Below are 72,089 nucleotides of genomic sequence, written 5' to 3'. Positions count from 1 at the left end.
GGGGGGCACCCACCCACTGAGACGGTGGGGCTGATCTATTGGGAGATCACCAAGGCCAGCTGGATTGAGATAAAACCGGACTCTCTGAATATTGTGGACAATGAGGGCTGCTGAGAAGCCAAGGACAATGACACTGAGTTTTGACCCTACTGCATGTACTGGCTTTGTGGGAGCCCAGCCGGTTTGGATACTCACCTTCTTAGACCTGGATGGAGGGGGGAGGACCTTGGACTGGCCACAGGGCAGGGAACCCTGACTGCTCTTTTGGCTGGAGAGGAAGGGGGAGGGGAGTGGGACGAGGGGGAGGGAAAAGGGAGGCAGGGAGGAGGCAGAAATTTTTAATAAAAAAAAATGAATCTCTTTCACAGTTGACAACAGTTAACCACTTTAATAAACCACAGAAATTGTCCAAGAGGTCTTGTTTATCTTAATCTCCACAGAAAATGGACACATGTTTGAAGCAAATAGAATAAAGTATGGAATACAAGTAAAAAAAAAAAAAGAATAAACCCATAGGCTTACATACTTGAATGCTTAGTCACCAGGGGGTGGAACTCTTTGGAAGGATTAGAAGGATTAGGAAGTGTGGCCTTGTTGGAGGAAGAGTGTCACTGGGGGCAGTCTTTGAAGTTTCCAAAGTCCATGCCAAGTCCAGTATCTCTCTGCCTGTGCATCAAGATGCAGCTCTCAACTAATGTTCCTTTGCCATGAATTCTGCCATGCCCTTGCCATGATGATAATGGACTAACCTTTTGACACTTTAAACAAGCCCCCAATCACACTCTTTCCTTTCAAAGAGTTGCTGTGGCCATGATGTCTCCTCTGAGCAATAAACCAGTGACTAAGACAAAGTCAAACAATCTTGTAAAAGGACAAAATGCAAGAACTCATATTTTCCTTTTTGAAACCATCCCCAAACCATAGCATACCAAAAAAATGACACCAGCCTCAGATTGACAAAGTATTTAGTAGACCAGAATTGTCACTCCAGACACTACCACTAAACTGTATTGACTAAAGATTTTATATAAGGACATGAAGATAATTTGCTAATATTTACCTAAAATATGAATGAGACACATGGATATCCTCATGAAAAGGAATGTAATTGGCTTTTTGCTAAGTATTATAAGACCCAGGTTAACCTGTTAGCCCCAGTTGTTCAAACACCAGTTAATTTCCTGGAATGCAGAAAGTTGTAGTTTTGCAAAATATCAAAAAGTCACTTGGGAAAATACAGTGACTGTATTATTTTTCCTTAAAAGCCCCTCCAAAAGGTGTCTCAGGGCCACTCACTGGGAATGCCAGAGATTGATCCTGACCAAAGTTCATCTTGGTTAGGACCTTTAATTAAAGGTTGCTTCAAATTTGGTTCAAAATTGTGCAACTGGGTTTTCTCTTGTTGATCTCAGGATTAACATTTGGAGACTTTGTTGAGATAATAAAGACCATTCCACCCCACATTCTGGAGCTAGGCTCTTTATTCTGCCTCCAGGAAATACCCAACTCTTGAACAGTTATGCTGGAAAAAATTGATAACAAGGGTTTTTTTTTTTTTTTGTGGAAGAATCCTTTTTGGTACATATGGATGCCTTTTTAAGCTAGTTTCCTATCCCACTTTCCTGTGCCTGGTTTCTGTGTTCTGGTTATGGGTTACCATATCTGGGAACATGTAAGACCTGTTGAGGATATGCCCCACGACCCATTGGTAACTTCTGGTTAATTGAACATTCAGACAGAGCCACCAAGTTGTCTCTCCTGACCTTGGAGTCCTGAGGAACCCTTGGTAAGATTGTGGGCTAAACGTCTGGAACATAACAGAGAGGCCCAGCAAATGGGTGTTGGTCAGCAAGATTTCCCAACAGAGCTGAGAAATGAAAGGGGCATTCCAAGTCACTGTAGGCTAACCTGAAGAATTTGATATACCCAGCATGGATTTGGGAGTCAAGGAACTCAGAAGTTTCAATCTCTGATGGATTCCCAGCACATGGGTTGTATAAGAATACAAGGAGACTTTCTCTTGGTCAAATTGGTGGTTGTCTGAAGCAGAGGCCATCAATTGCTAAAAGTCATTGTCTCATGCTCTCTGTTGCCATTTGTCTCTATGTTTTCTGTTGTCACTCTGACTCTGTGTCTTGTCTTGTGGTGAACCTGTTGTTATGTATTCTGACTCAGAGAGATTGGATAGACAAATGACAGGACTGATATACTGTTCCAAAGGTCACTCCTAAAATGGCAGAGTTTGGGGGGCACGGAATTCAATGGCAGTGGTTCAGGTGCAGAATGCAATGTTTGGGGCTGGTGGGTAGCTTTGAAAAACCCAGGGTCTCTACAGGGAAGCCAGGGGCCAACTCTTCCTCAGTACCACTATGCCTATGGGAGTTGGATTCAGGGGAAGCTTCAAAGGCACCCTCACTCTGAAATTACAGCTTTGGAGGAGGTGAGGAAAGATTTGTCCATCTGTTTTGAGTGTATGAATTTGGCCACTTCAGGTTGGTTTCTAAATATTCTTGTTGAGTAAGCCCACTGTGCTGTTTCTTTGGCTGCTAATTGCTAGAACTTAGAAATTATCTCTGTGATTTCTGGCCATTGGGTCTCATGTAACAGAGACTCGAATGTCATCTTGCTAGATATAATTTTAATGTTGTATATGCCGTTCTACTTTATTGAAAGGCTGTCTATGGAAACTGGTTATGACTTAGCCTTTTTCAGACCCAGGCATGCTTTTAAAGCCTCTATTTTTAGGGTCAAAAAGTGTGACAGGAAAAAAAAAACTCAGAACATCTAAAGATATTATTGGCTTATACATTTATTGGATATGGTTAAAAATTAAAACTCTTAACACACAGGGTTGAGAGAAGCCTGTGTATAGTTAATCTTAAAGGAACCACATGGCATGATTATATCTGGGGATAGAGGCAACCTGCTACATGCTGCCTTAGGCAGCCATGTCAATGGCAGCCATCTTTGCTAGGTTTGCAGCAGAAGGATATCCTAAGGATTCTCTGCCATCTTGATTAAGGGCAACTATGTGGTATGGGCCTACCAAGGAGACAACAAGTCTCCAAAGATGCTTTTGAATTGGGATAGGATTGTTGTATGATAATTCCTCTCCTGTCTTAAAAACAAGGATATAAAAGATGGGATTTAAAAACAATGCTTATTTAATGAGGCATTAAAGCTGTGCCTTCTTCATGTGTTCATATACAAAATCATAACTTGCTGCCCCCCCCCCCAAATTTTGTAGCATAAGAGCCATCCGGATGTTAATGTTTGATTGGCATGGAATTGTCTACAGCTTGTTTTTGCCTTGTGCAGGTTATGGTTGTGCCCTATGTCTTTACTCTTGAAATTAAAAAAGTCTTTATTTTGAGAGATGTTAAACTTTTTTGAAAAGAAATTTTGGAGTTTTACAAAAAGTTTAAATTAAAAAAAAACTGGATGATTTTAAGGAACTACTTTTAATTTTAAGTTTATAAGGCTATGGGATATAAGTCTTTATGTGTAACATGAATGGCCAGGCCTGCTTGTACATGGAGGGGGCCTGCTTGTTGTTGGGGTTTTTGTCTCACCGAGTACCCCACAACTGTTTAGCCCCCCCAAAAAAATCACACAGAGATCTCCATAAATTATAAGCTTATTGGCCCATTAACTCTAGCCTCTTACTGGCTAACTCTCACATCTTGATTAACCCATTTTTCTGATCTATGTTAGCCATGTGGCTCAGTACCTTTTTTCAGTGGGGCAGATCACATCCTGCTGCTTCGGTGGTCAGGACAGGAGTGTGGGAGGAATCAACTCCCTCCTTCCCAGAATTCTACTGTTCTCATTACATCATTTGTACTTCCTGTCTGGTTTTCCCACCTATACTTCCTGCCTGGCCAATCGGCGTTTATTTAAAACATGATTGACAGAATATAGACAATTCTCCCACACCATTTATGTAAGTTTTTTTCTGAATTTGGTAACAAAGAAGACTGGAGAATTATAACTATCTAAAATTCTTCAGTCTCATCAGAGACCTGAGGACATATTACCTGAGTAAACAAGAAGTACAGAGCAAGCAACTGCCAAAACAATAAAAATGACTGAGAGAGAGAGAGCTGCTTGGACAGTCACCCATGGATCCTCTACAATGTTGGGACATCCCTCTTTGTCCTCTGAGCCTAGGATATCTTACAGACTTTTCTGTGAAGCAGGAACTTTGGAATATCTGCCCTACCTTGCCTTGGCAAAGTTCTTTAATGACTTACTAGTCCAATTGGTCAACATACAGTAAGCAGTCAGGGCAAGAAAAGATTCTTGCCCAAACAGTTAGCCTTGTTATATTGAAAATAATGGTATAAAAAAATAAAGTCTTAACAAGGCAATGGGTGGCACACACCTTTAATTCCAGCACTTGAGAGGGAGAAACAGGCTGATCTCTATGAGTTCAAAGCCAACCTGGTTTACAAGAGTTAACTCCAAAACAGGCTACAAAGCACCACAGAGAAACCCTGTCTCAAAAGACCAAAACAAACAAACAAACAGATATAATAATAAAGTCTTTAAAGAAAAGGTAAAATAGTGTAGAAAGAATAAGCCATGGAAGAATGGAAAATACACAGGACTTCTGGATCCTATATGATGTTACTTTGGATATTTTAGATGCCAATTAACAAAAAAACAACAACTTCTGAGAGACATTAGCTTATAGAAAAAACTGCTAACTTAAACCTCCTAAATATTTTAGGGTTGTCTTAACTTTATAATGGAAGTCATAGGGATTGACGCTCCAGGCACAAGCACTAAAATGTATTGATTGTCTATTTTAGGTTGGTATGTAAAGAATATTCAGTGGGGAAAGGATAGTATTTTCCAAAAATGTGGATGAGACAAATGGATATCCACATGAAAAAGAATTAATTGGGCTGTAATCGCATATCACACACAAAATTAATTCAGAGAAGATCAAAACCTAAAAGAAACTTTAAAAACAAATAACAGAAATAAATTTTCATGACATTGGATAAAGAAACAATTTCTTAGATCTTCTGCAAAATGACAAGAGATGAAAGCACTTGGCCAGGTGGAATGGAATATTCCTTTAATCCCAGCACTCCTAAAACAGAGGCTGGAGAATCTCTATCAGTTTAAAGCCAGCTAGATTATATAGTGGGTTTCTGAACAACAGGGATACATAGTGTGAATCTTTCTAAAATAAAAACAAAACCAATGTATTCATTGTGTTTTACTTAAGTAAAAACTTTTAAAATACAAAGCACATTATTAAAGAAACAAAAACTCCCAAAGTCAGAGAGGCCCAAATTACAGTCCCAGTACTGGGTAGGTAGAGGGAGGAAGATCAAAACTTTAAGGTTGTCTTCAGAAATGTGGAAGGTTTCAGGTTAGCCCAGGATGTGAGAATTCTCAAAAAAATATATATGTAAACAACTCTAGTAAGTATTAACTGCAAATAAAGCACAAACATCATTCAAAAATATGTGACCACAGAATAAAACTGGAGTCTGAAGCTTACTTATTGGAAGAATAGTTCAGACATTGAATCAGAGAGGAATCTGCTGATTGGTCAGGTAAGAGCTACTCTGAAGATGAGAGGCAATCCATACCACCACCATCCAAGGGTAGAAAGGGAGCCAGGAGTCAGCAGCCAACAGTGGGATGTGCCCTTGCCTGCTACCAGAAATTCAATCATATGTTGGAAGGTTCTAATGAGACCCCAGCTCCCTTCACTTCCAATATTGTATCTCTTGACAGAAGAGGTCATCATGATTCCCTATAGACTGCACTGAATTTATGTGTAAGGTTTGTTCTCTGAGTTATATTGGCTCTGTTCCACAAACTATCAGCTTACTTCTGCCCTGCAACAATGTTGTGTGCTACTTAGCATATATTGCCTCAGCTTCTGATGTGCAAGTCTCCTCTGTATGCTGTGATTACCGTTAATGAATAAAGAAACTGCTCTGGACCTATAGCAAGGCAGAACTTAGGTAGGCAGTGAAAGCTAGGCTGTGTGCTGGGAGAAAGAAGGGCAGAATCAGGGAGAAGCCATGAAGCCACAACCAGAGACAGATGTGCTGAAATTTTGTTGGTAAGCCACGACTTCATGGTTATGCACAGATGAATGGAGATGGGTTAAATTAATATGTAAGAGTTAGCCAATAAGAAACTAGAGCTAATGGGCCAAGCAGTGATTTAAATAATATAGTTTCTATAAGATTATTTCAGGTCTGGGCAGCAGGAACAAACAAGCAGCCTTCCTTCCAACAGCTTTCTGCTGTCTATGGTGTCATACTATCCACAGTTAGCATGATTTATGGTGGTTTATAGGTATGCCGTTGTTTTCTAGGAACTATACCAGGTTACATAATACACATTATTTGCTGCCTTTGAAGTAGAGGAACCAACATATCAGACCATACACAGAAACTATATTTCTCTCTAGACAAAACCTTTCCATCTCCTGTTTTCAAGCTAGACCATACCATATGAGGCTTTTCTTTTGGGCTAGTAACCAGCTCCTGCCAACCTTGCCTGCCAACTTGTCTATCCCTGTCCTGCCTGCCTTTCAACTTTCAACTGGCCATTCAACTTTTTATTAGACCAATCAGGTGCCTTAGGCAAGCAAGGTGAAACAAATGCACCACATCTTTACATAATTAAACAAATGCAGGACAAACAAGTGTAACACATCCTTATATCATTTAACAAATGCAGCATAAGCAAATGTAACACACCTTTACACAGGTAAAATAATATTCTACAGCATAAACAACTGTAATACATCTGTACCCTGTTAAAATAATACTTCACAACATTTTCTCCTTTTGTTAAAATAAAAAGAAAGGTTTTGACTTTAACATAGTAAGACTTATATAATATGAACAGTTGTCAAATAAGAATTACATAAAGTATCCAGTCCTTTTGTATTTGGGAAATTCAGAGAAAGTACTCCACTATTAATCCTATCTTGGTGAGTCAAAAGGTTTGTACCTAACTGACCTTCTGTCATAACTAAGGAAAGCTGCATCTCTAAATGTCTAGTCCTCAACTCCATCAATGGTCCTAGAATGATATAATATTACCTGAGGAAACAGGAAGTGCAGTGCAAAGCACTTCAAAAGTGACATCAATATCAGGCTGCTTGGATAGTCACTCCAGATTCCTCTGCAAAACTGGGACAACCATATTCAGCCCACAGGCTTAGAATATCTGACAGAATCTGCTATGAAGCAAGAATTTTGAAGGATTGTCCTACCTAGCATTAGCAAAGCTCAGCTGTCATTTTCCTATGTACTCTGCAGAGTGTCTGGCAGACTTTTATATAAAGCAGAAATTTTGAAGCATTGTTCCTCCCCTCCCTTGTTTTTGCAAAGTCTGACAGTCTTTTTCCCATGTATCCTGCTTATCCAGTTTATACAGCATACTGTCAGCAGTCAAGACAAGAACAAGTTTCTATGTCCAGTGGCTAATTTTGCCACAATGAAAGCAAACACCATATAGAGTTTCTTCAATGCCCATCTTCTTCTCTGTTATAAATTGGTATTACCAGGAGCAGATGCGTTTCACTTTGATGAAAAGTCCTTTGTTAACAAAACATTTTAAATGCCATATTTTCTAAGTCATTGAAGTGTTTGAAGACCATCCATCTATCTAAAACAAATCTCTGTATGATATTGAAAACAGACCTAATATAACTACACATGTGATTATTATAGATGACTAACTACTAACCTGCATTTCTTAGTTACATGTTACATATTTAAATGGGCTGCACAGTTACAATACCACAAAGAGGAGTAGAAACATACATAAAGTATGCATACAAAAATAACTTTAAATTGGTATCAATATGCTAAAATCCATACCAATGTAATATATTTTCAGTTAATAGTTGTCTTTTTATCCTATAATCTTATATACCCCTCTGAATGATGACAAACATCTGAAACTCATTAAATAACAAAAAAGACCCACCCCATCTCCTAGAAATGTGGGCGTTGTGTTCTTAGGACTGTTTTCTGTTGTTTTGCCTTGATGATTTTTACTTTTCTTTTCTTTTCCATATCTTAGTTTCACTGCCTCTCTCGTCCGTCAGATGCCTGTCTTCTGGCCCCTGGTATGTCCCTCTCTTTCTCTTTGTTCTCTTCTCTCATTCTTAGATTTCTCCTCTCACTAATCCTCTTGCCTGCCAGTCTTCCCTATCCCTCTCCTACTGAACTTTTGGCCATTCAGCTTTTTATTAGCTCAATCAGGAACCTTAGGCAGGCAAGAGGAAACAAATGCAATACATCTGTACATAATTAAATAAATGCAACACAAATAAGCACAAATCCTTACATCTTAAACAAATGTAGCATAAACAAATGTAACACATTTTTACCAAATTAAAATAATATTCCATAATACCGTGATAATGGCTTTGACCAAGAAATGTGTGTACAGAGAGGCAAGTCACTTTTGAGAAGTTGAGTCATTTTGAAACTGTTCACTGTTCCTTTTCCTCTGTTCTAGGACTACGTGTTGGATATAAGGTTTCTCCTTCAGAATGGATGTGAGATGAGATAAGGTTATTTCTGACCTACACCTACAAAGATGAACCAGAGATGAATTTTCAGAGCTATGACCCAGTAAGATTTCTGATATGTTTTGTATTTTACCTTAGAGTAATCTGTCAATCAGGACAGCCACCTTGGTTTCAAAGTGGTTTATTCCAATTACCAAATACAATGTTGGTTCAAATGCACTGGTCAGTTATATACAATAAAGAAACTGTCCTGTTCTTAAGTAGTGAATGATCCACTACAGGTTCTCCTAGATCCTGGTTCAGCAGTCCACCTTACTATGCCCAATCACCTTCAGAAACGCCCTCTTGATGTCTTTGTTCCTCAAACTGTAGACCACAGGGTTGAGTAAGACTGTGAAGGCATTGTAAAATAGTGAGATCTGCTTGTCTAGCTCAGGGGAGTAGCTGGAATTGGTCCTCATGTAGATATAAGAGGATGGACCATAGAAGAATGAGACCACAGTCAGGTGGGAGGCACAGGTAGAGAAAGCCTTGCATTGTCCCTGGGTGGACTTGATCTTGAGAATTGCCTTGGCAATATGAACGTAGGAAGCCACAATGAGGGAAATTGGAATAAAACCCATAACAACAATCAAGATCTGGTCTACCATCTCAATGATGTGGGTATCCATGCAAGCTAGGCTACGCACTGCAGGGCCTTCACAAAAGTAGTGGTTGACTTTGTTGGGCCCACAATATGGAAGATGCATGATGAAGAAAGTATGCAATGAAGAAGACAGGAAACCAAAGACACAAGACCCAGCTGTCAACCATATGCACACTCCCCAGTTGAGGATGACAGTATAGCGTAGTGGGTGACAAATGGCCACATATCTGTCATAAGCCATTACAACAAAAAAGGTTCCCTCTGTTATACCCAGAGCACTAAACACATACATCTGCATCCAGCAGCAAGCAAAGGAAATGGTCTGAGAGTGAGCAAGAAGGTGCACCAACATCTGGGGCATGGTGGTACTGACATAGGTCATATCCAACATGGCGAGTATACAGAGGAAGAAGTACATGGGAGTGTGCAGATGTGTGTCCAGGCAGATCAGCAGGATGATGAGTCCATTGCCCATGACTGAGCTCAGGTAGAGGAGAAGGAACACAATGAAGAGGATGCTGTTGGTCGTGGAGTCACTGGAGAAGCCAAGCAGGATAAACTCAGAAACCCAAGTTTGGTTCTGCTCTGGAATCATCCACATGGTGGAGGCTGTAAGAGAATCACATTCATCTCTGTGTCACCTGACACAGGCCAGCTGTAGAGGCAGCAAGGGGAGATAAATGCTGGTGAGATGGCTCAAAGGTTAAGAGCACTGACTGCTGTTGGTCCTTTTGAAGGGGACCAGATCCCTCAGAGCTGTGTGACTCCAGTTCCAGGGGATCTGATTCTATCCTCGCACACACAGGCAAGGCATACACATGCTACACAAACATGTATGTAGGCACAAATCTATACACATAAAATAAATTTTTTTTTAATTAAGGAAAGAAAGACTGGGGTGTGGGTTCTGAGCACACTCTCGGCTTCTGTGCACTCTTCTCAAGTTACTGAACCTCCCAATGCCTCAGTCTCTTCATCTATCAAATGAGGCTGATGACACTCCTACCTCAGGGTTATGATAAATATCTAAAGAATCTCACAGAACTCCTGGAAACAGCATGTAACACATGATATGTCATATGCAGTCTCACACTCTCATTCCAGGTCTGGGAAATAAGAGACAGGGGATCCCCAGAAAAAGAGTGCTAGCTACATAGATGAAATGATGGACACTGGGTTCACCTGAAAGAACCTGCCTCAATGACTAAGGTGATATCAGTTGAGGAAGGATCCCGTGTCAGACTGTATTCAGCCACCCCCCAAAACACACACACCACATGCACATGCAAGAAAGAGAGTCAAAAAACAGATGAAGAAGACAGAACAAACATCATTCAGACACAGACCCTCACATATGTAGTCCTATGAGTAATAACAGAAGGTCATGTGTGCAGTGTACTGGAGACACTGTAGTCTTCCTGGGGAAAGCTAGAGAATCATGAGGCTATAGGAGAAGATAAGTTATTTCTTTGTTATTTTTATTCTTACCTCCCTCTGCATACAAACAATCCATTTCAGGTGTACTCTGGCTTTGAGTGGTAAACCTATAGCAACCAAATTTGTTTAAAACTTTGGTTCTTTGAGACAGGATTGCTCTGTTTAAGAGCTCCAGCTGTTCTGGAACTCACTTTATAGACCAGGCTGGCCTCAAACTCAACATATCTGCCCACCTCTGCTTCCTGAGTGTTGGGAATATAGAAGTACAGCACCACCAGATGGCTGTAACCCAATTTTTAACATCAAGTTTGATAAATATATTTATCCTCTTAGGCCAAACAAAGGTAAGAAATCTTTAAAACACCACTCTCCATGCAGGGAAAAACAACTTTAAAATAGAACAACAGGAAAAAGAAGTACTCAAAAGATTTATAAAACAACTCAGAGAAAAACAGAAACATACAAACTGATACTACAAAGGAGTAGTTAATAATATTTAAAGGTCACATGAGAGTTGTTTGGTGAGCACCGATGAGGCTAAGTTTCTCAGCACCCTTGCTCATCTGGGAGTTGCAGGAGAACAGCACAGCAGCAATGCCCTCCCTTCTCTTCACCACTCGCTTACCAGCATGGCAACAATAACAATTATCTAATATGGACAAGAGTAAATGGATCCAATTGAAGAGTAGTGTGTACCGGACTGTGTTTCCTAACATTGTATATATTTAATGCTTTGTCAAGCAATAAAATTATCAACTATATTTCTGAAACAATATGTAAATACATAGGCACATATAAACTTATGTTCAAGGAAAGATATGTAAAGGAAATTTCTGAACACTGCTCAAAATATTCTGATCTAGGTCAGCACTCATACTAATGAGCAAGGCAATGGTTAAGGCAGGAATTGCTCTGATGGGAGTAGAAACATAAAAGAGACTCCTAGACATCCTCAGTCTTCTCTTTCCCTGTCCCCATCCCCTCTCCTGACCAGTCTACTGCTCATAACCCTCACAGCTGTCCTTCCTTTCCACCCAGATCAGGAACCCATCATCTCTCTCAACATTTCTGCATCAATGTCTCCATGCCCCTATGCCTCTGAATCTTTCCCCTCCATACAGTCTTACTTATCTTAATTTAAATAACTGTTTTTGTGCAATATACTTTGATCATCTAAATATGATCTAAATATGAGAGGCCCTGGGCTATACTGACTGTAGCAGGATCCAGGGAAAGGGGGTTTGAGGTGTGATTTTTATGGCATTGAACACCATTTAGTCATCCACAGCCTGTTATGGCTTCCCAGCACAGTGGTCTCTGACTTTGTTTACGGTGTCCCACCAGGCCTGCTGGCCCAAGTCTGTAAGCCCAACACCACAAACTAACACATCATGATTGAGTTGCAAGTCGAAAATGCTACACAATGTCCCCCAACCTAGGAACTCAGCATCTGGAAGATTGGGAATGAGGAGTCTAAGGAAATACTCAACTACATAGGGAGTTTGAGGCCAAGCTATACTACAGTAGACTTACACCACCTTCATAAAGAAACACCAAAACACAGTCATGATTTCTCTGCCTACAAAGTACATCAAGCTGTGACTCTTTGTGTAGGAAGGCTCCTTCAAAGACATTAACGATTATTGCTTTCTCAGGGATATGGCTTTCTGCTTCACTTGAGACTTTTGAGCTCAGAACTCCATAGCTTTTGTCTTTAAATACAATTTCAAATGGACAAATTCTCTGCAAATATTTGTTAAATTAATAAACAGAGAAAGGAAAAAGGGGAAGTAAAACATATTATCATGAAAAAGAATAAAGAAGAATAGGCAATGATGGGAGCGATCTGGGGAGTTTGAGATATATGGACAGAGGATCTGTAGAAGGATTGCTTGACTAATGATTACCTCTAGATCCACAGATGCCTGAACCACAACCACTGGCCTAACATCAGGGACCACCTTACCACTTGTAAATTCAGGGAATGTGTCAGTAAGTGGCTCTTATGAAGAAGCTTCATAAAGCAACTGAATTCAGGGAGTTGGGGTTCCAGGCAGCTCAATCTCCAGAAAAATTCCAAGGTGCTGTAGGGTTTGAAGGACTGAATCTCTCACTTCCTCTGAAAGCAGGCCAGCTCCAGCTCCTGAAGACTTTACCCATAAAATCCTGCTTAACAAAGGCAAGCTCAGACATCTTCACCTCTTCCCAGTGGGACCAGAAGCTGAGGTTTTATGACCCTGCCTCCTCTCTGAACCTCCCCAGGAGAGCTGGGAAAGGGCCATTTCTGTTCTCAGTAGGGCTACAAAGATGATCCCAGGATGCTGTTAACAAGAGCACTACAGGGAGACCCCTGGGAGCAAAGTAAGAGGAAACAGCCCACAGGTGGAGGAATGCTGACCTGTTTCCTTTTCTATACTAACTGGGGAATAAGCAGCTTAGAGAAGAAGAGTAAAAACCTGGTCACCTGATACATAGGTCAAGGACTTAAGTTCTCATTCTGATTCCTCTTTCACTACTGGAACCCTGAGCCCTGTCACTCCATGAGACCATGTTTGAGTCACAATCCTCTTCCTTCTTCAACTATCTTGGGGTAAATCAAAGTCCTCCCTAATTGGCTGTGTAATACCTGTTCATGTTATCTGTTGTGGAACAACCATATTTACACTGTGAAGATGTGTCGCTTGGATTCATTTAATAAAAAGCTGTCCAACCGGTATCTAGGAAGGATTTTTAGGACACTGGAATAAAGAAGGGCAGTGATGTTGAGAAATGGAGAACAAGCAAGATATGCAAGAGGAGAGGTGGCAGGTATGAGCCATGTGGCAGCACATAGAAAGATACGGGTTAAGAGCTAGTTAGAAGCAAGCCTGAGCTATAGGTCAAGCTCTCATAACTAATAATTCATCTTCATGTCATGATTTGCATATTGTCTGGTGAAATACAAAATGATTTCAAAAGTTACCAAATTACATTCTGGTGGTAATGAAGAGTCAACAACAATGTGTGCTGGAGGGTGGTTATGAGCAAACTTGAATTTGTTGCTCTTTCAGAACACCCAGCTTGGTTTCCAACACATAGCATGGCAATGCATGTGCAAAATGCTGATACACAGAGACAAACAGAATCAACCATGACATAGTAACATGGAAATCAGCAGTGACATCTCCATGAGAGGTTAGTGAGAAAACTCTCCATGGAGCTCCTGCCTTTTAGATGCAAGTAAGAAAAGTTTCGGTCCAAAGATATCAAGCTCTATGCATATTCTCTTGAACTTGTTGTCATTATGCCTCAGTTACAATTTTCTAAATAATTACCATATTCCAAAATTAAATCAAGGCCAGGTGAACAATTTAAATAGACCTATAAACTACAAGGAAAGAGAAGCTGTCATCAAAACCTCTGGACCAAAAAAGCCGATGACCAGATGGTTTTAGTGCAGTTAGTGTAGTTTAGGTTACAGTTACCCTGATACCAAAACTATAGAAAGACTCAACCAAGAAGGAGAATTAAAGACCAATGTCACTCATAAACATGGAGGCAAAAATACTCAATAAAATACTGGCAAACCGAATCCAAAAATACATCAAAAAAAAAAAATCATCCCCCATGATCAAGTCAACTTCATCTCCATATCTCTTCAACAAAGTTTTTGAAGTTCTGATTAGAGCAATAAGACAACAAAAGAAGATCAAGGGGATTTAAATTGGAAAGGAAGAAGTCAAACTTTTGTCATTTGCAGATGATATAATTATATATATATATATAAATGACCCCCAAAACTCTACTAGGAAACTTGTACAGTTGATAAATACCTTCATTGATGTGGCAGGATATAAGATCAACTCAAAAAAAAAATCAGTAGCCCTCCTATATACAAATGATAAAGAGAAACATGACATTTCATAATGACCACTAATAACATAAAATATCTTGGGGTAACACTAACCAAAGAAGTGAAAGACCTATTCGACAGGAATTTTAAGTAACTATCTATATCTTTTTCTTTCCTTTCTTAAGCCTACACACATTTTTAAATACACCATAACATTTTTAGAGGGTTTTTTTGTTTTTGGTTTTTAATCATCTAAACCTGCTTTATGTTGTATCTCTATCCTTTTCTTGTCTGCATGAGCAAAACCAAACAGCTAAGCTACCTCTGGGTCATCTCCTGGGGCTTTTGTGGCTGGCTCTATACCCTCCTCTGATCTGTGAGAGTTTATCTGGTCCAGATTGGAGGTGTGTTTGACTAGAACAGCTTTCAACTAACCCAGCTATGGAATGCCCTGAGGGAGGCTTTCTTTTTATTTATTTGGTTTTTTTGTTTATTCATTTATTTTACTTAGCTTGCATTTTGTACTTAACATCTGACCTTTTGTTTTCTCTTTTTCAGCTATCTGAGGCCCTATGTAGAAATTCAGGCCTCACATTGAAATTGTAGATTTACTACGCTTTTTCTTTTGAGTCACCAACTAGCTCCTGAGTTATGACATGGAGACTTTTATTAGTTTTGAATGCTCAGCCTAGCTTAGGCTCATCTCGGGCTAGCTCTTTCAACTTAAATTAACCTGTTTTCTCATATCTAACCTTTGCCTTGATGATTTTTACTTTTCTTTTCTTTTCCATGTCTTAGTTTCACTGCCTCTCTCGTCCGTCAGATGCCTGTCTTCTGGCCCCTGGTATGTCCCTCTCTTTCTCTTTGTTCTCTTCTCTCATTCTTAGATTTCTCCTCTCACTAATCCTCTTGCCTGCCAGTCTTCCCTATCCCTCTCCTACTGAACTTTTGGCCATTCAGCTTTTTATTAGCTCAATCAGGAACCTTAGGCAGGCAAGAGGAAACAAATGCAATACATCTGTACATAATTAAATAAATGCAACACAAATAAGCACAAATCCTTACATCTTAAACAAATGTAGCATAAACAAATGTAACACATTTTTACCAAATTAAAATAATATTCCATAATACCGTGATAATGGCTTTGACCAAGAAATGTGTGTACAGAGAGGCAAGTCACTTTTGAGAAGTTGAGTCATTTTGAAACTGTTCACTGTTCCTTTTCCTCTGTTCTAGGACTACGTGTTGGATATAAGGTTTCTCCTTCAGAATGGATGTGAGATGAGATAAGGTTATTTCTGACCTACACCTACAAAGATGAACCAGAGATGAATTTTCAGAGCTATGACCCAGTAAGATTTCTGATATGTTTTGTATTTTACCTTAGAGTAATCTGTCAATCAGGACAGCCACCTTGGTTTCAAAGTGGTTTATTCCAATTACCAAATACAATGTTGGTTCAAATGCACTGGTCAGCTACATACAATAAAGAAACTGTCCTGTTCTTAAATAGTGAATGATCCACTCCAGGTTCTCCAAGATCCTGGTTCAGCAGTCCACCTTACTTTGCCCAATCACTTTCAGAAATGCACTCTTGATGTCTTTGTTCCTCAGACTATAGACCACAGGGTTGAGTAAGGCTGTGAAGGCATTGTAAAATAGTGAGATCTGCTTGTCTAGCTCAGGGGAGTAGCTGGAATTGGGCCTCATGTAGATATAAGAGGATGGACCATAGAAGAAAGAGACCACAGTCAGATGGGAGGCACAGGTAGAAAAAGTCTTGCAACGTGCCTTGGTGGACTTGATCTTGAGAATTGCCTTGGCAATATGAATGTATGAGGCCACAATGAGGGAAATTGGAATAAGACCCATAAGAACATTCAAGATCTGACTCACCATCTCAATGTTGTGAGTATCTATGCAAGCCAGGCTACGCACTGAAGGACCTTCACAGAAATAGTGGTTGACCTTGTTGGGCCCACAATATGGCAGATTCATAATAAACAAGGTATGTAAGAAAGCAGAGAGGAAGCCACAGACACAAGACCCAGCTGCCAGCCATATACACAGTCCCCAGTTGAGGATGACAGTATAACGAAGTGGGTGGCAAATGGCCACATATCTGTCATAAGCCATGACAACAAAAAAGGTTCCCTCTGTTATACCCAGAGCACTAAACACATACATCTGCAGCCAACAGAAAGCAAAGGAAATGGTCTGAGAGTGAGCAAGAAGGTGCACCAAAAACTGGGGCATGGTGGTGGTGACATAGCCCATATCCAACATGGCGAGTATACAGAGGAAGAAGTACATGGGAGTGTGCAGATGTGTGTCCAGGCAGATCAGCAGGATGATGAGCCCATTGCCCACGACTGAGCTCAGGTAGATGAGAAGGAACACAGTGAAGAGGATGCTGTTGGTCGTGGGGTCACTGGAGAAGCCAAGCAGGATAAACTCAGAAACCCAAGTTTGGTTCTGCTCTGGAATCATCAACATGGTGAAGCCTGTAAGAGAATCACATTCATCTCTGTGTCACCTGACACAGGCCAGCTGTAGAGGCAGCAAGGGGAGATAAATGCTGGTGAGATGGCTCAAAGGTTAAGAGCACTGACTGCTGTTGGTCCTTTTGAAGGGGACCAGATCCCTCAGAGCTGTGTGACTCCAGTTCCAGGGGATCTGATTCTATCCTCTCTTACACACAGGCAAGGCACACACATGGTACAAAAATGTGTATGTAGGCACAACCCTATATACATTAAATAAAAATACTTTTTAATTAAGGAAAGAAAGACTGGGGTGTGGGTTCTGAGCACACTCTCGGCTTCTGTGCACTCTTCTCAAGTTACTGAACCTCCCAATGCCTCAGTCTCTTCATCTATCAAATGAGGCTGATGACACTCCTGCCTCAGGATTATGATAAATATCTAAAGAATCTCACAGAACTCCTGGAAACAACATGTAACACATGATATGTCATATGCAGTCTCACACTCTCATTTCAGGTCTGGGAAATCACAGACAGGAGTTCTCCGGAATAAGGCTAGAAATACTAGATGAAATAATGGGCACCTGGTCAGCTGTGAGACCCTGCCTCAGTGAGCAATTGAGGAAAGATTCCACCAGTTTCTAAAACACACACACACACACACACACACACACCTCAGATATGCAATAAAGAGAGTGCTGGCCCTTTGTCTGCATCTACACATTCTCTTTGGGACTGTTGCTGCAATTTTTCAAAAATTTCACATTTGTCCTATCTGGACCAATTAAGAGCTCCTGTGCCCTGTCCTTTAGGAGGGTGCAGAGATCATTCCTAACCTGCTTGCTCTGTGGACACTAAGCCTCTGTACACAACTGTCTCCTCCATGTCCTCTCTCTCATTCACAAATCTCCATGAAAGTACTCCTGGTGTCCTGTATGCCTCTGCCTCTCTCCTATGTTAAGAAATTGTCTTGTTTCTTAGCATCATCGTAAAGGGGAACCACCACCTACACTGTGTTGCCCACACTGAGGCCACAGCATGACTCAGCTCAGCCCCAGCCTTTCCCTGTTATGCCACTACCACCTGCCCTAACCCAAGTTGAATATAATATGAAGAATCCTCTTGGGGACTGTGGACCCCAGACCCTGAATTTCTTGTACACAGCTTGTTTTCCCCTCTCTGAGCAGCCTGCAACTGCTCTGAACACGAGACCCTGATGGCAGGGGAGTGGGTTCTGGTGAGCCTGCAACTGAACGATTCGAGAGCTGGGGTGTGGCCAGAGCCCTATAAAGCTGCCCCTGAGCACAATAAAGTTAGCATTCTTGGCACTCTTGTTGCAAGGATATCCCTGTCTGTCTGTCTGTCTGTCTGTCTGTCTGTCTGTCTCTCTGTCTGTCTGTCTGTCTCTGTCTGTCTTTGTGTGTTTTTAAATCTTAAGCCAATTCCCATAGCGTGTAGTGTGAAGACTGCAGAACGGTACTTGTGTAGTTTTGCAGAATCCCAGAGGGGGTTTGATATCAATTTGGAGAGCAAACAACGTGGTAAAACTTTGTTCTCCTGATCACTGAGTCTGCACACATCTAAAAAAGAATTATCTCTGACAGAGCATAGCTATATAGGTGATCTCCTAACCTTTGTAATAACAAAATCAACTAACATTTATTGAGTAGTTTGTATGTTCCTGTCATAGTTCCCCTAACTTTCACCCAACATCACAATTCACTGAAGGAAGTGTTCTTACCTGTGTGTTATAAGTGAGCACCTAACGCCTGGATAAGGCACTTGTTCCAGATTACAAGGCATAGAGGATATGTGTGTTTAGGTGGTGTGACACCAGAGCCTGTCTCTTAGTCACCTTCTCTGCCTCTGGCACACAGACTCTGAAGTGGGGAGGTGAGGAAGGCAAAGTCTTCTCATTGGCCCTCAGTTTGAACTTGCTGAGATTCAGCAAAGGCCAGAGTCCTCCTAGAAAAGAGCCTGAAGACTAACCCAAGACTAGCTCTGCTGAGAAAATTTCCTTTCCTGGCTGAAAGTGGGAGGCCCTGGGCTGTACTGAAATTAGAAGAATCCAAAAAAAGAGGATGTGAGCTATGGCACAGGGAAACTGTGAACGACAGCCTGTTATGCTTTCCCAGCACAGTGGCCTCTGGCTTTGTTTACAGTGTTCCACAAGGCCTGCTGGCCGAAGGCTGTGAGCCCAACACCACAAACAACATCAAGATTGAGTTCCAAGCCAGAAAAACCTACACAGTGTACCCCCAACATAGGAAGTCAGCATCTGGAAGGTTGAGGATGAGGAGTCCAAGGAAATATTCAACTTTATAGTGAGTTTGATATTCAACTTTATAGTGAGTTTGAGGCCAAGCTATCCTACAGCAGTGTTACACCCTTTCCAAAAGGAAACACCAAAGCAAAATCATGATTTCTCTGCCCACAAAGTATATCAAGCTGTGACTCTGTGTGTAGGAAGGCTCCTTCAAAGACACCATTACCGCTCTCTCGAGGATATGGCTTTCTGCTTCACTTGGCACTTTTTGAGCTCAGGACTCCCTAGATTTTTATTTCTAAACACAATTTGAAACAGACTAACTCTTTGATTAAATTAATAAACAAAGAAAGGAAAGTAATGACATAATACTGAGAAAAAGAAGAAAGAAGAGTAGGCAACAATGGGAGAGATCTGGGGAGTTTGAGATATATGGACAGAGGACTTGTAGATACATTGCTTGACTAATGATTATCTCTAGATCCACAGATGCCTGAACCACACCCACAGGCCAAATACCAGTGACCACCTTACCACTTGTAAATCCACTGAGTGGCTCTTTTGAGGAAGCCCCGTAAAGCAACTGAATTCAGAGAGTTGGGATTCCAGGCAGTTCAATCTCCAGAAAAATTCCAAGGTGCTGTAGGGTTTGAAGGACTGAATCTCTTACTTCCTCTGAAAGTAGGCCAGCCCCAGCTCCTGAAGATTTTACCCATAAAATCCTGCTTAACAAAGGCAAGTTTAGACATCTTTACCTCTTCCCAGTGGGACCAGAAGCTGAGGTTTTATGACCCTGCCTCCTCTCTGAACCTCCCCAGGAGTGCTGGGAAAGGGCCATTTCTGTTCTCAGTAGGGCTACAAAGATGATCCCAGGATGCTGTCAACAAGAGCACTACAGGGAGACCCCTGGGACAAAGTAAGAGAAAACAGCCTACAGGTGGAGTAGTGGTGACCTGTTCTCTTTTCTAGACTAATTGGGGAATAAGAGCAGCTCAGGGAAGAGGAGGTGGGACATGCTCACCTGATACACAGGTCAAGGACTTAAGTTATCTTTCTAATACTTCTTTTACTCCCCAAACCCTGAGCCCCTGACACTCATGAAACCATATTTGAGTCACAGTCCTCTTCCTTCTTTAACTACCTCAGGGTAAATCAAAGTCCTCCCTAATCTCCTGTGTAATACCTGAGCAAGTTGTCTGTTGTGGAACAACCAAATTTACACAGTGAAGATGTATCACTTGGATTGATTTAATAAAATCTTTACCAGTCAATATCTAGGAAGGGGTTTTAGGGCAGAGAGGACGCTGGGATAAAGAAAGGCAGAGATGCTGAGTGATGAAGAACAAGCCAGATGCGTAAGAGGAAAGGTGGCAGCAATGAGCCATGTGGCAGCACATGGAAAGATATGGGTTAAGAGCTAGTTAGAAGCAAGCCTGAGCTATAGGTCAAGCTTTCGTAACTAATAATTTATCTTCATGTCATGATTTGGATGTTGTCTGGTGGAACACAGAATTACTTCCAAAGTTACCAAGTTACACTCTGGTGGTAATGAAGAGTCAACAACAATGTGTACTGGAGGGTGGTTATGAGCAAAATTGGATTTGTTGCTCTTCCAGAACACCCAGCTTGGTTTCCATTGCACAACATGGCAGCTCATAACAATCTATATCTCCAGTTTTAAAGGCTCTTGTGGCTCCTTCTGATGATACACAGAGACAAATATGACAAAAATGACATAGTAACATGGAAATCAGCAGTGACATCTCCATGAGAGTGCAGTGAGAAAACTCTCTATGGGGCTCCTGCCTTTTAGATGCAACCAAGAATTTGGGTCCAAATATATCAATCTCTGTGCATGTTCTCTTGAACTTGTCATTGTGCTTCAGTTACATTTTCTGTTGAATTCCAATAATCAGTTCCCTCTTCCCTTCTTGGATGACCAGAAAATAAATGTGATGATATCAGCCCCTACAATAAGTCCTCGCCAATGTTCCCTGGCCTTGTATAGCCATCCCTGCCTCTGCCTCTGTCTTGATTTTCTAAGGATTCAGAAGGAGAAGACTGGACAGTAAAGTCTTCCTGCTGAGAGTGATTGATTGATAAAGGATTAGAATTCCTGTGAGCTGCCCCATAAATACAGCCAATAATAAAGGTTAATTATAAAATGACTATTAAATAAATTGTACTGGAAACAAAGACAGAATACCCAGGAATGTGGTTCAGCTGTATAGCACCTGAGTAAATAGAATGCTTGAGGCTAAAGTTGAATCATAGCATTAAAAAAATTAAAGGCAACAAAATCTCTGAATTCTTCACATCCTGATGAGCAACCCTATTTTCCTGTGTTCTGTGCTCTAGCAGTGTTTAATGTGGTGCATTTGCTGACTGAAAACTATATGGTGACATATAATCTCAATTGATGTTCAGTGGCATGTGCTGCAACCGTGACTCTGGCCATCTTGGGTGCATTTGCATCTTAGTAATTGGCAGTCAGCACTAATCAGAAGCACCTTGGCTACTGCAGCACTGTTGCTAAGCCTTGTTCCACAGCTCTGACTCCATCTATTCTGACTCCTGTTGTTGATCCTCATCAGGTCTGAAAGGCAGTTGAGTCCGGGCAGAGATTCTTCTCCACCAGGATTGGTTAGGAAAGGGGTTCAGAGAGAAGCACACAGAACCCATTGAGTGTCACATGTATAATATGTATAATGACACAGTGGCTCTTTTGCGTTTAGCCTTGGATATTTTATTACAGATTTATTGATTGAAACTCAAGACGCACACACACACACTATTTGAGTTGAATATGGATATCTTGGCAGAAAAGCATTCACATGATTGGGACAGATCTTAGGGAAAGTAAAAAAGCCCAAACCCGAAGTTCCACAGAAGACATATTTGGGATCTGTCAAAAGAAAAAAAACACAGAGGAGATTAAAAAATATATAGGATGAGGAGGAGAACATTATACTTTTTTGAGTGTGGACACAAAATATAGACAGAAATATCCAATGTATGACTGTACATCTTGGTTTTTTTTTAAGTGAATGTAGCCCCAGAAGGTTGTCAAACATGGCCCTACCTGATGACTGCACAGGAAAATGAACAATGACACAGAAGACATTAACTTTTGGCAAAGGTTACCAAGCTAGTGATTGGTAGAACCAACCCCATGGCCTGGCCACTTGCCTCTTGGGTGACGCTCTATCACATGCTTAATGTGTGAGTTCAAGGTAATGGCTGTACCTCTCTCTTAACCAAAAATGCTCCTTCTGCTTAGACCTGAGCCTACTCCATAATTGTCATGGGACTACCCCAGAGGACAGCATGAAGTAAAAGTCAAGGTCTGGAGATTTCTTTCAACACCAGAAAGACGCATAGGCCTAAAGAAGAAGATGGTAAGCTTTGAGAAAGAAGGCAGCAGATCCACAGCTCTCACAAACAGGGACTCCTTAATTGGCTCCCAGCTGACAATGCCTCATTGGTGTGGGAAGTCTTTCTGTATATGTATTGCTTTTATTGGTTAATGAATAAAAAAACTGGCTTAGCTTATGATAGGGCAGAGTAGAGCCACGTGGGTGAAGGGTGGGATAAACTGAATGCTGGAAGAACGAATGCAGAGTTGAGAGATGCCATGTAGCCCCCAGAGGGGAAAGACATGAGCTGCCATCTGGAACCTTGCTGGTAGGCCATGAGCCTCATGATAGAATACAAAATAATGGAAATGGGTTAATTCTAGATGTAAGAGCTAGCTAGCAATAAGCTTAAGCTACTGGCCAAACAGTATCAAAATAATATGATGTCTGACTGATTATTTTGCATCTGAAAAGCTGGGAAAAAACAAGCAGCCTCCTACTATAACTCATTAATGGATTGAAAGAAAGAAATTGAAATTTATGCCCTGGCAATGCTGAAGCATGCATGGGCAGCCCATATTTGGTGGTTCTGTTGAACTTGTCCATATTGGGTTTTAGAACCTAAGTTGATGAGAATGACTGACCAGGTCTTTTTCTCAAGAAGGCACCAGATCTCATTACAGATGGTTGTGAACCACCATCTGTTTGCTGGGAATTGAACTGAAGCCTTTAAAATTTCCTGCTTGATGGAAAAGTCTGCCAGATACTATGGGCCAGTAGGCTAAAGATGGGTGCCCACAATGGTACAGGCAGTTCTCTTAACCACAATGCCATCTCTCCAGCACCTCATTAAAGTACCATGTGAGATTTGGCTCATTTGGTAAGATAAATATGTCAAAAAGTTTTCTGGTTTTATATCTGGAGACAGAAGTGATGATGACCATGACAAGCAGTGGAAGGATGGCCTGGGAAAGGGGCAGAAAGGTGTCTGCAGAGAATGCCATCCCATCCACTTAATTCTTCCATCCTGTTCTGTAGAGAAAACCTTTGATGGGAATTCACACAAAACAGAAACATCTTAGCATTCCATTTCTAAGAAAGCTACCCACAGATCTCTCCACATTGAGTCCATACAATTTTATTTTTATATCCCATTGATTCATGACCATGTAACCAACCCATGGGCCACAATGCACTCATGATTATAGACATTTATCTGAAAGACATTTCTCCTTCCAAACCAAATGTCATGGGCAATGTTGTATTCCCTGGAAGGGTTTCTTCAAACCTCTGTCTTTAGGGGTTTCCAGAAATATGACACAGTGCTGTAAGAATAAGTAATAAAAACCCAGAGACAGATATTGGGGTTTATCCTGAAGGTCAGAAAAGCAGAACAACCAGCCATTGGCTCTTACCTCTACCTCAGTATGAAATGGTGATCTCGCTTCCAGGAATCCTCAGAATAAGACTGCCTGAGAGCTGTCTCCTCCTGTCTTACATGCCTCTCTAGTACTAGGATTAAAGACGTGCACCACTACCACCTGATTTCTATGACTAATGTGGTTACTGGGATGTGTATGTCACCTTTGTCTGGTCTGTAAGGCTGACCAGTACAGCAGTTTTACTCTCTAATCTTCAGGCAAGCTTCATTTATTAAAGTAGAAATTAAATTTCATTACATTTCCACTTTTTGACTAAAATAAAAAAGAAGGCTATAATTAATATAAGAAAAGTTATATACAATAAGTACAATGAGTATATATAATATATACAGGCAATAAATATATCAACAATGTCTTGCCCATTTGCATTTGACAAATTCAGAGAAAATACTCAGTATTTATTCTATCTTAGTGAGTCCAAAGTTTTGTATCTAATGTACTTTCTATCATAACTTGCTTTCTGTGTCAGATAAACAAGGAAAACTATAACTATCTAGTCTTCATCACCCTCAGAGAACCAAGAAGGAAATAATATTAATTAGGTAAGTAGAAAGTAAATGCAAGTAACTTCCAAAAAATGTAAGAAATGACAAAAACAACTGGCTTACTGGACTGTCACTCAAAGTTCCTCTGCAACATTGAGGCATCCATCTTCAAAATATCCAACAGACTTTTCTGTGAAGCGGGATATTCTGAGGAGCTGGCCTTCCTTGTCCTGACAATGTTTAGCAGTCACTTTCTTTTGTGTCCTGCTCTTCCTATTAGACAAGATTAGAAACATATGTACAGTATGTTTTAACAAAATTAATCTCAAATTTGTATCAATATACAAAATCTGTATACAATATACAAAAGTCTAATCCAATGTAAAACATTTAAAACTAGTAACTGCTTTTTAAAAGTAGATTCAATAATCTACCTTTTTATCTTATCATATCTATATCCTCCTTCTTCTCAGAGCAGATTCAATAGTCTACCCGTTTATTCTATCATATCTACATCCCTCTTTTTTTCCTTTACATTGGCCAGAGATTCAATTATTATTTGCCTGACTTCTGAATTTGGTATCATTCCATGGCATGAAAAGTCCTTCTGTATATGTGTTGCTTTTATTGGTTAATGAATAAAGAATCTGCCTTGGCCTGTGATAGGGTAGAATAGAGCTAGGCAGGAAAAACTAAACTGAATTTTTAGAGAAAAAAAGGTAGAATTGGAGAGACACCATGTTGTTGCCAGAGGGGAAAGATGCAAGCTGCCAGCTGGAACCTTGCCAGTAAGCCACAGCCTTGTGGCAATACACAGATTAATAGAAATGGGTTAAATTAAGATGTAGGAGCTAGCCAATGAGAAGCTAGAGCTAATAGGCCAAGCAGTGATTTAATTAATATAGTTTTGGTGCAGTCATTTTGGGTATGAGTCTTGGTTTATTGAAAATTAAAGGGGGATATTCTATAAAGATGAAAAATTTTCCTTGGTATGAATCTTAGTTTATTGATACAAATTTTAGGTCAATTCTGTTATATATCTGCTCTTGATTAAGGTATTGTTTGTGTAGCACATTTGTAATATATATTTAACAAATACAGGGTAATATATGATCATCTATAATAGTCAGGCTTTTAGTCATGTTAGTTAGGTTTTCTAGATGTATAGAGACATATTTCAGTTAAATAGGTATTCCGCTTTTAGTCATGTTAGTTAGGTTTTCTAGATGTATAGAGACATATTTCAGTTAAATAGGTATTCTTCAAATCTTTCAGAAACCTTCATAATATGGCATTTAAAATGTTTTAAGAACTTAGTACTTTCCATGACATGAGATACACATGCTCCTGGCAGCACCAATCTACTTCAAGAGAATGATGGACATCAAAGAGGCTCCTTGTGGAGTTTGTTAGCCATTTGGGCAAGAAACTGCTCTTGCCTGACTTCTGAATTTGGTATCATTCCATGGCATGAAAAGTCCTTCTGTATATGTATCGCTTTTATTGGTTGATGTTACACTGTGTGAGCTAGACATGTGGGACCCACGGAGAGATGATTGCTCAATTTGCCAAAAGTGGAAATGATCCTTCTGTGTTCCTGCTTCATGAAAGAGACTGCCAGACATTCAGCAGGATACAGAAGAAGGTGACTGACAAACTACCAATATAGGCAGAACTGTCTTTGAAATTTCCTGCTTGATGGAAAAGTCTGACAGATACTATGGGCTAGTAGGCTAAATATGGGTGCCCACAATGATGCAGAAGAACTTTGGGTGATTGTCTAGGCAGCAAGATGTCTTTATCAATTCTAGAGTTTTAGAAGTTGTTTATAGTGCACTAGCTGTTAGCTTAGGTAATATTACATTCTTTCAGAGTCTTTGATGGAGTTGAAGAATATATAGTTATCATTATAGTTTTCCTTAGTTATAATAAAAGATAAAGTAGATATAAATGTTGTAACCTTACTTCTTATTTTATATCTGTTTTGTTATATGTAATTTTACTATATTAAAGTTAAAACCCTTCTTATTTAAACAGAAAAGGGGAAATGGTGTGGGAGGTCCTTATGTGTTTGTGTTCCTTTTAGTGGTTAATTAATAAAGAACCTGCCTGGCCTGTGATAGGATAGAATAGAGCTAGGTGGGGGAAATGAAACTGAATGCTTGGAGAAAGAAGACAGAGCCAGAGAGATGCCATGTAGCCACCAGAGGGGAAAGACATGAGCTGCCAGTTGGAACCTCGCCAGTAAGCCACAACCATGTGGTGATACACAGATTAATAGACATGGGTTAAATTAAGATGTAAGAGCTAGACAATAAGAAGCTAGAGCTAATAGGCCAAACAGGGATTTAATTAATACACTTCTTGTGTGGTTATTTCAGGGCCAAGCAGCCGGGAACAAACAAGTGACCTCCTACAACAATTCTACTTACCGCTGAAGACAATATTTGTAAGAAATCTGTAAAGACTTCCTTTTGGCCCCATATAGCTTTAGTAAATGACTCATTTTTTTCCCTATTTCTCGAATTTTGTCCCAAGCAGTCAAGGCTGCTGCTTGGCATAAATTTAGAGTGAGGTCATCATATACAGTTTGCCTTTCTATTGTGGCATAATTTCTTTCTCAAAGAGTTTGCTCTTGGGAGATTTCCCTACCTCTACCTTTACTCTGTTGTTCAATAATCTTAATCTCTTTTCTGACTGAGGTATTCCATTGTAATTGTGAACCAGGTCTAAACCACCTTTAACCAATTCTATCCAGTCATCAGGTTTAATTCTATTACAAACTGGACACAAGTTTAGCATTTGCTTCACAAAAGGTGAATGCATGCCATATGAGACTATTGCTTTCTTGAATCTCTTTAAATCTAACATTGGCACAGGAGTCCAGTTAGGTGTAAACAAGTTTGACAATTCCTGTAAGGTTACTGGACATATTAAGTTTGGTTGTCTGAAAACCTTATACTGTTCCTCTCTACTCTTACAATGCAACATGGAAATTGACTCTCCATTAAATTCCTCTGTTTAGATATGAAAACTCTGTGATCTTTTATTAGGTTATTCTAAGGCCTGTTTCCTAGCACTCAGAGTAATCAAAGTTTTAGTGATAAGACAACAATGGCAAAGCTGATAATGTTTACAATTGACATTACATAAATCCCTTCTAAATTAGATATCCAATTATTTAATCATTCCATTTTCAAATTGTCTAAGCATGTTATCATACAGATACCAAAATCTCTCCATTGTAATGTTTTTCCCACTTTTTAATGTGGGAAAAAAACCTTCTTTTTTAATTAATTCTTCCCTTTAAGAATTGACAACTCTCTTACCAAATCTAGCAATGATCTTGATCAATATGTGAGGCTTATTGACACAGCATAGAACAATAAATGTCTGACTGGATTTCAAGGCAGCTACCTAGTTTGACAACAGCCTGAGAAGGGGGTTCAGGGAGAGTCTGCAACCCACAGTGGAGAAAGCCCAGGTGCTACTGGAGTTTTGGTAGTAGCTGTCAATCAAGATAGTCACATTGATTTCACAATGGTTTATCTCAGTTACCAAGTACTATGTTGGTCAAATGCACAGAATAGCTAAATAAAATATCAAATTACCAAAATAAAATACAAAAAAATAACCTTTATCAAAAAGTGATAATATACTCCAACATCTTCTGGATCCTGGTTTACTATTACATCCTACCATGCTTCATCACCTTGAGAAAAGCCCTCTTGATGTCTTTGTTCCTCAGACTGTAGACCAAGGGATTGAGCAAGGCTGTGAAGGAATTGTAAAAGAGTGAGATCTGCTTGTCTCGCTCAGGAGAGTAGCTAGAGTTGGGTCTCATGTAGATGTAAGAGGATGGACCATAGAAGAATGTGACCACAGTCAGATGGGAGGCACAGGTAGAGAAAGCCTTGAAACGGGCTTGGGTGGATTTGATCTTGAGAATAGCCTTGGCAATATGAACATAGGAGGCCACAATGAGGGAAATTGGAATAAGACACATAAGAACAATCAAGGTCTGGTCTACTATGTCAATGATGTGGGTATCTATGCAAGCCAGGCTAAGAACTGAAGGACCTTCACAGAAGTAGTGGTTAACTATGTTAGGCCCACAATATGGCAGACTCATGGTGAAGAAAGTATGTAACAAAGCAGAGAAAAAACCACAGACACAAGGACCAGCTGCCAACCGTATGCACAGTCCCCAGTTGAGGATGACAGTATAGTGTAGTGGGTAGCAAATGGCCACATATCTGTCATAAGACATGACAACAAACAACATGCTCTCAGTAGCAGCAAGGGCACCAAACACATACATCTGTATCCAGCAGCCAGCAAAGGAGATGGTGTGAGAGTGAGCAAGAAGATGCACCAACATCTGGGGCATAGTGGTGCTGACATAACCCATATCCAACATGGCAAGTATACAGAGGAAGAAGTACATGGGAGTGTGCAGTTGTTTGTCCAGGCAGACCAGCATGATGATGAGTCCATTGCCTATGACTGAGCTCAGGTAGATGAAAAGGAACACACTGAAGAGGATGCTTTTGGTTGTGGGGTCACTGGAGAAGCCAAGCAGGATAAACTCAGAAACCCGGGTTTGGTTCTGCCCTGGAATTATCCACATGGTGAGGCCTGTAAGAGAATCATATTTATCTATGTGTCACCTAAAACGTGACAGCTATAGAGGCAGAAAGGAGAGAAACAGTTTAGTGAGATGACTTGTTGCTATGTTGAGGATGGATTGCTCACAGATTCCTGTGCTTCCATTTCAGGCAATGTGACTCCCTCCTCTCATCTTTACAAGCCAGACACATAGGCATGTGTGTAGGCAAAAGACCATACACATAAAATAAAAAACAATACTTTTTAATTAAGAAAAGAAAAACTGGGATGTGGGTCTGAGCACACTGTTCAGTTTCTGTGCATCTTCCAAAGCTACAGAATCTCTCAATGTCTCAGTCTCTTTATCAATCAAATGAGGCTGATGAACGGAATGTCTCAGGAGTATGATGAATATCTAAAGCATTTCACAAAACTCCTGGAACCACAAAAAAACACTTGATATGTTGTGTGCAGTCCTCAGACTCTCATTTCATCTCTGGAAGGCAGAATTTTAGCATCCCCAGATTAAGAAGACTAGCTACACAAGATGAAACAAGGGGCACTGCATTCAACTGAAAGACCCTGCCTCAAGGAATGAGGTAAGCAACTAAAAAAGAACCCCATGTCAGTTTCTGACCACACACACACAGAGAGAGACACACAGACACACACACACACAGAAAGAGAGAGAGAGAGAGAGAGAGAGAGAGAGAGAGAGAGAGAGAGAGGCATAAGACCTATGCTAAAGAGGGTAAACAAGTGAAGGAAGAAAAGAGAATAAATGTCAGTCAGACTCATTCCTCACAATATGTTCCTAAGAGTAATGACAGAAGTTCATGCGTACAATGCACTGGAGACACTGTAATCTTCTCAGGGAACACTGATGGATCATGTGATCTGTGAGCAGGAAAGTCATTTCTTTCTTTTTTACACTTACCTTCCACTGTACATAAACAATCAATTCCAGGTGCAATATAGCCTGAAGTGGTAAATTTAAGGCAAGCAAGTTTTTAGGTTCAAACCTGATAAATCTATCATCTATCTATAATTTTAGGAGAAGCAAAGGCAAGATTTCTTTAAAATACCACTTTCCTTGGAGGGAAAAAGAATGGTAAACTAGAATAAGCAAATGGAGGACTCAAATACTCATAGAGAGAGTTAGAAAAGTGCAAACATAACAGCAGAGGCTCCCATAGAACAGTGAACCACATCTCAAGGGCATTTCACAGGCAGCTGTCCAGTGAGCACTGAGGAGGTTGAGGTTCTCAGCACCATTAAATCTGGAAACTACAGAAGAACAGCACGGCACGAACGCCCACCTCCTTTCTCAGTCTCACATCACCACACCCCTACCAGCCTGGCTACAATAACAGAATCTAGTGTTCACAATGTAACTGGATCCAGTGGGAGTGTGAATGAAAATGATTCTTTTACTGTGTGCCTGTCTTATTCCCTAATGTTGAACACTGTTGATGCATTGTCTAGCAATACAAATTTAAACCATATTTCTGAAACAATATGTAAACATAAAGGTTCCTACAAACACATGCTCAAGGAAAGACATGTAAAGGAAATTTCCTAACACTGCTCAAAAGAGACTGAACTTCAGCACCACTCATGCTAATCAGCAAGACAATGGTTAAGGCAGGAAGTGCTCTGATGGGAGCAGAAACACGAAAGAGACTCCTAGACATCCTCAGTCTTCTCTTTCCCTGTCCCAATCCCCTCTCCTGACCAGTCTACTGCTCATAACCGTGACACTCCTTTCCCCCCCAGGTCAGGAGCCCATCATCTCTCCTGGCATTTCTGCATCATCATCTCCATGTGTCTCTTGCCTTTACATTTTCCTCCGAAATACAGTCTTTTCCTTTTCTTTAATATTTAAAATATATTTTCACACAATAGACTTTGATCATATCCTTGCCCTCCCCATACTTCTCCAAGACCATCTCAACCCAACTTCATGTTCTTTTTCCTCTCACATTGTCTTTCAATACAAAATGAAGTAAAACTACAAAAATTTAAAAAAAATAATACCAAATCATAACCAAAACCATGGAGTCAGTCTCTTGTTTGCCAACTACTTCTGAGCATGTATTTAGTCATAGACTATAGTTTATAGTCCCATTGACCATTTATTGAAGGAAACTGGTTTGTTTCACAAATAAGTGTTTAGGGGCAGAACTTTATGTCCAATTCCCTTTCTCGTGCCCGGTGTTTGTCTTCCTCAGCTTGCTCACCATGTGCCTGCTGCAATAGTTTTTCAAAGTTTTTACACTCTTCCTACCTGGCCCCTGCTGGAAGCCTCTTATGATCTCCGATACCTGTCATTTGAGTTGGATGATTATTACAAAACCCCTGCCCCGTGGAGACTAGCCTCGGCACACAACTGTCTCTTCCATCGCCTCTCTATACACACATATTCTCATTTAAGCCCTCCCACTAATCTGCATGCCTCTGCCGCCCTCATACACTGAGAAGTTCCTAGCTTTTAATCATGGAGGGGAACCACCCCCTCCACAGTGTTGCACAAATGGTGGCCACATCAGGACTCAGATAGGCCAGGAACTTACTTTAACTCCTGTAAGATATAACTTGCATTTCTTGTTCACTGGGTGGTTGCAATCTGAAGAACCTGGGAGGTCCTGATATCAATTTTGACCCCCCCCCCACCCCACCCAAACACTTGGACAAACCCTTTATTTCTCTCTTGTTAACTGAAACCCCACACCACTCAGGAAAAAAATCTCTGATTGAGTAAGGCTGTATACATGATTTGCTGAACTTTCTAATAACAAAATCAACTAATATTTATTTTAGATAATTTAATGTATTCCAGCTAAAATCTCACTAACTTTAATTTAACATCACAACAGTTTACTGAAGGAAGCTATTTTACTTGTAGGTCATGTGTGAAAACCTAAGGCATGGAATAGGCAGTGTGTTTCAGATTACAAGTTCAGAATGGGGGAAGGGAGTTTAGGGGGTGTGACACCAAAGCCTGCCTCTTGGTCGCCTTCTCTGCTCCTGGCTCATAGGCTCTGAGGAGGGGAGGTGAAGAAGGCAAAGTCCATTGTCCATCAAGTTGAGCTTATTGAGATTTAGAATGAGACAGAGCCCTCCTCAAGATTAAGCCAAGCTAGGCTACAGAGGACTAACCAAGATAAACAAAATAAAGCAAAAAATTATGGTTTCTCTCCAACAAACAGTATGAAGCCGTGACTGTGTTTGGGAAGACTTCTTCAAAGACATTGGCCATAACTGCTCTCTCAGGGATATCTTTTTCTGCTTCACTTGGAATTGTTTGACTTAGGACTCCATATCTTTATGTGCCAACATGATTGGAAGCAAAAAAAAAATGCCTGTGAAGATTTATTAAATTAATAAATAGATGGAAGCAAAAATACAAGGTTGAAAACAAGAGGGAAGAAGAGCAGGCAATGAGGGAGGAGGTTTGGGGAGTTTGAGATGTATGCACAGAGGACCTGGATAAGGATGGCTTGTCTACTTCTCATCTCTAGTACCAAAGATGCCTTAGCCCCATGCACAATCAAATACCAGTATCTTACCACTTGTAAAGATAAGGAATGTGTTACCAAGTGACTATTTCTTTATCTTCTCAGTGTCCTAAAGCAATTGAGTTCAGAGAGATGGGAATCTAGGCATCTCAATCTCCAGAAAAATTCCAAGCTGCTGTAATATTTGAGCAACTGAATCTTCATTTTCTCTGCAAGTAGGGCAGCCTCGGCTCCTGAAGACAGCAACCTATTAAATCCCACTTAACAAAGGCAAGCTCAGACATCTGCTCCTCTACCCAGTGGGACCGGATCCTGAGGATTTTATAAACCTGCCTCTTCTCTGAGATTCCTCAGGAGAGCTGGGAAAGGGCCATTTCTGTTCCCAGTAGTGATGCTCCCTGGAGCTGTCAACAAGAGCACTACAGGGAGACCTTTGGGAGAAGAGCAGGAGGAGACAACCCACAGCAGGAGTGGAGACCTACCTGTTCCCTTTTCTAGAGCAATTGGGCAATAATAGCTGTTCAAAGAAGAGAAGGTTTGACCATGTCACCTGAAACACAGGTCAAGGACACAATTTCTCATTCTGACTCCTCATTCACTGCCCAAATCCTGAACCCTGACACTCATTGAGACCATGTTTGAGTCACACTCCTCCTCCTTCCTCAACAACTTTGGGGAAATCATAGTCCTCCCTTCTCTGCCATGTAATATCTGAGCAAGTTAGCCAGAACCTCTGGTGGTAATGAAGATATAAGAATAATGAGAGCTGGAGGATGCTTATGAGAAAAAGAGGATTTACTGCTCTTACAGAACACTAATTTTGCTTCCTAGAGCATACATGTAAGCGCACAACCATCTTTATGTCCAGTTCTAGAGGATCTAGTACCCTCTTCTGACCTACCAGGGACCAGGCATACACATGCTGTGCACACACACATATGAGTGTACATATTTATGGACATAAATATAGGCAAAATATTGAAACATAAGCAAATAAACAAAAACAGTCAACCATGAAATAGTAACATGGAAGTCAGAAGTGGCATCTCCATGATAGTGATGTGATAAAACTCTCTGAGGAGCTTGTGTCTCTTGGATGTAAATAAGCATTTGAATCCAAATATATCAAGCTCTGGAGCATGTTCTCTTGAACTTGATCTTCTTCTGCCTTGGTCGCCTCTTCTGTAGAATTACAATAGTAACCTCTTTCTCGGCTGTCTAGAGAAATAAAATGTGATAATGTCAGTCTTTTCTTACAAGTTCTGACCAGTATTTCATGACCTCTCATATCCATTCCTGCCTTCTGTCTGTGCCTTGGTTTCCTAAGGATTAAAAATGAGAAGGATGGACTATAAACTCTTCCTACTGAGAGTGATTGATTGATAATGGGTTAAAATTCATGTTAGCTGCTTCTTAAACAAGTCAATAGCAAAAGTTAGTTATAAAATGACCATTATTGTATTAGAAACAAGCCAGAATGTCTAGGAATGTAACTCAGCACTATAGTACCTGAGTAAGTAGAATGATTGGAGCTAGAGTTGAATCATAGCATAAAAAATGTAAATGTGTAGGAGGAGAGGTTGCTTGTTTGTCAGGCTGCCCAGTTCCCAGCTGTCCGGCTAGCTTAGCCCCGACATAACTACACAGAAACTGTATTAATTAAATCACTGCTTGACCCATTAGCTCTAGCTTCTTATTGGCTAACTCTTAGCATCTTAATTTAACCCATCCTATTAATCTGTGTATCGCCACATGGCTGTGGCCTACCAGCAATGTTTCAGCACATCCATCTCCAGTGGCAGATCCATGGCATCTCTCTGATTCCACCCTTCTTTCTCCAAGCATTCAGTCCATCTTTCCTGCCTTCCTTAGTTCTACCCTATCAACAGGCCAAGGCAGTTTCTTTATTCATTAACCAAGAAAAGCAACAAACAGACAGAAGGACCTCCCACACCATAAATGCAACACAGGCTCTGAATTCTGCACATCCTGAGGAGCAACTCCATTTTCCTGTGCTCTGTTTTCTAGCAGATGTTTAGTGCAGGGCATTTGCTGGTTGAAACACTGTATAACGACCTGTAATCTCAATTGCTGTTCAGTGGCATGTATTGCAACCATGACATTGGCCATCATGGGTGTATTTACACCTAAGTAATTGGCAATCAGCACTAATCAGCAGCACCTTAGCCCCTCCAGTGCTGTTGCTAAGCCTTGATCCACAGCTCTGACTCTGACTCTCCTCACTCCTGTTGTTGATCCTCATCAGTTCTGTGGGGCAGTTGAGTCCAGGCAGAGATTCTTCTCCACCAGGATAATAAGGAAACAGGTTCAGAGAGAAGCAGACAAAAATGATTGAGTCACATATAGAATGATAGAGTCACTTTGGCTCTGTTGTTTTTAGTCATGGAGATTTTACTATGGGTTCATAGGGAAAACGACAGGAGAAGACACGCCCATCCCTCCCCACTCCACACCCCCACGCCATTTGAATTAGGCATGTATGTCAGCAACATGGCAGAAAAACAGTTACCTGGTAGGGACAGAACTTGGAAGAAGTGAATTAACCCAATGTCCACAGAAAGGGTATTTGGAATTTGACAAAAGACAAAGACAGAGGAGAAATATAAACCAATGTAGAGGATTGTTACATCTTTCTGTTTGAGGACTCAAAAAGGTAGGCATATAACAGAGCTTTATTATTGCCCCAAGGACCTTCACATCCTGCTTTTTAAAATGACTCTAGCAACAATAGATTGTCAAGCATGGTCCTAATTGTCCATTGCACATGTAAATGAAGAGTGAAGCAGAAAATATGAGTGATTTGGCAGAGGTCAACCAGCTAGTTTGCATGGTAGAACCAACTCTAGGGCTTGGTCATTTGCTTCTTGGGTGAGATTGAATCTGCCAAGTCTATCACATGATTTATTGTGTGAGGTCAAGCTAATGGCTGTACCTCTACTCTAACCAAAAATGTTCCTGCTGCTCAGAGCTCGGCCAATTCCTCAAAGGTCACGGGGTCACTCCAAAGGTCAACATGAAGGAAAAGTTAAGCTCTAGAGGTTTAATTTGCACCAGGTGGACCCACACACCCAAGGAGAAGAATGTGAGTTTCAAGAAGAGAAGGCAACAGATCCACAGCTTTCACAACAGGGACGCCTTAATTGGCCCCCAGATGACAATGTCTCACTAATGGACCATGTGAGAATTAGTTCATTTGGTGAGATGAGTACTGCAAAAGGTTTTCAGGTTTTGTATCTAGAGATGGAAGTGACAATCACCATGACAAGCAGTGAGAGGTTATGGCATAGGAAGGGGCTGACAGAGAATGTTATCCCATTCAATTAATTCTTCATATCCTTGCCTGTTGAGGACACGTTTGATGGTGATTCACATGAAACAGAGACATCATAACATTCTCTCCCATTTCTAAGAAGGATACACACAAATCTCTCCATACCATACTCATTCTATCCAATTTAAAAATTATATTCCATGGATGTTCATGACCAATTTACAAACCCATGGGCCACAGTGCACTCATCAATATAGACTCTTTCCTGGAAGACATTTCTCTTTCTAAACCAAAGGAACAACAAATGTCATTTACAGTGTTCTGTGCCATGGAAGGATTTCTCCTCACCACTGTCTTTAGGGACACCCCAGAAACAGGACACTGTGCTCCATTGTCCACTTTCAAGTGGATCAGGTGTGCCACTCAATGCCATATGTAAACATCATGAGTTTGCTCCTCTTCCTACATACAGAATAGGAAATTGTCCATGGGGACCACAGACTCGGGTTGTGGAAGGAATGTATATGGAGTAGACTATTTGGGCCACTTCCTCATTAATCTACTTGTTCTTTCATGGATTACTAGAGTTATATTGGGGTGCACACTGATATTTGATGGTGCATGTCTGCTATGCATGCACTCTGTGACCCAGTACATCAGATAACACCTAGGTCACTATGGGCATTGAGGACACATAGTAGTTTGGAGGTTTGTGGTTCTTAAATCAGAAGACTTTTGTTTGTTAAGATGCCCATGTATCCTAAACTAATTTGATGTGCCTCTATCGTAGTCCTAGTTCCCTCTTTAGTGAAGTTGCTAAGTGGATCCAAAACTTCAATGGAAAATACAAGGGACTCAAAAGAGACCAAATATTCTTGAAAAGAAGAAAAAAGTAGAATGATCTCTGCCTGCCAAGTTCAAACCTACTACAGAGCTATAGAAATCAGGAAGTTATGGTATTGGCTATAAAGACTAATATGGAAGTTAGATTAGAACTGACAGCTCAGATACAAGTCAATGCATTTTAGTCAGGGACATACAGATCATTCAGTGAAGAAAAGATGGCGTTTTCAAACTTGGTCTTGAGACAAATGGATGTTCACAAAGAGAATAAAAAATGGGCATCTCTATCCTACCATCATTATCATTACTAAGGCATGCATTTATTTTACCACCTCGCTACAAAGTCTGTGTGTCAGGGTCTCAGACTTGGTTCCACATTCTTGAAAAATACTATAATTAAGTTTTCTGTCCTTGAGTTAAGAAAAGTTAATGAGGTATTTTGCTACCTTGTTTTGTTTAAGAAGTGTAGAATGTGGTTTATTAATGTAGTTGAAAGGAAATCTAGTCTCAGCCTAATGATTCCTATAGAATTCAAAGTTATATCCACAGGCCTGGGGCATCCTAAGTTTTTGCTTGTATTTTGAGATAAGAGTCTGACTATGTATCCCAGACTGTCTTTAATTTCAGGATACTCCCACCTCAGGCTCCCAAGTTTGGCATCACAAACACATACTATTACAGCTGGCTAGCCTCTTTAGTTACTTCTAGCTCTAGCATGTATCCTGTGTCTTTTTTATACCCATGTTCATGTGTTGTAAAATCATATATTTTATATAGAGATATCATTTCATATTCACTTTTATGAGCTGTAATTCAAAATTATAAGCAATTTTTCATGATGTAAAATATTTAAGTGTTTTTACAATAGTCAACAAATACCAAAGAAAAAAGTAAATTAAACTTGCCAACATCAAGAATGAAAAATGGACCAATATCACAGACCTTGAAGTCATTTAAAAGGTGAAATAAATACTACAAAAAGCTTTTGGTGGGGGCTGGAGAGATGACTCAGCAGTTAAAAGCACTGACTGCTCTTCCTGAGGACTGAGGTTCAATTCTCAGCACCCACAAGGTGGCTCACAATGCAAAATTCTGATACACATAAACAAACAAATATAGTCAAGCATAACATGGCAACACAGAAATCAGTAGAGACAACCCATGCCAGTGTATGAGAACTGTCTGAGGGGCTCAAGTCTCTTGGGTGCAAATAAGAATTTGGATCCAAATATATCAAGCTCTGGAGCATGTTCTGTTGAACTTGATATTATTCTGCCTCAGTTGCCTTTTCTATAAAATCTAGTAGTAATCTCTTCCCTTCTAGGATGGCTAGAAAATAAATCTGACAATGTTAGCACGCTGCCACAAGTCCTGGCCAGTGTCCCATGACTGAGAATATCCATCCTTGCCTTCTGTCTGTGTCTTGGTTTCCTAAGGATTCAGAAGGAGAAGACTTGACGATAAAGTCTTCCTGATGAGAGTGATGATTGATAAGGGGTTAGAATTCCTGTGATCTGCTCCTTAAACACAGCCAATGGTAAAAGTTAATTATGAAATGATAATTAAATAATTGTATTGGAAACAACGACAGAGTACGTAGGAATGTGGGTCAGCTGGATAGCACCTGAGTAAATACAATGCTCGAGGCTAGAGTTTGAATCATAGATTTAAAAAAGTAAAGGTCAGGGAGAACAGCAGAGACAAATGTAGAGCTCAATAAAAATCAATTTTAAAAAAGTAAAGGCAACATAAGCTCTGAATTCTATACATCCTGATGTGCAATTCCATTTTTCTGTGCTCTATGCCCTAGCAGGTGTTTAGTGTGGTGCATTTGCTGGTTGAAACACTGTATAATGACATGTATCTCAACTGCTGTTCAGTGGCATGTGTTGCAACCATGACATTGGCCATCACAGGTGCATTTGTACCTTAGTAATTGGCAACGAGCTCTAATCAGAAGCATATGGACCTCAATCCTGGCCCCTACGTTGCTGTTGTCAAGCATTGTTCAATATCTCTGACTCCAATTACTCTCACTCCTGTTGTTGATTCTCACCAGCTCTGAAGAGGCTGTCTATTCCAGGCTGAGATTCCTCTCCACCCAGATAGTGAAGGACACAGGCTCAGAGAAAGTAGACAGAACCCATTGAGTGTCACATGGAGAATGACACAGCCAACCTGGCTCTGCCATGTGTCATGGGGATTTTATTTTAGATTCATAGGGAGGGGCTCACAAGGGAGAAACACACACACACACACTCACCACTTGATTTAGGCACAAATTTCACCAACATGGCAGAAAAGCATGATGGGGACAGACCTTGGAAAAGGTGAAAAGTTCAAAGTCTCATATTTAGGATCCAGTAAATGAAAAGACAGACCAGAGGAAAAATAAAATAAAATAAAAAAGTCGAGGGTAGATCTTACACCTTTCTGACTGAGATCTCAAAAAGTGATAAGCAGACATAACAGAGCCTCATTGTTGACCCCAAAGGACAGTACACCCTGATGTTGTAAATGCCTGCAGCACAAACAGGTTCCCAAGCATGGTTCTAAAGACCCATTGCACAGATACTGAACAGTGACCAGGAAGACATGAGCAATTTGACAACCGTCACCCATCTAGTGAAAGGTAGAACCAACTCCAGGGCCTCTTGGATGAGGCTGAATCTGCCATCTCTATTTCATGCTTAATTCTGTGAGTTCAAGCTAATGGCTGTACCTCTGCTCTAACCAAAAATGTTCCTGCTGCTCAGAGCTGGGCATAAGACCAGCCCAGAGGTCAGCATGAAGGAAAAGTCAAAGTCTAGAGGTCTCATTCTGCACCAGAAGAACCCACAGAGCTTCAAGAAGAGAAGACAGAAGATTGACAGCTCTCACAATCAGAAACTTCTTAGTTGAATCCAGCTGACAACGCCTCATTAATGGACCATGTGAGAATTGGCTCATTTGATTAAATGAGTATTTTAAGTGCTTTTTTTTTTTTGGCTTTATGTCTAGAGTAGAAGTAAAGATGATCATGACAAGCAGTGAGAGGATGGCCAGGGAAAGGGCACAGAGGTGTCTGCAGAGAATGTCATCCTATCCACTTAATTCTTTATACACTTTCCTTGTTGCTGCCAGGAGCAGATGTTTCTCACTTTCATGAAAAGCCCTATATTAACAAAGCATTTTAAATGCCATATTCTCTAGGTTGTTGAAGTGTTTGAAGATCATCTATCTAACTAAAATAAATCACTGTGTGATATGGAAAATATACCTAACATAACTACAAGTTTGATTATTATAGATGGCTAAACACTAACCTGCATTTCTTTGGCATATGCTGCATTTTTAAGTGGGCTGCATAGGTACGATACCACAAACAAGAGTAGAATCATTTACACAGTATAACAAAAGTAACTTTAAATTTGTATCAATATACCCAAATCCATACCAATGTAAGATATTTTTGGTTAATAGTTGTCTTTTTATCCTATATTCCTATAGACCCCTCAAAATGATAATAAACGTCTCCAATTCACCAAATAATCAAAGCCACCCATCTCACCTCTTAGGTATGTGGGTATTGTCTTCTCAGAACTGCTTTCTGTTGTCTGTGGACAATGGTATCTTTAGGGAACCTGAGATAATTGGTATTAATGGTCAAGTCCTGGGAAAACTAGCTATAAAAATTGTTGTCCGGTCTCTGTGCAATGGGAAAACATAAGGCTTATCCGCAGTCCTGACTAGACTAGTCCCTGAGACTGGACCATCTCAGCCAGCAGCCTTGAAGCTGTTCTGGATGCAGAACTGTGAGGAAACTGCAACAGAGGCACTCTGAGAAGCTGGCTCACCTGGACCACCCATTTTTGTTGGTGTCTGGTCCCCTTGCTCTAGAAACATACAAGCTTTCAAAGGCAACATACATATCTGCATTAATACAGGTGTGGACTGTACATTGTACACACGACAGCCAAATATGATTTTTTGTTTTATGTTTGAACAGGTAAAATGTATGTTACCTGTCCTGTAGATTCTCTAGGTTTATTTCCTTGTGTCTGTAGCGAGGATTTTTAAGGGCATTTTCCCATCCAAACCTGACCATTATTAACCTAGAAGGAATCCACAGCCTTTCATTTCCTGTAGAAGCAAACACAACCCCTTTCCCAATGCAGTGCATTTTTCAACTTCCATTTTAATGTTATGACATTGCTAAAGTATCTAAGATAGTCTGATTTGGTAGTCCCTCTTACAATCCCATGTCTCTCAGCAGCCTTCATTTGCTCATCAACATTCAAAACATTCAAAGTCAATACAACACCGTGGAGGTTCCAGACTCCCTGTATATTTTTCATCTTTATGTGTCTTATTACTTTAATATTAATTTACTTTTCTTTTAAAGAATTTTAAACAACTATTTTTCTATTAAATATATTTTTTCTATTAAAATATTTTAAACTATTTTTCTATTACTATTTATATCTTTTTCTTTCCTTTCTTAAACCTACATACATTTTTAAACAGACTGTAACATGTTTAGAGGCTTTTGTTCCATCTAAACTTGCTTTACTTCGATAAGTAAAACCTTAAACTGCTAAACTACTTCAGGACCCTCTGCTGGGGCTGGGACGGCTGGCTCTGCCTCTTCTCTGGTCTGTGAGAGCCCAGCAGGCCCAGACTGGAGGTGTATTTGACTGGAACTTCATTCAATCTCTGAGGCAACTGTTTTTACTTAGCTTGCGGTTTCTATTTAGCATACTGGCCTTCTGTTTTCTCTTTTTCAGCTATCTCAGGCCCTAATTTCTAATAAGGCCCCACACTGAAGCTCCAAATTTACCAGGCTTTTTCTTTTCAGTCACCAACTAGCTCCTGAATCATTACATGGAGAGTTATTATTAGTTTTGAATGCTCATCCTAGCCTTAGGCTCATTTCAGGCTAGCTCTTTTAACTTAAACTAACTTATCTTTATCTAATTTTTACCTCAGGTAATTTTGCTTTTCTTTCCTTCTGCATATCTTGCTTTTACTGCTTCTATCATCTGGCTGGCTGGCTGGCTGGCTGGCAGACGCCTGGCTTCTGGCCCCGGGTATGTCCCCCTCTTTCTTCTCATTCTCTTCTCTCATCTCTCTCATTTCTAGATTTCTCCTCCCATTTATTCTTTCTGCCCGCCAGCTTTTTAATCCCTCTACTACCTAGCTATTGGTCGTTCAGCTTTTTATTATACCAATCAGGTGCTTTAGGCAGGCAAGGTGAAACAAAGGCAAGACATCTTTATATAATTAAACAAATGCAGTGCAAACTCACATCTTAACCAAATGCAGCATAAATGAATGTAATGCACCTTTACACAGTTAAAAGATTATTCTGTAGTGTAAACAAATGCAGTACATCTTTACCCAGTTAAAATAATAGTCCACAACACTATGCTGATTGCTTTAGCCAAAGCATGTGTGGTAAGAGAAAAAGGTCACTCTTGAGAAGCTGAGTCATTGTGAGTTTGTCAACTGTTCCTTCCCTTCTGTTCTAGGATGGCATGTTGGATATGAAGCTCCTTCTTCAAGATAGGTATGAGAGGAAAGAAGGGCATTCACAACCTACACCTATAAACGTGAGCAAGAGAAGAATCTTTGCATATATGACCCAGTAATATTCCTGAGGTCTTTGGAAATGTACCTTAGCGTAGCTTATCAATAGAGACAGCCACCTTGGTTTCACAGAGGTTTGTCCCAATTACCAAGTACAGTGTTGATTCAAATGCACTGGTCAGTTACATACAATAAAGACACAGTCATTTATGAAATAGTGATTGATCCACTCCAGGTTCACCTAGATCCTAGTTCAGCAGTCCACCTTACTATGCCCTATCACCTTGAGAAATGCCCTCTTGATGTCCTTGTTTCTCAGACTGTAGACCATTGGGTTAAGCAAGGCTGTGAAAGCATTGTAAAAGAGTGAAACCTGCTTGTCTCGCTCAGGGGAATAGCTGGAGTTGGGCCTCATGTAGATGTAAGTGCCTGGACCATAGAAGAATGAGACCACAGTCAGGTGGGAGGCACAGGTAGAGAAAGCCTTGCAACGGGCTTGGGTGGACTTGATCTTGAGAATTGCCATGGCAATATAAACATAGGAGGCCACAATGAGGGAAATTGGAGCAAGACCCATAAGAACAATCAAGATCTGGTCCACCATCTCAATGATGTGAGTATCCATGCAAGCCAGGTTACGCACTGCAGGGCCTTCACAGAAGTAATGGTTGACTTTGTTGGGTCCACAATATGGCAGACTCATGGTGAAGAAAGTATGTAACAAAGCAGAGAGGAAACCACAGACACAAGACACAACTGCCAACCATATGCACACGCCCAAGTTGAGTATTACAGTATAGCGTAGTGGGTGACAAATGGCCACATATCTGTCATAAGCCATGGCAACAAACAAGCTGCATTCAGTAGTAGCCAGGGAACCAAACACAAACATCTGTATCCAGCAGCGAACAAAGGAGATGGTCTGAGATTTAGCAAGAAGATGCACCAACATCTGGGGCATGGTGGTAGTGACATAGGCCATATCCAACATGGCGAGTATACAGAGGAAGAAGTACATGGGAGTGTGCAGATGTGTGTCCAGGCAGATCAGCAGGATGATGAGTCCATTGCCCATGACTGAGCTCAGGTAGATGAGAAGGAACACAACAAAGAGGATGTGGTTGGTCGTGGGGTCACTGGAGAAGCCAAGCAAGATAAACTCAGAAACCCAGCTTTGGTTCTGCCCTGGAATCATCCACATGATGGAGCCTGTAAGAGAATCATATTCACCTATGTGTCACCTGACACATGCCAGAAATAGAGGCAGAAAGGTGAGATCTCATGTTAGTCTCATGCTTGTGAGATGGCTAAAAGGTTAAGAGCACTGACTGCTGTTCCAGGGAACCAGACAGTTCTAGCTCTTTGTGACTCCAATTCCAGAGGACCTGACTCCCTCATCTCTCCTCCACAGACAACACACACACATGGTGCACAGACATGCATGTAGGCAAAAGCCTATCTATAGAAAATAAAATAATAGTATTCTTTAATAAAAAAAAAAGAAAGACTGTGTTGTGGATTCTGAGCACACTGTTCAATTCCTGTCCACTCTTCTCAAGTTACTGAGTCTCCCAATGTCTCAGTCTTTTCATCTATAAAATTAGGCTAGTGACACTCATGTCTCAGGGTTATGATGACTATATGAAGCATCTCCCAGAACTCCTGTAAACAGCACATAACACATAACAGGTTGTGTGCAATTTCACATTCTCATTTTAGCTCCGAAAGGCAGAGACAGGATCCCTAAAATAGATGAAATGATGGGCAATGGGTTCAACTGAGAGACCCCGCCTCAATGAATAAGGTGAGAGCAATTGAGGAAGGATCCTGTCAGTCTATGATCACACACACACACACACACACACACACACACACTCATACACACATACCACAGACATGCAGAAAAAGAGAATAAAAAACTAGATGAAGATGACAAAACAAACGTCAGTCAGACACAGGTCCTCACACATGTAGTCCTATGAGTAATGACAGAAGGTCATGTGTGCAGTGCACTGGAGACACAACAGTCTTCCCAGGGAATGCTGATGGATTGTGTAAATATGTGAGGAAAAAGTTATCTCTTCATTTTTTTTTTTACTCCTGTCTCCCTCTGCACACAACCAATTCCAGGTGTGCTATAAGGTAAAGTGGTAAATCTAAAGCAATCGATCTTTTAGAATCCGACCTGATCAATATCTTTATCAAATAGAGAATGCAAAGATCAGATTTCTTTAAAAGAGCGTGTTCCTTGGAGGGAAAAATTAATGTTAATCTAGAATAAGCGAAAAAAGTACTCAAAATACTTTTAGAGAGTTAGAAAAGCACAGACATAACAGCAGAGGCTCCCATAGAACAGTGAACCACATCTCAAGGGCATTTCACAGGCAGCTGTCCAGAGAGCACTGAGGAGGCTGAGGTTCTCAGCATCATTACATCTGGAAACTACAAAAGAACAGCACAGCACCAGTGCCCACCTCCTTTCTCAGTCTCACATCACCACACCCCACCAACATGACAATAATAACAATATCTAGTACTGACAACAGTAACTGAATTCAATGGGAGAATAAATTAAATTTATCCCTTTAGTGTGTGCTCAGCTGTGTCCTAAAGTTGAACACATTGACGCATTGTTAGCAATACAAATATCAACAATATTTCTGGAACAATATGTAAACGTGTGGGCACATACAAATTCATGCTCAAGGAAATTCATGCTAAGGAAATATACAAACACTGCTCACAGTAGTCTGAACTCAGACCATCTCCACCCAAGTTCATGTTCTTTATCCTCCCATATTTTCTTTCAAGATAAAACAAAACAAACTACAAAAATTAAACAAAAAAAAACTTTTAAAAAGAAAATTAAACAACAAAAATACCAAACCCAAACTAAAACCATGGAGCCAGTCTCCTGTTAGCTAACTGCTCCTGAACATGTGGCCAGGAATAGAGACACTGATGTGCACAGCCGCATTGTTGAAGAAAACAGATTGTCTCTTTCCCAATAAGCATCAGTTGCAGATCAGTTCTTGTTTAGGAAAGAACTTTGTGTCTACTTCCCTTTCTCAGTGCTGGGTGTTTGTCTTCCTCGGCATGCTCTTCGTGTTTCATACAGTGGTCTTTCAAAGTTTTCACATTGCTCCTATCTGGATGCCAAAAGCCTTTTATGATCTCCCATGCCTGCCATTAGAGGTGGGTGCACAGGTCATCCCTAACCTGCTCGCTCTATGGAGACTAAGTCTCAGCACACAGCTGTCTCCTGCATCTCCTCTCTCTCCATTTACCAGCCTCCATGAAAGCTCTCCCTGAACTGTATTCTGCATGCCTCTGACTCTCTCATACATTAGGCAATTGCCTAGTTTCTCATCATCATTGTGAAGGGGGGGGGGGGGGGTACCACCTTCACTGTCTTGTCCACACTGTGGCCACTGCAGGGCTCAGCTTGGCTAAGAAAGCATTTCTCTGTTGTAACCACCTCCCACCCCTCACCTAGGGAAGATACATCCTGAATTCCTTGTTTATTGGTCTGTTATGATCTGAAGACTCCTAGAGGGGTCTGATAATCAATTTTGACAACAAATAACCTGGACAAACCTTTATTCCTCTGCTGTTAAATGAATCCTCAGATAAGTAAGGAAGAATTATCTCTGATAATTATAATAATTATACCTGTATGTGTGATTTCCTAGCCTTTCTATAACAACACAACTAATATTTATTTCGGATAATTTGTGTACTCCAGCCAATGTTCCACTAACTTTAGTTTAACATCTCATAACAGTTCGCTGAGGGAGTATTTTTACCTGGTGTTATGGGTGAAAACGTAAGGCCTGGAGCAGCCAATTTGTTTCAGATTGCAAGCTCAGACCGGGAGAAGTGGGCGGTGAAGAAGGCAGAGTCTGCACATTGTCCATCTAGCTGAGCTTATAGAGACTCAGCACAGGTCAGAGCCCTCCTAGGACAGAGCTGGATGGCTAGTCACAGATCAGCTCTCCTAAGGAGATTCCCCCTCATGTCTGAATTTGGGAGACCCTGGGATGTGCTGAATCTAAAGAAAGAGGACTTTTGGTATATTTTTTATGGCATGGCTTTCTGCTTCACTTAGGATCTTATAGCTCAGGACTCCATATTCTTTATGTATCAACATGATTGGGAACAGAAAATTTCTTTGTAAATATTTACTGAATTAATAAAGGGAGGAAGGAAGAAGGAAGGAAGGACATAACATTGATAAAAGAATAAAGAAGATCAGGCAATGATGGGAGAGGTCTGGAGAGTTTGAGATGTATGCACAGAGGCCCTGGAGATGGATGTTTGACTAATTATTATCCCTAGACCCACAGCTGCCTGAACACCACCCAAAGCCAAACACCAGTGACCATCTCACCAAATGTAAATCCAGTCTCACTGAGTGGCTATGACGAGGAAGTCTAGTAAAGCTACCGAGTCCAGAGTGATGGGATTCTAGGAAGCTCAGTCTCCAGAAAATTTCCAAGCTGCTGAAGAGTTTGAGCGACTGAATCTCTCACTTCCTCTGAAAGTACACCAGCTCCAGCTCCTGAAGATGGTGACTAAAAAATCCTGCTTAACAAAGGCAAGCTCAGACATCTTCTCTTCCCAGTGGGGCCAGATACTGAGGTATTATGACCCTGCTTCCTCTCTGAGACTCCCCAGGAGAGCTGGGAAAAGGGACATTTCTATTCCCAGTAGGGATGCTAAGATGATTCCTGGATGCTGTCAACAAGAGCAACCCTGGGAAACCCTTGGGGGCAGAGCAGGAAGAAACAACCCACAGGAGGAGGAGTGATGACCTGTTCCCTTTTCTATGCTAACAGAGGAATAAGAGCAGCTCAGAGAAGAGGAGCTGGGATCTGGTCACCCAATAGACAGGTCAAGGATGTAAGTTCTCATTCTGACTCCTCATTTACTGCCCAAACCCTAAGCCCTGACCCTCAGTGAGAGAACATGAGAGTCACACTCCTCTTCCTTCCTCAACGACCTTTGGCAATCGCAGTCCTCCCTGCTCTACTGTGGAATATCTGAGAAGGATACCCAGTCACTCTGGGGCTAAAGAAGAGATAACAATGATGGGAGCTGGATGGTGGCTGGGAGCAAAAGAGGATTTCCTGCTCTTGCATGAACACTAAGTTTGGTTCCCAGAACCTACCAGGGCAGCTCACAACCATCTATGTCTCCAGTTCTGGAGGATCTAGCACCTTCTTCTGACCTCCCCAGGAATCAGCCATACATGTGATACATGCATGCATGCATACATACTTACATATACATATGTATATGCAAAATACTGATACACAAAAACACCAGACAAACAGAGACAACCATGACATGCCACATGGAAGTCAGCAGTGACATCCCCATGACAGTGGAGTGAGAAAACTCTCTGAATAGCTCATGTCTTTTGGATGCAATTAAGAATTTATGTCCAAATACACCAAACTCTTGAATTCGCTGCTATTTTGCCTGGGCTTCCTCTTCTGTAGAATTTCAATAGTAACCTCTTCCCTCCTAGGATGGTTTAGAAAATAAAAATGATGATGTCAGCACACTGTGAGAAGGTCTGACCAGTGTTCCCTGAACTCGTATCTCCATCCATCCCTGCCTTCTTTCTGTGTCTTGGTTTCCTAAGGATTTAGAAGGAGAAGCCTGAATGATAAAGTCTTCCTGCTGAGAGTTATTGATTAATAAGGGGTTAGAATTCCTGTGAACTACTCCTTAAACACAGCTAGTAGGAAAGGATAATTATGAAATGATAAATAAATTGTATTTGAAACAAAGCCAGAGTGCCTAGGAATGTGGCTCAGCTGTATGGCATCTGAGTTAGGGCAATGCTTGAGGCTAGAGTTTGAATCATAGCATTTTAAAGGCAACACAAGCTCTGAACTGCAATTCCAACTCCATTTTCCCGCAGTCTGTGCTCTAGCAGTTGCGTAGTGTGGTGCCTTTGCTGGTTGAAACACAGGTTCCTCAACTGCTGCTCAGTGGCATGTGTTGCAACCTTGACACTGGCCATTATGGGTGCATTTACACCTTAGTAATTGGCAATCAGCACTAATCAGAAGCACCTTGGCCCTTCCAGTGCTGTTGCTAAGCCTTGTTCCACAGCTCTGACCCCAGCTCTCCTCACTCCTATTGGCGATCCTCATCAGCTCTGAGGGGCAGTCAAGTCCAGGCAGAGATTCTTCTCCACCAGGATAGATAAGGAAACAGATTCAGAGAGAAGCAGACAGAACTGATTGAGTCACATATAGAATGACACAATCACCCTGGCTCTGTTGTTTTCAGTCTTGGAGCTTTTATGATAGATTCATAGAGAGAAGCTCAAGAGGAGCGACACATACACCATTTGAGTTAGGTATGGACATCAACAACATGGCAGAAAAGCAGTCACATGACGGAGACAGAACTTGGAAAATGTGAAAAGCCCAAAGCCTCCCAGTAAGCGTATTTGGAATCTGGCAAAAGAAAAAAAAATGCCCAGAGGAAATATAAAAGGAAAAAAGTTGGGGTTTGATATTATACCTTTCTGAGTGAGGACTCAAAATGGTAGGTAGACATAATAGAGCCGAGGGATGGCACACCCTGGTGTTTTTATTTATTTATTTATTAATTTATTTAAGGATTTCTGCCTCCTCCCCGCAACTGCTTCCCATTTCCCTCCCCCTTCCCCGATCAAGTCTCCCTCCCTCATCTGCTCGAAGAGCAATCAGGTTTCCCTGACCTGTGGGAAGCCCAAGGACCGCCCACCTCTATCCAGGTCTCCTAAGGTGAGCATCCAAACTGCCTAGGCTCCCCCAAAGCCAGTACGTGCAGTAGGATCAAAAACCCACTGCCATTGTTCTTGAGTTCTCAGTATTCCTCATTGGAATGGTGTTTTAAATGATTACAGCATGAAGAGTTTCCAAAGCATGGCCCTAAATGTTTATTGCACAGATATTGAATAGTGACCCAGACATGAGCAATTTGACAAAGGTCACCCATTTAGTGAAAGGTAGAACCAACTTCAGGGCCTGGCCACTTGCGTCTTGGATGAGGCTGAATCTGCCATATCTATCCCATCTTTAACTGTGTGAGTTCAAGCTAATGGCTGTAGCTCTGCTCTAACCAAAATGCTCCTGCTGCTCAGAGCTGGGCCTACTCCACAATGGTCATGGGACGAACCCAGAGGTCAGCATGAAGGAAAAGTCTAACTTTAGAGGCTTTATTCTGTAACAGAAGGGCCCACAGACCTAAGGAGAGGAGAGTGAGCTTCAGGAAGCGAAGGCAGCAGATCCACAGCTCTCACAAGCAGGGACTCGTTAATTGGCCCCCGGATAGCCATGTTTCATTAATGGACCATGTGAGAATTGGCTCATTTGGTAATATGAGTACTTCCAAAAGTATTCGGTCTAAAAAAGGAAGTGAAGGTGACCATACAAAGCAGTGAGAGTGTGACCAGGGAAAGGGCAGCCGGTGTCTGCAGAGGATGCCATTCTGACCACCCAAGTGTTCATATCCTTTTCTGTTGAGGACAAGTTTGATGAGAATTCCCATGAGATGGGAACACATTAACATTCTTTCCCATTTCTAAGAAGGCTACACACAGAACTCTTACATACTCAAAATATCCCATAGGGAACTGTCCTAGGGGACCACAGACTCAAGATGTGGAAGGTATGTACACATGCTCATGCAACTACTTGTTTCTGCAGAGATAGCTGTGTGTGCACGCTGACATTTGATGATGCCAACTTTCAACCCACTACACGGGTGCTGACTCAATTATGGGTACCAATGAAAAAAATGGTAAAACAAAACAAAAGCATTTTATCCATTAAAATATATTTTATATGTATCTAAATAGATAATATCTCTATATAAATATAAACACACATATGTGTGTGATTGAGCTTACATGATCATTTGAAGGCTGTGTTTTATGTAACAGAAGACATTAGTACATCTCAAACATATACACAGATTCAATCAATGTGCTGGTATCATATCCTGGCAGTTACTCTTTGAAATTGCCAAGTGGATCTTAAAGTTCAAAGGAAACTGCAATGGACTAATTCAAACCTTAGTGTTCCCCTCCCATAGACTCATATATTTGAATGCTTAGTCACTAGAAAGTGCAACACTTTGGAAGGATTAGGAGATGTGGCTCTATTGCAGGAACCCTGTCATTGGAGGTGGCTTTTGAGCTCTCAAAAGCCCATGACATGGCCAGTGTCTCTCTGCCATTGGTCAGGATGCAGGGCTCAGCTACTGCTGCAGTGACATGAGTTCTGCCATGCCCCTGCCATGATGTTAGATGATGGACTAAACCTCTGACTCTGTAAGCAAGCCCCAAATTACATGCTTCCCTTTATAAGAGTTGCTATGGTCATGGTGTCTCCCCATGGCCATAAACCAGTAACTGAGAGCAGGCCAAACTACCTTGAAAGAAGGACAATGTGTTAGAACAAATGTTTTCCCTTTGAAATCATCCACAAAGCCAGAGCAAACCGAAAAAGGATGATACTTGCCTGAGCCAGGCATGGCATCTAATAGACTAGGATTGCCGCCCCAAACAGAAGCACTAAAATGTATTAACTATTTTAGTCAAGGACATAAAGAATGTTCAGTGGACAAATGATAGTATTTTCCAAAAATGTGGATGAGACACATGGATATCCACATGAAAAAGAATGAAATTTGGGGGCTGGAGAGATGGCTCAGAGGTTAAGAGCACTGACTGCTCTTCCGGAGGTCCTGAGTTCAATTCCCAGCAACCACATGGTGGCTCACAACCATCTGTACTGAGATCTGGCGCCCTCCTCTGGCGTGCAGGCATACATCGAGGCAGAATGTTGTATACATAATAAATAAATAAATCTTTAAAAAAAAAAAGAATGAAATTTGGCTTTGCCACATACGATACACAAAATTTATTCAGAATGGAACAAAACCTAAAAGAAACTTTGAAGACAAAACATAGAAGTAAATTTTCATGACATTCGACCAAGAAACAATTTCTTAGATTCACTGCAAAATGAAAAGAGATAAGAGTGGTTGGCTAGGTGGTATCGCGTATTCCTTTGATCCCAGCTCTCCTAGGGCAGAGGCTGGAGGATCTCTGTCAGTTTGAAGCCAGCTGAGTTCCCGAATAGCCAGGAATAATCACAGTGAATTTTTCAACAAAAAAAAAAGTGCATTAATTATATTTTACCTAAGTGAAAACTTTTAAAATACAAAGAACATCACTGAAGAAGCAAAATTACTCCAGTCCATCCTACAGTCCCAGCTCTGGGGAGGGGGAGGCAGGAAGATAAAAATTTCAAGGTCACTTTTGGCAATGTGGAAAGTTCCAGGGTAGCCCAGGATATGTGAGAATTCTCAAAAACTAAATATATAAATAAACAATAGTACCGAGTATTAACTAAAATGAAGAATAAACATTATTCAAAAATATGTGCCCACAGAATAAAACTGGAGAAGTCCTTGGCTGAGGAAAGAATAGTGCAGGCACTGAATCAGAGAGGAATCTGCTGCTCCGTCAGGAAAGAGCTACTCCGAAGATGAGAGGCAATTCATTCACACCACCATTCAAGTGTGGTAAAGGAGGCAGCAGTCAGCAGGCAACAGTGGGAAGTGCCCTTGCCTGCTGCCTGCACATGGGATCAGATGCTAGAGGGTTCTGAGGAGACCCCAGCTCCCTTCATTTTCAACATTGCATAACTTTACAGACCAGGTCATCATGTTTCCCCACAGACCACACTGAATTGACGTGTGAAGCTAGTTCTCTGAGCTGTTTTGGTTGTGTTCCACAGTCTGTCAGTGTACTTCTCTTCTGCCAATGTGTGATGTGCTGCTTAGCATATAGTGTCTTAGCCTTCTGCTGTCTCTATTATCATGCTATCCACACTTAGCATGTTTTGTGGTGGTTTATAGGTATGCTGTTGTGTTCTGTGAAATACACCAGGTTACATAATGTACATTACTTGTTACCTTCTAAGTAGAGAAACCAATATATCAGACCATGGACACAGAACATGTATTACTTCTCTCTAGACAAAAACATCTTCCCACCACCTGCTCTCAGACTGGACCATACTACTTGCTTTGGTCAAAAGAATGCGTGGAAAGAAAAGCAGGCCACTCTTGAGAAGTGGAGCCATTGTGATTTTGTCCACTGTTCCTTTCCTTCTGTTCTAGGATGTCTTGTTGGACGTAAGGTTCCTCCTATGGGATGGATGTGAGAGGTCAGAAGGTCACTCCCAACCTACAGCTATAAGCATGAATAACAAATGATTATTTGCAGCTATAACCCAGTAAGATTACTGAGGTGTTTGGAATCGTACCCTAGTGTAGCTGGTCAATTGTCCCAGGTACCAAGTACTATGTTGGTTCAACAACACAGGTCAGTTACATAAAATACTGTCCCTTTCTGAAAGAGTGAATCTCTGGTCCTGAGGTCAAGGGAAGTGGTTGCACTATGATGAACAAATATGAAAAGATGAGAAATCTAAGAATATGTGGTGGAGAGATGGAAGAGAAAGAGAAGGGAAGCAGTTCATGTGCTGGGGAGAGAGGTGTAACTGGAGACTCAAGAGTGGTGAAGAAGAGGCTGGTATGAGGAGCCTGAGGCCATAGTGTTATCGGGCCCCGGGCTGCTGCCAATGGTCATGTCTGGGTCTGAGGTCCAACAGCAGCTAGGGTCTGTGTTGATGTCTGAGGCCCAGATTACCACAAAAGGCCATGCAGGGTCAGTGGTCTGGGCTGCCACCTGAGACATGATGATATCTGAGTGCCATGCTGATCCCATCTCACCGTCGCTGACTGCAGGAGGACTGGTCCTACCCCTCACCAGCCACCACATTTGGGAGAGCTAACCCCATCCCTCACTGACCTGCAGTATCATTACTGATGTAGGGGCAGGAGAACCGGTCTTTCCCTTCCGTGGCCACCACCCACAGGCGTGCTGGCCCTGCCTCTTACAGACTGCCACTTGTAAGAGCTCTTGCCTAGCTTCTCACCAGGAGCTGCAAGGCATCCTAGGCAGTGGCAAGTGGGGGACTGGCCCCACCTCTCCCAGAGTAGGAAAGAGCTGACTCTGCCCCTTGTTGGGGAGAGGCCTGGTGGAGACCCAGGTTGACCAACACAGCTACCACCAAGGCCCAGATCCAGTGCCTTGAGTTGGTGCACCCCAACAGCTACAACATCTAAGAACTGCTGGAGAACATGAAGGGGCCTGTCCTATGAAACCATAGCCACCATCTCTATGACTCTGGGTAACAATAGAAAATCAGAGTGGAGTCTAGGTGACGTTCCAGTGTTGATGCTTTAGCAGAAGTTAGAGGCCTTGAACCACAACAATGACTCCTTGTAATGAATATCTGCGAGTCAACCTATATGGGAAAAGGGGTAACTGCATGACACAGCAGATCTTTAAAGGCCACTACGACAAATGAATGTGTGATGGAGATGCAGGAAAGATAGGAGCAGGGTGACACAGTACTGCAGAACAGGAGATGCTATGGCTGTGACTGGTGTGAGAAAAGGATGAGAATGATAAACAGGTTATTACACAGAGGAGTCAGTGAGATGTTGGTTTTAATTTTAATTTTTTTATTTTTGGGGAGAAGAAGTTATAAGGATGAAGGACAGATATGGAAGAAATGAGAAATTAGTGGGATTGGAGAGTATGATGTACAATTCCCAAAGAATAAATAAAAATGTTTAAAAAGAAGAAATCACTACACATATAATCCAGTAAGATTAATGAAGTGTTTTGGATTATACCTTGATGTAGCCCAACAATCTAAAGGGCCTCCATGGTTACAGACATTAAAGACACTGTTCCTTAAACATTCAATTAACTGACTCAGCTTATTCTGGGTTGTGGTTCAGCAGTCCACCTTACTATGCCCTATCACCTTGAGAAATGCCATCTTGATGTCTTTGTTTCTCAGACTGTAGACCAGAGGGTTGAGCAAGGCAGTGAAGGCATTGTAAAACAGTGAGACCTGCTTGTCTCGTTCAGGGGAGTAGCTGGAATTAGGCTTCATGTAGATGTAAGTGGATGGACCATAGAAGAAAGTGACCACAGTCAGGTGGGAGGCACAGGTAGAGAAAGCCTTGCGGTGGGCTTGGGTAGAGTTGAGCTTGAGAATCGCCATGGCAATGCGAATGTAGGAGGCCACAATGAGGGAAATGGGAGCAACAACCAGAAAAACACTCAAGACCTGGTCCACCATCTCAATGAAGTGAGTATCCATGCAAGCCAAGCTACGCACTGAAGGGCTGTCACAGAAATAGTGACTAACCTTGTTAGGCCCACAATATGGCAGACTCATGGTAAAGAATGTATGTAACAGAGAGAAGAAGAAACCACAGATCCAGGTCCCTGCTGCCAACCATATGCACAGTCCCCAGTTGAGGATGACAGTATAACGCAGAGGGTGGCAAATGGCCACATATCTGTCATAAGCCATGACAACAAAGAAGGTGCTCTCAGTAGTAGCCAGGGCACCAAACACATACATCTGCATCCAGCAGCCAGCGAAGGAGATGGTCTGAGATTTAGCAAGAAGATGCACCAACATCTGGGGCATGGTGGTGGTGACATAGCCCATATCCAACATGGCGAGTATACAAAGGAAGAAGTACATGGGGGTGTGCAGATGTGTTTCCAGGCAGATCAGCAGGATGATGAGTCCATTGCCCATGACTGAGCTCAGGTAGATGAGAAGGAAGACAATGAAGAGGATGCTGTTGGTTGTGGGGTCACTGGAGAAGCCAAGCAGGATAAACTCAGAAACCCAGCTTTGGTTCTGCCCTGGAATCATCAACATGGTGAGGCCTGTAAGAGAATCATATTCATCTCTGAGTCACCTGACACAACTATAGAGGTAGAAATGGAAGATACAGGTGGGTGAGATGGCTCAAAGGTTAAGAGCATTGACTGCTATTACAGGGAAAAAGACAACTAAGAGCTGCCTGTGACTCCAGTTCCATGGGATCTGACTCCCTTGTCTTATCTCTATAGCAACATACACACACACATGGTACACAAACATTATGTAGGCATAAAGTCATACACATAAAAAATAATAATTTTTCATAGCAATATGCTTTGATTTTTTTTATTTGATTTTTATTGACTCTACATTTTTCTCTACTCCCCTCCCTGCCTCTCCCCTCCCAGTCAAACCCTCTCCCAAGGTCCCCATGCTCCCAATTTACTTAGGAGATCTTGTCTTTTATTACTTCCCATGTAGATTAGATCTATGGAAGACTCTCTTAGAGTCCTCATTGTTGTCTAGGTTCTCTGGGATTGCGATTTGTGGGCTAGCTTTCTTTGTTTTATGTTTAAAAAACACTTATGAGTGAGTACATGTGATAAATGTCTTTCTGGGTCTGGGTTACCTCACTCAAAATGATGCATTCTAGCTCCATTCATTTGCCTGCAAAATTCACGCTATCATTATTTTTTTCTGCTGTGTAGTACTCCATTGTGTAAATGTGCCACATTTTCCTTATCCACTGTTTGGTCGAGGACAATAATAATTTTTAATTAAGAAAATAAGGGCTGGGGCGTGGGTTCTGAGCACACTGTTCAGTTTCTATACTCTCAAGGTACTGAACCTCCCTATGCCTCAGTCTCTTCCGTATCAAATGAAGCTGATGAGGCTCATGTCTCAGGATTATGATGAATATCTAAAGCATCCCACATAACTCCTGAAATCATCACATAACACATAATATGTTGTATGCAGTCTTACATTCTCATTTCAGATCTAGGAAGGCAGAGACAGAAGATCCCCAGAATAAAGCAACTAGCTACACTAGATGAAATGATGGGCACTGTGTCCAACTGAGAGACCCTGTCTCAAGGAATAAGGTGAGAGCAGTTTAGAAAAGATTCACTGCCAGTCTACGACTACACACACACACACACACACACACACACACACCACAGACATATGCAAAATAGAGAGTAAGCAAGTAGATGAAGACAGAACAGACGTCAGTCAGACGCAGTAAGCACACATGTAGTCCTATGAATACTGACAGAAGGTCACGTGAGCAGTGCACTGGAGACACTGTAGTATTCCTGGGGGATGCTGATGGAGCATGTGGATCTAGGAACAGGAAAGTCATTTTTTTTTTTTACTCCTAGCTTCCTCTGCAGACAACAATCAATTCCAGGTGTACTGTAGGTTTGAGTGGTAAATGTAAAGCAACCAATATTTTGGAATCATATCTGATAGAATGTAACTGTTATTTTAGTGGGAGCAAACGTAAGATTTTTTTTTCAAAAGAGCAATTTCTATGGAGAGAAAAGATTAATGGTAATTTAGAAAAAGTGAAAAAGAAGTACTTAAAATATGTACACAAAGAATTAGAAATATATATCACAAAAACAGATACTCCAATGGAATAGTAAACAATATTAAACGGGCATTTCACAAGGCAGTTGTAGACACTGATGAGGTTTAGGTTCTCAGCACCATTATCCATCTGGAAATCGCAAAGAACACCACAGTTCAATCCCCACCGTCCTCTCCTCAATTTCACATCATCAGATGCCTACCTGCCTGTCTGCAATAACAAAATCTAACACTGACAAGAGTAACTGGATCCAATGAGAATAAATTAAAACGATCACTTTACTGTGTGCTTGACAGTATTCCCTAAAGTTGAACACATATATTCCATTCCTCTGCAATATAAATATTGCCGATATTTCTAAAACAATATGTAAACACATAGGCACATAGAAACATATGCTCAAGGAAAGACGTGTAAAGGAAATTTCAAAAACTGTTCAACATAGCCTGAGCTAGGATCAATACCTTTAATCATAATCTTCCCACCCTCCAAATTTGCCAGGATCCTCCCCACTCATCTTCCTGTGTTTCTCCCATTCTCTCTTTCAAGACAAAACAAAAGACACTTTTTAAAAAAATTAAAGAAAGAAAATATAAACAAAAAATACCAAAACAAAGACCTGGAATCAGATGCCTGTTGACTAACTAATACTGGACATGGTGCCTGCCCTTCTATAACTGATATGCACAGAGACACTCTATTGCAAAAGACAGATTCTGCCTTTCACAGCAGGTATCAACTGCAAATAGCTTCTATTTAGGGGCGGGACTTTGGCTCCACTTCCCCTCTCAATGCCGGCCATTTGTCTGCATCAACAAGTCCTCCATGTGACCGCTGCAGCAGTTTTTAAAGAAACCACACTGATCCCGTCTGTTCCCTGTTAAAATCCTTTTAAGAGCTCCCAAGCCCTGTCTATTGAGTCAGATGTGCAGGTCATTCCTTAACCTGCCTGCCTGTCAAGACCCTGACTCAGTACCTGTCTCCTCTGTCTGTAATCTCTCCATGGGCAAATCTCCATGCAAGCACTCCTGGTGTTCTGCATACCTCTGTCCCTCTCATATCTTAAGACAAGTGCCTAGATTCCTATCTTGGAGGGGAAACTACCTCCTGCATCATGTTGCCCTCACCACGGCCACAGGAGGAGTCGGTTCAGCCAGGAAGCCTTCCCTGTTATGCTACCACCTCCCAAACCTAACCTATGTAGGTGACATCATACATTTCTTGCTCATTGTCCAGTTGCAATTTGAGCAATCCTAGTGGGTCCTGGCATCAATTTTGACACCAATCAACTAGAAGAAATGCTTTATTACTCTTTTGTTAACTGAAACACCAAACAACTAAGAAAGAATTGTTTCTGATGGAGAATATCATATGGGTGATGCCCTAGCCTTTGCAATAATAAAGAAGAACAAATACTTACCGGGTAAATAACACATTTCACCTGTTGTGGTGCTAACTTTAGTTTAAAATCACAAGTTCATGAAAGGAAGTGTTCTAAACTGTGTGTTACAGGTGAAAACCTACTGCCTAGAGAGAGCATCTTATTCCAGATTACAACCTCTGCATAGAAGTGGGACTTGAGTGGTTTGACAGGAGAGCCTGGCTCTCAGTCACCTTCTGTGCTTCTGGAACACAGGATCTAAAGTGCAGAGGTGAGGAAGGCAAAGTCTTCATTGTCCATCTAGTTGAGCTTATGGAGACTCAGCACAGGCCAGAGCCCTCCAAGGAAAGAGTGGGAACCATAGACCAGATCTCCTGAAGAAATTTCCCCTGTGTCTGCATGTGCACAGCCCTGGGATGTATTAAAATTATAATAGTCTAAGGAAAAAATATTTGAGGTATGATTTCTATGGCACTGGGTCACCGTTTAATGATCCATAGACTTTTGTGGTTTCCTAGCCCAGTGGTCTCTGACTTGGCTTCCAGTGTCCCTCCAGGACTGCTGGTCCAAGTCTCTGAGTCCAATATTCACAGATGAAAACCCCATGGTTGATTTCCAAGCAGAAAATGGTGACACATGGTAGCTCCAGCCTACAAAGCCAGCATCTGTAAGGTTTAGGTTGAGGAGTCCAAGGATATACTCGAACATATAGAAAGTTTAAGGCCAGTCTGCGCTACAGCAAACTCATAACTTCTATCCACCCCAGAACAGTCACGGTTGTTCTACCCACAAAATATCAAACTGTGTTTCTATGTTGTGGTGTTTACTTTAAGGACTCTGACCATCACTGCACTTCCAGGGTTATGGCTTTCTGCTTCACATGAGATCTTTGAGCCCAGAACTCCACAGTCTGTTACTCAACATGTCTTAAAACAGACAAACACTCTGTACATATAAATTAATAAAGAAAGGATGGAAGAAGAAAATAAGGACACAAGGTTGATAAAGAGAAAAAAGAAATACAGGCAACAAGGGAAGAGGTCTGGGGAGTTTGAGATGTGTGCACAGAGGAACTGGAGATGGATGGCTTAACCAATTATTATCACTAAACCCACAGATGCCTGAACAACTCCCACGAGTCAAATGCCAGAGACCATCTTACCAGTTGACAATCCAAGGACTGTGTCACTAACTAGCTGTTTCTTTCTCTAATAGGAAAGAGAATAAAGGGGCAGCCCCCTGAAGCACCTGAGTCCAGAGTGTCAGGATTCTAGGCAGGTCAATCTCCAGAGAAATTCAAAGGTGCTGTAGATGTTGAGGGTTGGGTTTGTCATTTCCTCTGCAAGTATGCCAGTACCAGCTGCTGAAAATGACATCTATAAAACCCTGCTTAACAAAGACAAGCCCAGACATCTTCACCTTTACCCATTGGGAACAGATGCGGAGTTTTTATAACTCTGCCTCCTCTCTGAGACTACCAAGGGGAGCTGGGTAGGGGCATTTCTGTTCCCAGTAGGGATGCTAAGATGATCCGTGAATGCTGTCAACAAGAGCATTGTAGGGAGACCTCTGGGAAAAGAGCAAGATGAAACAAACTCATGGGTTGAGAACTGGTGATCTTTTCTAGACATTGGGGAATAAGAGCAGCTCAGAGATGAGGAGGTGGGAGCTGATCTTCTGATGCACTGTCAGCTAGGCAGCAAGAGGCAACCAGCACCTTCCCCCAAGGCTGTAGCCCCCTTGTTCATTCTTCTAGAGTTACTAAGTCTCTTCTTAAGAAAAATCAGACAGGCTTGCCTTGCTAACAGGCTTCATATTAAAGAATGAATAGGTTTCAGTTGTAACTTTTCACTAAAGGAACATGCCTTGCAATGACTATTCTCAATGATAGCTACTCATGTCTCTGATAAGTTATTAGATGGAAAGAGAAAAGTTTAAAAGTCCATACAAATTCTAAAGGTCTAAGAAAATGCCTTACGGTATGAAAATTCTGAGGATAGAAAAGCTTAAGTAAGCTCTGATGGCTATAATTTTATATAAACCGAGAGAATGACACGCAGATCTGGCAAGCTAAGAAGATGCAGGTTAAATGATGAAGGCAACAGCAGTAACAACAAACTCTAAAGAAGGATGATGGTGATGATCGTGGCAAGGACAATATTTAAGAATGCTTCTTAGTCTTTCAAATGATAGCTTAAAGCAACTCATTTCACAGCTAAAACATCCATATGAAATTTAGTGTTAATCTTGATTTCTAGGTAGGGAATCTGAACTGTAGCGCTGTTGGTAGCATACAAGTGTCTCTACATGCAAGAAATAAGATATCGTAATTGGTAAGGAGTGATAAATGTTTAACAAGCAACTCAACATAAGAACAGAAGAAAAGGAGGGTGAGGCAAGGATGGCTTTTAAATCAATAGATGGTCATGCTGCTGAGTTCATGTAGAACCTCCAACTCTCACACCAGAGCCTGGTGTTCATCAGTTCACTGGGCAAGTTATTAGTTATGGTCCTTGTTGCGATGATAAAGCCACTTGAGAAACTGGCTATCTATTCTGAGTATCTAAGGACATAGTAATAACAGAGAAGTCATGGTAGTAGGAGCAGATTTGAGGTCAAATTGTATTTCCAGGAAGCAGACCGATATATGTCCTTGCTGAAACCATTCTCCTTTTATACATTCTAGAACCCCAGCCCCTAGAAAAGTGACAACCACAGTGAAGGAGGAGCACCCCTCATCAGGTAAACATTTCTAGAAACACACTCACAACATCCAAGATAGATGTTCCATGGTGATTCTATAGTCAAAAGAGTTGACAGTGAAGATGACCGTGACAAGCAGAACAGAGTATGATCAGAGAAGGAGCTGAGAGGTATCTGCAGATAATGTCCATCCCATCTACTTAACTCCTGTGTCCTTTACTGTTGAGGACAACTCTGATGCAGATTCAGGAGAGATGGAAATGTCTTAGTATTCTTCCCGTTTCTAAGAACGCTACCCACAGATCTCTTCACATTTATTCTCTCTAATTTTACAATTATATTCCATGGAAATTCATGATCATGTAACCAATCCATGGGACACAGTACACTCATCAATATAGACTCTTACATGAAAGACATTTATTCATACTAACCAAATATCATGAACACTGTTCTGTCCCTTGAATGGGTTCTCCTCATTGCTGTCTTCAGGCACATCGCAGAAATGGGATACAGTGTTCTGGTGTCCCCTATTAGTTGGGGCAGACATGTCATATAGAACTATGTTTAACCAGCATGAGTTTGCTCCTACTACTCAACGTACCATAGGGAAGTGCCTATGAGGATGACAGGCTCAGGTTTGGGGAGGGATAAAACAGGAGTATGCCACTTAGGTCACTTTCTCATATTGCCTGCTTATTCTTTCATAGATGACTAGAGATATCCGTGGATGCACACAGACATTTGATGATGCCGGATATGGGACCCAGTCCATGTGTACCCAGTTAATTGTGGGCATTGATAAAAAAAAAAAAAAGGAATGACAAAAGAGCCAGGTATGGTGGCACATGCCTTTAATCCAAACACTAGGATCCAACCTCTCGCCAGCCACTGCACTTGGAAAAGCTGGCCCCATGACTCACTGACCTGCACTACCAGCCCTGATGTAGGGGCAGGAGAGCTTGTCTTTCCCCTCAATGACCACTACCCACAGGAGTGCTGCCCTGTGCCTGCAGGCTGCCACTTATAAGAACTCTTGCCTAATTTCTCACCAGGAACTACAAGGCATTCTGGGCAGTGGCATGGGTGGGGCTTGCCCCACCTCTCCCGGAGTAGGGAAGAGCTGGCCCTGACCCTTATTGGGGAGAGGCCTGGTGGAGACCCATGTTGACCAACTCAGCTACCACACAGGCCCAGATCCAGGGCCTTCATTTTGAGCCTGAAGGGGCCTGTCTTGTAGAACCATAGACAGAGGATCTCCATGACTCTGGGTGAGAACAGGTCGGAGTGGAGTCTAGGTGAGACTATAGCAGAAGCCAGAGGCTTTGAATGAGAGCCATGACTCACTGTAATGAATATTTGCAACTAAAGCTGTATGGGAAAAGGATAACTGCATGACACACCAGATCTTTCAATGCCACTATGATAAACGAATGTATGATGGAGATGCAGGAAAGACAGAGGAGCTGAGTGGTACAGTACCACAGAACAGGAGATGCAATGGCTATGATTGTCGTAAGAGAAGGATGTGAGTGATAAACAGATCATTACAAGAGGGGTTCATGAGATATTGGATTTCTTTATTTTAATTTTTTATTTTATTTTGAAGGAAAATTACAAGGGTGGAGGGCAGATATGGAAGGACTGGGAAATGAGTGGGATTGAAGAACATACTGTGCAATTCTCAAAGAATGAATAAAATATATATTTAAAAAGAATAAATGTCTACAGGTATAAACCAGTGAGATTACTGAGGTGCTTTGAATTAAACCTTAGTATATTCTGTCAATTAAAAGAATGCCCATGGTTTCACAATGGTTTATGCCAATTATCAATTACTACATGGCTTTAAACATGCAGGTCAGTTACATATACTAAAGACACAGTCCCGTAAACATTGAATTCACTATCTCAGCTTGTACTTGATTGTGGTTCAACAGTACACTTTAATATTTCCTATTGCCTTGAGAAATGCCCTCTTGATGTCTTTGTTTCTCAGACTATAGACCACAGGATTGAGCAAGGCAGTGAAGGCATTGTAAAACAGTGAGATCTGCTTGTCTCGTTCAGGGAAGTAGCTGGAATTGGACTTCATGTAGATGTAAGTGGATGGACCATAGAAGAAAGTGACCACAGTCAGGTGGGAGGCACAGGTAGAAAAAGCCTTGCTGTGGACTTGGGTGGACTTGATCTTGAGAATTGCCATGGCGATACGAATATAGGAGGTTACAATGAGGGAAAAGGGAGTAACAATCACAAAAACACTCAAGACCAGGTCTACCATCCCAATGAGGTGGGTATCCATGCAAGCCAGGCTACGCACTGAAGGGCTGTCACAGAAATAGTGACTAACCTTGTTAGGCCCACAATATGGCAGACTCATGATAAAGAATGTATGTAACAGAGAGAAGAAGAAACCACAGATCCAGGTCCCTGCTGCCAACCATATACACAGTCCCCAGTTGAGGATGACAGTATAACGCAGAGGGTGGCAAATGGCCACATATCTGTCATAAGCCATGACAACAAAGAAGGTGCTCTCAGTAGTAGCCAGGGCACCAAACACATACATCTGTATCCAGCAGCCAGAAAAGGAGATGGTCTGAGATTTAGCAAGAAGATTCACCAACATCTGGGGCATGGTGGTGGTGACACAGCCCATATCCAACATGGCGAGTATACAGAGGAAGAAGTACATGGGAGTGTGCAGATGTGTGTCCAGGCAGATCAGCAGGAAGATGAGCCCATTGCCCATGACTGAGCTCAGGTAGATGAGAAGGAAGACAATGAAGAGGATGCTGTTGGTTGTGGGGTCACTGGAGAAGCCAAGCAGGATAAACTCAGAAACCCAGCTTTGGTTCTGCCCTGGAATCATCAACATGGTGAGGCCTGTAAGAGAATCATATTCATCTCTGTGTTACCTGACACAGACCAACTATAGAGGCAGAAAGGGGAGATCCAGGCTGGAGAGATGGCTCAAAGATTGAGAGCACTGACTGCTGCTCCAGGAAACCAGACTGCTCAGAGCAGTGTGACTCCACTTCCAGGGGATCTGGTTCCATTGGCTTATCTCCACATGAAGACACACACATGGTACACAAACATTATGTAGGCATAAAGTCATACACATAAAATAAAAATTATAATTTTTAATTAAGACAAGAAAGGCTGGAATGGGGTTTCTGAGTGCACAGTTCAAGTTACTGAACCTCCCAATGCCTCAGGCTCCTTATCTATGAAACTAGACTGATGATACTCATGTCTCGGGATTATGACGACTATGTAAAGCATATCAAATAACTCCTGAAATCACCACATAACACATGATAAGTCATATGCATTCTCATTTCAGGTCAGGAAAGGCAGAGACAGAAGATTCCCCAGAATAAGGCAACTAGATACACTAGATGAAATGATGGGACTGTGTTCAACTGAGAGACCCTGCCTCAAGGAATAAGGTGAGAGCAACTTAGGAAGGATCCTGTCAGTGTCTGACCACACACACACACACACACACACCAGACATATGTTAATTAGAGAGAAAGCAAATAGATGAAGACAGAACAAACATCAGACACAGACCCACACACACGTAGTCCTATGAGTAATGACAGAAGGTCATGTGTGCAGTGCACTGGAGACACTGTCGTCTTCCCAGGGAATGTTGATGGATCATGTGGATCTAGAAGAAGGAAAGTCATTTTTTTTATTCCTCTATTCCTCTGCAGACAAACAACCAATCCCAGGTGTAATGTAAGTTTGAGTGTTAAATCTAAAGCAATGATTTTTTTTTTTTGGAATCAAACCTGATAGAATGTATCTATCATTTTAGGAGAGCAAACGTAAGATTCTTTCAAAAGAAAAGCAGTTTCCATAGAGGGAAAAATTAATGGTACTCTAGAAAAAGTGAAAAAGATGTATTCAATATATGTATGCAAAGAATTGGAAATATATATCATAAAAACAGATACTCCAATGGAATAGAAAACAATACCTAACAGGCATTTCACAAGGCAGTTGTAAGCACTGATCTGGCTAAGGTTCTCAGCACCATTATTCATCTGGAAATTGCAAAGAACACTACAGTGCCAATGCCCACCCTCTTCTCCTCAATTTCACATCACCAAATGCCTACCAGCCTGTCTACAATAACAAAATCTAGCACTGACAAGAGTAACTGGATCCAATGAGAGTAAATTAAAACGATCACTTTACTGTGTGCCTGACAGTATTCCCTAAAGTTGAACACATCTGTTCCATTGCTCAGCAATGTAAACATGAAACAATACGTAAACACATAGGCACATACAAACATACGTTCAAGGATCGGCATCTAAAGAAAATTTCCAAACACTGTTCAAAACAGCCTGAAATAGGGTACCACTCTTGTTAATCAGCAAGACAATGGATGAGGCAAGAATTTTGATGGGAGTAGAAATATAAAAGAGACTCCTTGACATCCTCAGTCTCCTCTTTCCCTGTCCCCATCCCCTCTCCTGACGAGTTACTGCTCGTGACGCTTCCTTTCTTTCAGTCTAGGTCAGAAGCCCATTATCTCTCCCAGCATTTCTGCATCAGAGTCTGCATGCACCTAATCTCCTGGATTTCCCACTTTAATGGTCTGTTCTATTTTAGTTTTAAAAATTATTTCAGTCAATATACTTAAATTATATTCTTCCCCTCCTCCAAAGTCTCCAAGATCCTCCATACTCAACTTCATGATCTTTATCCTCCCATTCTCTATTTGAAATGAAACAAAAGGCACTTCTTAAAAAATAAAAGAAAGAAAATCTAAACCAAAAAAAAAAATGCCAAAACAAAAAGAAACCATGGAATCAGTTTCCTATTGGCTAACTACTTCCGGACATGGTGCCTGCCCTGCTATAACTGATATGCACAGTGACACTCTATTGCAAAAGACAGATTCTGCCTTTCATAGCAGGTATCAACTGCAAATAGCTTCTATTTAGGGGCGGGACTTTGGCTCCACTTCCCCTCTCAATGCCGGCCATTTGTCTGCATCAACAAGTCCTCCATGTGACCACTGCAGCAGTTTTTAAAGAAACCACACTGATCCCGTCTGTTCCCTGTTAAAATCCTTTTAAGAGCTCCCAAGCCCTGTCCATTGAGTCAGATGTGCTGGTCATTCCTTAACCTGCCTGCCTGTCAAGACCCAGAGATCACCTGTTTCTTCTGTCTATAATCTCTCCATGAACAAATAAATCTCCATGCAGGCACTACCGGTATCCTGTGTGCTTCTGCCTCTCTCATACCTTAAGACATGTGGCTAGATTCTCATCATAGAGGGGAGACCACCTCCTGTATTACATGACCCACACTGTATCCTCAGCAGGAGTCAGCTCAGATGTCCCTGTTATGCTACCACATCCCCAACCTAACCCAGATAGATGGCAACCTGCATTTCTTGTTCATTGTCCAGGTGCAATTTGAAGAATTCTAGAAGGTCCTGATATCTATTTTGACACCAAACAACTTGGAGAAATGCTACGTTACTCTTTTGTTAACTGAAACTATCCAGGCCAGCAGGATACGAACTGGGGTCCCTGAAGAACCTAGGGGAGAAGAATGAAGGGGCAAGAGACAGGAAAAATGATGGCAAGACAGGATTTCTGATCAATCCGTCCCGTTTATTATTTCCTCAGAAGCTGTTATATAGGGGGGAAGGGAAGGGTGTCAGGAAACTCAGGTCTGCTGGAATTCAGGTCCGGAGACATCCCTAGCTGATAAGTAAATACTGAGGGTCTGTGATTATTGACTAACAAAGGAAAATGCTAATTGATTTCAGAGCCTGGTGCCTGCAGGTCTCTGCTAGAAGATGCCAGGTTGATATCCTAGACCCTGCAAAGGGGATAGAGGTAAATATTTTCCTTAACTTGTGAGCTTAAGATGATTGTAAACAAAATGCAGATCTTAAAATACAGGTCTTTGCTTCCAGCATGAAACCCCACACAACTAAGAAAGAAATGTTTCTGATGGAGAATATCATATGGGTGATGCCCTAGCCTTTGCAATAATAAAGAAGAACAAATACTTACCGGGTAAATAACACATTTCACCTGTTGTGGTGCTAACTTTAGTTTAAAATCACAAGTTCATGAAAGGAAGTGTTCTAAACTGTGTGTTACAGGTGAAAACCTACTGCCTAGAGAGAGCATCTTATTCCAGATTACAACCTCTGCATAGAAGTGGGACTTGAGTGGTTTGACAGGAGAGCCTGGCTCTCAGTCACCTTCTGTGCTTCTGGAACACAGGATCTAAAGTGCAGAGGTGAGGAAGGCAAAGTCTTCATTGTCCATCTAGTTGAGCTTATGGAGACTCAGCACAGGCCAGAGCCCTCCAAGGTAAGAGTGGGAAGGTGAAACATAGACCAGGCCTCCTGAAGAAATTTCCCCTGTGTCTGCATGTGCACAGCCCTGGGATGTATTAAAATTATAATAGTCTAAGGAAAAATATTTGAGGTATGATTTCTAAGGCACTGGGTCACTGTTTAATGATCCATAGACTTTTGTGGTTTCCTAGCCCAGTGGTCTCTGACTTGGCTTCCAGTGTCCCTCCAGGACTGCTGGTCCAAGTCTCTGAGCCCAACATTCACAGATGAAAACTTCATGGCTGATTTCCAAGCAGAAAAAGGTGACACATGGTAGCTCCAGCCTACAAAGCCAGCATCTGTAAGGTTTAGGTTGAGGAATCCAAGGATATACTCGAACATATAGAAAGTTTAAGGTCAGTCTATGCTACAGCAAACTTATAACTTCTTTCCACCCAAAACCAATCAAGGTTGTTCTACCCACAAAATATCAAACCGTGTTTCTATGTTATGATATCTCCTTTAAGGAAATTGGCCATCACTGCTTTGTCAGGGATATGGCTTTCTACTTCACTTGAGATCTTTGAGCCCAGATGCCACACTCTCTTACTCAAAATGTCTTTAAACAAACGCTCTGTGCATATAAATTTAAAAAGGAAGAATGGAAGAAGGACATAAGGACAAGGTTGATAAAGAGAAAAAAGAAATACAGGCAACAAGGGAAGAGGTCTGGGGAGTTTGAGATGTGTGCACAGAGGAACTGGAGATGGATGGCTTGACCAATTATTATCACTAAACCCACAGATGCCTCAACAACTCCCACGAGTCAAATGCCAGAGACCATCTTACCAGTTGACAATCCAAGGACTGTGTCACTAACTAGCTGTTTCTTTCTCTAACAGGAAAGAGAATAAAGGGGCAGCCCCCTGAAGCACCTGAGTCCAGAGTGTCAGGATTCTAGGCAGGTCAATCTCCGGAGAAATTCAAAGGTGCTGTAGATGTTGAGGGTTGGGTTTGTCATTTCCTCTGCAAGTATGCCAGTACCAGCTGCTGAAAATGACATCTATAAAACCCTGCTTAACAAAGACAAGCTCAGACATCTTCACCTTTACCCACTGGGAACAGATGCGGAGTTTTTATAACTCTGCCTCCTCTCTGAGACTACCAAGGGGAGCTGGGAAGGGGCCATTTCTGTTCCCAGTAGGGATGCTACAAATGATACACTAATACTGTCAACAAGAGCAGTACAGGGAGACTCCTGGGAGATAAGCAAGGTGAAACCAACTCGCAGGTTGAGGACTGGTGATCTTTTCTAGACTAACTGGGGAATAAGAGCAGCTCAGAAGTGAGGAGTTGGGACCTGGTCTTCTGATACACAGATCAAGGACTTAAGTTCTCATTCTGACTCCTCTTTTACATGGAGCCCAAACCCTGAGCCCTGACCCTCAAAGAGACCTTGTTTAGGTCACAATCCTCTTCCTTCCTCAACTACCTTGGGATAAATTAGAGTACTCCCTTCTCTGTCATGTAATATCTGAGAAAGTTACCTGGTTACTCTGGTGCTAATTAAGAGTTACTACAATGGGGACTTGAGCTATGAGAAAAAGCTCAAGTTGGTTTCCAAGCACACACATGGCAGCTCACAATAATCAATATCTCCAGTTCTTGAGGGTGTGGTGTTGTCTTTTGACCTCCTCAGGGACCAGGCATGCATGTGTTGTACATACAAATGTGCAGAGAAAACGCTCATATAAATAAACAAGCATAGTAGCACGGAAGTCAGCAGCGACATCCCATGACAGTGGAGTGAGAAAACTTTCTGAAGGGATCGTCTCTCTTAGGTGCAAATAAGAATTTGGATGAAAATTTATGAAGCTCTGGAGCATGTTCTCTTGAACTTGCTGTAATTCTGCCTCAGTTGCTCCTCCTGTAGAATTCCGATAGTAACCTCTTTTCTTCTAGGCTGGCTAGAGGAATAAAATGCCATGATGTCAGTTCTGGCCAGTTTTCCATGCCTGGCATCGGGCAGTTGTCTTAATTTGCCTTTCTCTGATGACTAAGGGTGTTCAGCAATTCCTTAAGCATCTTTCAGCCCTTTTAGATTCATCTGTTGAGAATTCTCTCTTTAGGTCTCTACCCCATTTTTTATTGGATTATTTGTTCTCTTGGTGACCAATTGAAAGGGTTCTGCTGTGTAAATGCATTCAAGTGTACTTCCTTCTCTCGCGTCTATGAGGTTCAGCGTGGTTGGTTTTATGTTGAGGTTTTGATCCTCCTGAACTTGAGTTTTGTGCATGGTGATGGATATGTGTCTATTTTCATTCTTCCACATGTTCATATCCCGTTATGCCAGCACCATTTGTTGAATATGCTTTTTTCCCATCATATTTTTTTGTTTTTTTGTCAAAAATCAGTTCTTTGTAGGTGTGTGGATTGACATACTGGTCTTTGATTCAATTCCATTGGTCCTCCTGCCCGTCTTTATGCCAATACCTGGCTGTTTTCAGTACTTTAGCTCTATAGTAGAGTTTGAAATCAAGGATTGTGATGCTCCAGAAGTTCCTTTATTGTACGAGATTGTTTTCGTTATCCTGGATTTGTGCCTTTCCATATGAAATTAAGTATTTTTCTTTTGAGGTCTGTGAAGAATTTTGTTCAGATTTCGATGGACATTGCATTGAATATGTAGATTGCTTTTGGTTAGATTTTCATTTTTACTATGCTAATTCTACCTACCCAAGAGCATGAGAGATATTTCCATTTCCTGGTGTTTTCTTCAATTTCTTTCTTCAAGGATTGTAGGCCCATATTTCTATATGGTATGGCAGCCAGGCTGTGAAGCCATAGGCCCCACCTCAGGTGGTCAGGTAGCCCTGCAGACAGGTTGTCAAGTGCCCTAACAAAGGGTCAGGATGTTTTGCTCCTTTCTTTGTAATTTGGAGGATGCCTTATATAGATGCTGATTCAAGCCTACGAAACAGCTAGCATACACAACAGACAGGTAGATGCGGATGTGACAAAACATCATTCACCTGGTTACCTAGGAAACGGAATGCTGGTGTATTTCCCACTCGGTTTATGTTTTGGTATATAAGGCTGTTTGGAAAATAAAATGAGAGGAATGTGTTCTGATGGAGATAAACCCAGTTGCAAGACATTGGGCCCACTACCTTTTGTATAATGACTGTTCTCACAATAAATGTCTGTGAAACCATAAACCAAATGATTCAGCAGTATATAGATTATTGGGCACAACTTTTCCCGTGTACTTGTATAATTGGGTCACTTTCTTCTACTCGGTGGGACATCCAGTGAGAAATTTAGCCATGTGTAGTATTAGGGGCAGTGGGGCTGCGTCCCCAACACCCCAGCCGCCTGCTCGGCTAGCTTATGCCCCGAAATAACAACACACAAACTGTATTCATTTAATCACTGCTTGGCCCATTCTCTTCTAGGCTAATTCTCACATATTAATTTAGCCCATTTCTAATCATCTGTGTGTAGCACCCCAAGGTGCGCTTACCAGGGAGATTCTAGCCTATGTCCATCCTGGGTCGGAGCTTCATGCTGGGAGCGGGGCATGGCGTCTCTCTCTGGCGTCTGCTCCAGAGAGGACTGTGGAGTCTCTGACCTCACTTCCTCTTCCTCCCAGCGTTCTGTTCTGTTTACTCCTCCCACCTATCCTCTAACCAATAAAATGGGCCAGGGCAGTTCCTTTATTAGCCAATGACCTTCCTCCATCAGCCATGCAGTCAATCACCTTGGTTTCCACAGTCTCATCTCTGCTTTGTTCCCCGAGATAAACTTAGAAGGCAGCTCTCTGCAAATATCTTCTATTCAGCAGGACATTTAGTCAGGAAAGGAGTTCTTCATATGGATCAAATTTGGAAATTCCTTTAGGGAGAACATGATGCCAGGAAGGTTGGCATCCAGTTGGTTGATACCCATCTATAGGAGAAGTTACATTTAAAGACCAGATATTGTGAGTGAACTGACTAACATTGAGATTTATGGGACTTAAAGGCAGACCTCCTGGTATTTGGCCAGGTGATGACATATGAAACTAAATCCTTCCTCCCCGAGTAAGAAGGAGTCATTAAAAACAACCATATTTTTTTTCACAATCCCATGTAGCTGAGTGAAAAGTAGGGGGTCCTGGGACAAAAGCCCAATAGGTATTTTGAGTAAAAGTACAGAGAGAGAAACAAAATACCTGAAGGATAAGCACAGCTAACATCACTAGAGAATGATTTGCAGCAGCTAAGGCTTTCCCCAGGTTGACCAGAATTTGAGTAGCCTCAGATGTCAGGCATTTAATCTAACCCCAAGAGTGACTTGAGTTGCCATATGAGGAAGTAGCTAGCTGCTAGGTGTCGGGGGTGAGGCTGATGAATTTAGTGGTTGTCTACCAGGAATGCCAGGGCATCAGGAATGAGTTGTGGTCTCTCAGCATCTTCATTAGAGGTGATGCTTGTGGGTGGAAGCAGAGAGAATTCACAGGAAGGAAGTTGTAAACATATGAGTCTTCACTTCCTCATCATTGCTGGCAGCTTCAGGATGTGTTCATTCTACAGGGGGGCTGGTCATGGGGTCTAAAATGAGCGTCAGAAGCTGTTGTTCCTATAGTGTGATACAGAAACAGCCGACTGTGCTATGGTGCTGACCTGCATGGATAGGAACTAGTTTGTGGGGGGTTGTACAACAATTTTAATCTCTACAGTAAAGTTAGGATCCTGGAACTACATTAATACCTTGTACAGAGGAAGAACTAAGGGCTATATTTCGACCCAGCCTTCCTCAGGGAGAGGGCTGTAGGCTATCATGTTAAGGCAGACTACCAGAGAATCAGGGATTCATATTTTCAAGGAGCAAGTACACAGATCAAGACCTGCACTTCCAGGGCTTGCTCTTTGTAATTGCTGGATATGCCTCCACTGAGGAACGGGTCATTTGTCTGGAATTGCTGAGTTGCTCCAGCTCTCTGATGAGACTG

The 72,089-nt window shown here is 41.5% G+C and overlaps 6 protein-coding genes across 6 annotated transcripts; all 6 read right to left on the bottom strand.

The window, feature by feature from the left end:
* Positions 1–8,826: 8,826 nt before the first annotated feature.
* LOC121447832 (olfactory receptor 2A12-like) lies at positions 8,827–9,789 on the bottom strand. Its single transcript, XM_041651115.1, has one exon. It carries the CDS (start codon positions 9,772–9,774, stop codon positions 8,827–8,829), a length of 948 nt encoding a protein of 315 aa, XP_041507049.1. The 5' UTR covers positions 9,775–9,789.
* Positions 9,790–15,993: 6,204 nt separating this feature from the next.
* On the bottom strand, positions 15,994–16,941 carry LOC121447831 (olfactory receptor 2A12-like). Its single transcript, XM_041651113.1, has one exon. It carries the CDS (start codon positions 16,939–16,941, stop codon positions 15,994–15,996), a length of 948 nt encoding a protein of 315 aa, XP_041507047.1.
* An 11,226-nt stretch (positions 16,942–28,167) lies between these two features.
* LOC121448652 (olfactory receptor 2A12-like) lies at positions 28,168–29,124 on the bottom strand. Its single transcript, XM_041652817.1, has one exon. It carries the CDS (start codon positions 29,107–29,109, stop codon positions 28,168–28,170), a length of 942 nt encoding a protein of 313 aa, XP_041508751.1. The 5' UTR covers positions 29,110–29,124.
* Positions 29,125–42,561: 13,437 nt separating this feature from the next.
* Positions 42,562–43,558, bottom strand: LOC121447830 (olfactory receptor 2A12-like). The gene is given in 2 exon segments (XM_041651112.1): positions 42,562–43,530; positions 43,532–43,558. Coding segments are annotated over 2 exon segments (996 nt in total).
* A 10,638-nt stretch (positions 43,559–54,196) lies between these two features.
* On the bottom strand, positions 54,197–55,144 carry LOC121447829 (olfactory receptor 2A12-like). Its single transcript, XM_041651111.1, has one exon. It carries the CDS (start codon positions 55,142–55,144, stop codon positions 54,197–54,199), a length of 948 nt encoding a protein of 315 aa, XP_041507045.1.
* A 7,557-nt stretch (positions 55,145–62,701) lies between these two features.
* Positions 62,702–63,649, bottom strand: LOC121447827 (olfactory receptor 2A12-like). The gene has a single exon (XM_041651110.1). It carries the CDS (start codon positions 63,647–63,649, stop codon positions 62,702–62,704), a length of 948 nt encoding a protein of 315 aa, XP_041507044.1.
* Between the last annotated feature and the right edge of the window lie 8,440 nt (positions 63,650–72,089).

Source organism: Microtus oregoni, unplaced genomic scaffold (assembly GCF_018167655.1).
Source record: "Microtus oregoni isolate MIOR12 unplaced genomic scaffold, Mior012 000005F_ref0000423, whole genome shotgun sequence".
In the NCBI taxonomy this organism is placed as follows: Eukaryota; Metazoa; Chordata; class Mammalia; order Rodentia; family Cricetidae; genus Microtus; species Microtus oregoni.
This window is presented reverse-complemented; position numbering and strand designations above follow the sequence as displayed.

Bases quoted from the DNA above. Each gene is read 5' to 3' on its own strand.
- LOC121447829 (XM_041651111.1), bottom strand. From the start codon at position 55,144: ATGTTGATGATTCCAGGGCAGAACCAAAGCTGGGTTTCTGAGTTTATC.
- LOC121447832 (XM_041651115.1), bottom strand. From the start codon at position 9,774: ATGTGGATGATTCCAGAGCAGAACCAAACTTGGGTTTCTGAGTTTATC.
- LOC121448652 (XM_041652817.1), bottom strand. From the start codon at position 29,109: ATGTGGATAATTCCAGGGCAGAACCAAACCCGGGTTTCTGAGTTTATC.
- LOC121447827 (XM_041651110.1), bottom strand. From the start codon at position 63,649: ATGTTGATGATTCCAGGGCAGAACCAAAGCTGGGTTTCTGAGTTTATC.
- LOC121447831 (XM_041651113.1), bottom strand. From the start codon at position 16,941: ATGTTGATGATTCCAGAGCAGAACCAAACTTGGGTTTCTGAGTTTATC.